Genomic DNA, 72,089 nt, shown 5'->3' on the forward strand with positions numbered 1-72,089 from the left:
TAAGGCACATCGCCAATTGTAACGCTTTAGTCTCTTGCGACCAGTTCTGTGATTTAGCAAGCAGTCCGAACTGCGCATGAAAAGCTTCCCAGCTCACCTTCCCGTTGTACTTTGGAGTCTTCACGGAGCTAGCCGCTGCTGCCGCTGTTATTGTGGACTGGGCGCCGCCATTGTTGTTTACTTCTGAGCTTCCCGCGCCGGAGGTGACGTTAGTGTCTACGTCCCCCTCCAGCTTTGGCTTGCGGATAGCGCAGCGTGCGGGCCCTCGTCCGATAAAGCCAGCCTCGGAGGTCATCTCTTCCATCGTGCCCCGAGGATGGCCTCTTCTGTCCTCCAGCCGTCGCAGCTCCCTTGTTAGGTCGCCAAACGTCCATTCCCCGGCTCCGTCTCCGTCATTCATCTCACCAGCCATTCCACAAGATGCGAACATTTTCTCCCCACACACTCTGTGGCGGCACCGTCTTGCTAACGCTAATCTCTAACTAAACTGGTCACTTAACTAACAGTGCAGGGTGCACCCTCGGTCTTCCCTAATCACTCCTTCGATAATTTTTACTTCTGACACCAGTGTAGCGTTTTACCAAGAGCCAGAGTTTCATTAACTGGTTTATTGAACAAGCACACAATGCAGCATGTAACACACAGCGGCCCGTGTCAGGCCCAGAACGCAAAGAGGCAGAACTTCCTCGAACCGTAGCCTATATTCCTCGGGGGGTCCCGCCCCCCCTCTCGCCAGGCTGCCAACCATGAGCGCGCCCGGGGTTACGCAAAGCACGGTCGCTACAATATGATTAGTTTGTTTTTTATTTTATTATTTGCCATCTCAGCGGGTGCTCTAAACGTATTTTAGCGTTGGCCCATGACCAAATCAAGCCAATAATAGCCAGTAGCCACAATAATGACTGGAGCCAGAGCCCTCAATAGCCACCCTGTTTTGAAAATAATATTGAAGATAGTATTGAAGATAACGCACAGAACGGTCAGCCTGAGCGGACAATTACGTCCCCAACTCATCTAAAATGTGGTGGTACTTTGAGTTGTAGGCTACACCGCAGATGGTAAAGTAACGGTTAAAGAGAATGTTGTCTGCGGACTCAGCAAAAAACAGTTTACTTACGCATCCAATCTTCGCGCTCACCTGTGGAGTTACCATCCAAATGAGGCAGCGATGTCAGAGGCACAGTAGACGGCCAGAGCATCGCCAGGCGTCCAACATCGTATGATTGCATGCATACTTTCCGTAAATCCTAAATTATGTCCAGGGTCTGCTATTTATTTAGGCTGCAAAGCACAGGTATTTATTTGAGGTTCGAGGCAGACCTTTATTTCTTACATTGTACGTTATTGTGAGACATGCATTTTGTTTGGAGCGGCATACCAGGCTATCAAACGTAGACGATTTTCGGTTTTGGTATGGGATTTAATTTACTTTTTGACTTTTATTATACAGGCTAGTTAAATGTTGAGACTGATGGGCATTTAAATCTAGAGTGTATTTGATGATCACTGTAAAGTTTCGTGTAGTTGAAAAAGTGTTGGAATTTCCAGCTGTTTATTGCGAGACAAGGCCTTTCCTTCATTCATTGAACGTGAGCTGTGCTCTAATGGAAACCTTATTGCATAGCGAAGTAGCCTAAATTGAGTTTTTTTTTTAATTATGCATGGTTTACTTTTGATTAAATTCGTAGGCTGGAATGCCTCGCGGCAATAATTGTGTTTAAATAAGCGCTTTGGGTTGCACTCTGTGCATGTTAAATGCGCTATACAAATAAATCTGACTTGACTTAAATGTAGTAGCCTAGTGCTTCAGCCTCTGGCAAGCTCCAAAGGGGGCGGCTATAGGTTGAGAGCAACGTGTTGGAGACCCATGGTGTAACGAGACAAGGTCGTTATGCCGCTGTTGTGTAATTTATTGTCTTTAATCATGTTTAGGCTATGTTTGTTAGGGACAAACAACAACGAAACAAGATCAATACAATTAAATGTATTTGTTTATTTGTCATATGATGGATAAACAACCATAATATGCACGTCTTCTAGGATCCTCAAGAAATACGCACTGAATAACGTTTGGCTGTAGCTGCCGGATAGGTACCCGCCCACCAACATGTACGCGCATGAGAGCTCGTGCCCAACACGGATTTTCGTGCATGGAGCTGGTTCCAAATGCTCCATGCAGCGCCATATTTGAAAATGGCGTATGCTAACATGCCGAAGCTAATCCGCACGCTCTTGACCCCCTGGTAAAATTAGGGTCAAAAGTTCGTAAGCTTGTATCTCAGTTTCACACTCGTGTTGCGCAGGAAAGCATCGCGTAGGAGATTCACACACGTACAAAGTATTTGTGCAGGTACATATTTTTTCCACACGTGTACAAAATATTTTTACAGATCCGCATTTTCCCCCCAAATATGTACAAAACATTTCTACAGATACACATTTCTTTCACACAAGTACGTAATATTTCTACAGGTAGCCTACATAATTTTTTCACACATGTACAAAATATTTCTACAGGTACGAAATTTCTTTTCACATGCAGAACTCCTTTTGCACAGCTGCAAAACTTTATTACACATGTGAACATCTTTTCACAAGCTCTCAATATTAAAGACCCTATTTTGACTCCATAAAAACTGCCTCAGCGTCAGAAAAACCTCTGTCATCTTCAGACAAAACTGTCTCAGCGTCAGAAAAACCTCTGTCATCTTCAAACAAAACTGCCTCAGCGTCAGAAAACCCTCTGTCATCCTCAGATAAAACTGCTTCAAACCAAACGGCCTAAGAAAAACATCTCAAAGGAGTCAGGTCTCAGAAAAAACGCTGTCGGAAAAAGTGGAGTCAGGTCTCAGAAAAAACGCTGTCGGGAAAAGTGGTGTCAGGTCTCAGAAAAAACGCGGTCAGAAAAAACAGAGTTAGACGAACAAGTCTCAAAAAGTTATCAGAGTCAGGTATCAGACATCAGATGAAAATGAGTCGGGTCTCAGGAAAACAGCTGTCAGAAAAAGGAGTCAGACGAAAACGGCTCAAATGAAAAGTTATCAGAAGCTGAAAAATATCACGCATCATAGCGACATGATACGTCATCAAAATGCGATCGCCATACAACGTAGCCTCATGCTTACTAGCCAGCGTGAGAGTGCGGGGAAAGAACAACGGCGGCTACAGAACGGCGAGTTTAATATTACGTTTAATACTTTATTCTGTCACTGGCATGTTATATTTGGGGCTTGGTTAGATGTAGAAATTATAAGTAAAGGTAGAAAGTGATCCAATGGTGTAGGCTACACATTGTAGGCAATCGATGTATGTAACTTAGCCAACCTTACTTGGCTAGTAGGCTAACATTAGCAGCTGCTGTAAGGCACATACAGGAGTATGCTACGTACTACATACAGCAAAATAATTTGTTTTTCGTAGGACTACGGTACGTTCAATGAGCTAGGGGAAAGTGGGTTAAACATGTTTTCACTACAAAAGTCCAGAACGATACCTGGACGATTATTTCCTACTTTTGCTAACCGTTTCCCAGTTGTACACTGTCTACCAGTAAGAAACCTGCAATCATCATCACTGGGAATGTTCCCATTATTCCCAGACCCCCATAAAGACAAATGTGATATGCCATGTAATGCCATAATGCCATATAATACCATTATAATAATACCATTACATGAAATAACAGGTAGTAACAACACGGCACATTTCTCTAAATAAGTTAAGATAACATTTCATATCAAATTGATTCAACAACGCTGCAGTTATTGTCCTCTGGGGATTACATTTCAAGTACCTGTCTATCTTTATGCCTGTCTATTATTGTTGTGCAATGACAATGACAACTGCTAACGTTAGCTTGAGCAATGGATAACAAATGTACATTCATTTAGGGTTTTCTTTAATTCACGTACCGTAGTCCTACGAAAAACAAATTATTTTGCTGTATGTAGTACATTTCTACATCTAACCAAGCCCCAAATATAACATGCCAGTGACAGAATAAAGTATTAAACATAATATTAAACTCGCCGTTCTGTAGCCGCCGTTGTTCTTTCCCCGCACTCTCACACTGGCTAGTAAAGGCCCGGTTATACTCGCCGCACCGGACCGGTAGCGCGACAACGTGACGTCAAAATGACGTAGATCTCTCTGGCGCGCCAGGGTTTTGGCCGTGTAGCCCACGGTAGCGCACCACTCATTTTTTTTCAGACGAGCGCGACCAGGCGGAAACAGGAAGATGGACTAGTTCGAGGGCAAGCGAGTTGCAGTGTTTTGTTACAGTCGTGAATTTTTAATAGTTTGCTGGATAAGTTAACAAAGTTACCAGTCAGAGTTGCAACACATGGAATTAAGAGGAAAGAATAGAAACGATTTATTTTCAAACAAAGGATATCTATTAAGGCCTGAACAAAATCTCTTTCCACTTCAGGAAATTACACAAACTCAGCCAGCTGCTAGCTAGCTAGCCAGCTAACTAAACTGTTTAAATGATTAAAATTTCCCTCGGGATGACTAAAGTATCTATCTATCTATCTATCTATCTATCTACCTGTGCGCACACCTTGGAAACTAGATGATAATGATGGTGGTAGTTGTGAATAGCAACCAAAGTCTGAAGTACCATCACAGAGGCTAGGTAATAGCAGAGCCCGTTTACATTCTCTGCTAGTGTTTCTTAATGCAGCTTCTTCTGCTGTGTAGCCTAACGTAGTTAGCGTTAATCTTTTCACAACAGCGACACCTCTGTTCAGGAGAATATTGCAACTAGTGTCGTGACCACGACGCGCGAGTATAAATGGTTACGGCGCTTCTGTGACGTCACATTGTCGCGCTACAGGTCGGGTGCGTCGAGTATACACAAATCCGGCGAAACACGGAAGTAAAGCAGCGCCGCCATTACTGCGTTGCCTTGCTGCTAAGGAAGTAGCAAAATAATGTGTTGGTCCCGTAGGCGGCTGTAGCAGACGTTAGCTGTAGATGCGAAATCTTCTTCTTTTTCTTAATTTTTATTTAGTACGTATGCTGTTCAGTGATGCCGGGAAAAGCGTGTTGTGTGGTCGGCTGTTTTAACAACAGTAGGAATATACAGACCTAGAATTAAACCGTTTGTGAAATTCACAAACCTTTGTTGCACATTGAGTGCCCATGTTTACAGGCTTACGGATTACACAGAGTTCCTTGTCGAGTGGAGGACCAAGATATGCGTTAAGTGGATGAAATACATACGATTAATAAAATAATCCTGAATACCTGTAAGAACATGTATTTTACTGCTACAAGTGGTCGTGGCTAATAGTTATTTGCAACTTCTGAAGCTTGTGAACATATTAGCAACACAGCTACTAATGATAGCATTCGGTTTATTGTTGTCATTAATTAATACACGTCTTAATACATTATGTTACCTTAATCGGTAAGTTTTGGCCACTGCCTGACATCATCTACCCAATGTTCCCTTTCACCTGACATTTTTTCATGAGCAGGATCTCCTATTTGATATTCTCTGACAGGATGCTTTCATTGAAAAGCCATTAGCAAGTGTCACACCGTCACACTCCGCAGGCACGCAGTAATGGCGGCAGGCAAAATGGCAGCGCCCATAAAGTTTGCGGCGGATTGGTGTATAACCGGGCCTTAAGCATGAGGCTACGTTGTATGGCGGTCGCATTTTGATGACGTATCATGTCGCTATGATGCGTGATATTTTTCAGCTTCTGATAACTTTTCATTTGAGACGTTTTCGTCTGACTCCACTTTTTCTGACAGCTGTTTTCCTGAGACCCGACTCATTTTCATCTGATGTCTGATACCTGACTCTGATAACTTTTTATCTGAGACTTTTTTTTTTTTTTTTTTTAAACTTTAGACAAACAAACAAGGCACTGTATTACTTGACAGGACACAACACAACAAAAACAAAATAAAATTAAGACAAGGGGCTTAATTAACAACTAAATTGAAGACAGACAAAAGAGACACTAGGTGCAGGGCTTTTACATCCTTCACAAACATTAAAGATCTATACAAGGAGTTAAACTCATTCTTCCAATGGACTAAGCATGGGATAGTTTTAAAGAAACGACATTTATGGATAAAAAACTTTGTAACTAAAATCAAAACATTCAAAACAAAAGATACATTCCGCTCATCACATATACCAAATCGGATTACTTTCCAAGTTAATGGAGGGGTCTCAAACTTCGATTGGAGCCAGCACCACATATCTTTCCACAAAGTCTGCACAGGATTACATAGGAAAAACAGATGTTCCACATTTTCTGTTTCTTTTTCACAAAAAGCACAACCGTTCACATCAAAGTTAAATTTTGATCTTAAAAATTCATTTGTTGGGTAGTACTCGTTTATCATTTTAAAGTGCACTTCTTTCATTTTAGGAGGGAGAGGAAATGCAATGTAATGTTTTCTAAACACCTTAACCTCCTCAACCTTTAAGTCTTTCATAATATACTGTCTTTTAACAACATTAGGGTAAAATTCTTTCAATAATATATTTCTTATAATTCTGTTTGTGCATGTACAATCGAATATATCTCTTTCTGCTATATGGAGTTGTCTCATCTCAGGTGATGTCTTAGAATAAAAGCGATCTTCTTTAATCAAAGATTTCAAAGAAACTGGTATAGCTCTAAGGATGTTATTGTACTTCTTTGCTGTACAGTTAATGCTAAATCTCATACAGAAATCTTTATGCTTTAAGACATTTCCACAATCATCCATGAAATGGACAACAGCCCATACCCCTTTTGCTCGCCATTCATCCATATACACAGATTTTTTACAGAGCCTGATATATCTATTATTCCATACCGGTGTGTTGTGTGGTGTAAAGTTATGCTTGTACATTAACTTCCAATAGAGAAGGACCTGCTGGTGGAAAGCAGAAAGTTTGACTGGTAAAGAGCTACATTCAAAATCGCAACGTAACAAAAAATCTATCCCCCCCATTTTCTCAAAGATCCCATTGGGAAGAATAAACCAAAAGGAATCTCTATTATTAACAAAGGATTTTAACCATTTCAGTTTCAAAACACCATTCATCACATCAAAATCAATCACATTGGCTCCCCCCTCTTCATAGGATTTAACCATATCACATTTTCTTATATAATGACACTTATTTCTCCATATAAACTTATAATTAATATTGTTAATAGCTTTGATCATTTTCTGTGAGATGGGTAAGGAAAATGCTGGATATATTAGTCTGGATAGACTGTCCATCTTTGTTAACAAAATTCTTCCAAAGATAGAGATATCTCTTTGGAGCCATCTATTTAGAATTGACTTACATTTATCAATGTTATCTCCTACATTCTTATTGTCAGATATTGTTCTAACTTTTTATCTGAGACTTGTTCGTCTAACTCTGTTTTTTCTGACCGCGTTTTTTCTGAGACCTGACACCACTTTTCCCGACAGCGTTTTTTCTGAGACCTGACTCCACTTTTTCCGACAGCGTTTTTTCTGAAACCTGACTCCTTTGAGATGTTTTTTTTAGGCCGTTTGGTTTGAAGCAGTTTTATCTGAGAATGACAGAGGGTTTTCTGACGCTGAGTAGAGCTTAGATCGGGCCCAAAAAATCAAGCCCGACCCAACCCGAGCCCGTGCACATTGTGCCCGAGCCCGACCCGGCCCGACACGTTAACTGTAGGTGTATTGGAGTGGGCTATTAGTGCTGGCTTTACTGTATTACAACCACTGAGTGAGCACCGGTCAGAATGCAGGCCATATATCTTCAAATCACTTCTTTATTCTTTCAAAGATGTGCGTGGAATACAATTGGCACCTGTGTGTGTCTGTGCGTGTGTGTGTGTGTGTGTGTGTGTGTGTGTGTGTGTGTGTGTGTGTGTGTGTGTGTGTGTGTGTGTGTGTGTGTGTGGTTCTGCAAACAAGCAGAAAGGCTTAAATCAGTTACACATACATAACCAGTTATTCTTACATTACAGCTCTGTGGCTTTAAGCACTTAGCATTTAGCAGCTCACTATCAATAACATGATCAATAACAGCTAACACTAGCTACCAGCAAAGCAGTAGCAAGGCTAATGTGGACTACAGGAAAATATGACAAGTGAGAATGTAACAGTATTAGCAACTATTTCTTACCAGATAACAAACATCATCATCAGCATGTGTCCAATATTACTCCTAACTTTTAAGGCTAAGCTATTAGGCATAATTTAAGCTAAGCTGCTAGCAGCCACATCGACACATGGGCGTAGCTTTAGCATGCTATCAAGGTCAAACTAACATTGGCTTAGCTTAGCGTCTTTAGCACAGAGCTTCCTTGATGACAGATATTTCCCACAGGATGACATTCAAACTACAACTTAAAATTATAAGTGAAAGACAACAAATACTCTGCATTAGTATTTCTTTACACATTAACTGTGGTACTTACATTTACATGGACGCACACAATACATTCAAACACAGCAGCAACTGACAATACTTCTCAACTAACACCACCAGTTACTAACTTCTCTCCATGTCGTTGGAGCTTTTTGAATATTCAAATCTTTGAACATTCCGTTGCTATACCCCGCTAGGCCTTTAGGAGGCGCTATTCAGCAATATCATTTACTACATGTCCCTGATCTTCACAACAGCCGCCCCCAAATCCGCTGGCGGATTTGCAGTTCTTCACACCTGGTCGTCATCCTTGGGAATGGCCGGCAGCCTGATGAGTCGACTAACGGGTCTGATGTAGGTGCGGTCCTTGACACGGACCTCCGCGGTGCGTATCAGTCCATCAGCTCCTGGGAGAACTCTGATGATTTCACCCACAGGCCAAGATGCTCTGGGCAGCTGGGGGTCGACCATCATTGCCACTGTACCCGGCTGGAGTGGGGACGTGTCGGCTTGCCATTTGGACCGGATCTGCAGCGTAGGTAGGTAATGTCGGAGGAACTGTGTCCAGAAGCGATCCGCCAATACTTGACACACTCTCCAGGGCCTACGACTCAGTGCCTCTGAGTCATGGTACATAACTTGAGGGAGCGAAGGATCCAGCCGCCCCATCAACAGGAGGTTTGGAGTGACTGGGTCCACGTCAGCGACGTCCGAGGACACGTATCCTAGTGGTTTAGAGTTTAAGATTCCCTCAATCTCTATCAGGGTGGTGCTTAGGACCTCAGAGGTGACTGACTGTGATCCTATGCTAGCATAAAGAGCAGCCTTGATCGACCGTATCTCTCGCTCCCACGCCCCGCCGAAGTGTGGGGCATAGGGTGGGTTGAAAGAAAACTTGATCTGCTGTGCAGCAAGCTGAGCCTGCAGTGAGGGATGCAGAGCAGTAAAGGCTTCTTGTAACTCCCTTTCTCCTCCCTTGAAATTGGTCCCCTGATCGGATAGCAACTCCATTGGCTTTCCCCTCCGGGAGATGAATCTTCTTAGGGCCATGAGGAAAGAGTCGGAGTTTATACTTGAGAGCACTTCAATGTGGACTGCTCTAGTTGTTAAACACTTAAACAGCAGACCCCAGCATTTCTCCATACGGCGTCCAGTCTTCACCTGGAGAGGGCCAAAACAATCGATGCCAGTGGAGAAGAATGCTGGCTGATGCAGTCTGAGGCGAGAAGAAGGCAAATCAGACATCTTCGGTATGATGGGCTGAGCCCTCCACTTCTGGCACTCAGCACAGAGGCGTTGCTGCCCTTTGATAGCCTCCCGTAGTATCCAGTATTTCCTTCTCAGCTCGGCAAACAGGCGTTCTGTCCCAGGATGTTTTAACTCCCGGTCTGTCTGCTGAATGATGAGTTTGGTTATGGGATTCTTTGGGTCCAACACCACAGGATGGATAATGTCTCTCTCAAGCTCACTGCATCTGCGCAGACGTCCACCCACACGGATCAGCTGCAGGGACTGGTCAAACTCTGGTGCCAGAGTCAACAGGCGACTGGTAGAAGGCAAGGTTTTCCCAGCTGAAAGGCACTCAAATTCTTCCGGAAAGCTGGCTAGCTGGGCAGATCTCAGCAGGCTGACCTCTGCTTCTTTGAAGTGTTCCACAGTTGGGCTTTCTCCTGACCCTGCAGCCGCCCCCTGAAGGCGTCGAGCTGTCTCAGCAATCAAGTCTCCGAAGCTGCTGAACTGCTGTGCATCAGGTAAGTCCAGGCCAGATGTGACACTGGTGAGCAGACAGACTGCACCTCGCCTAAGCTCATCTGGGTTGTCATTAGTGAGAAGGGTGACATCAGATGGCCATTTGTCCGGTGGTAAGCCCAAGAACAGGGGACCACATGCCCACCGACTCTTGCCTGATATATCCTGCAGACTCTTCCCCCGTGTCAGGTCATCTGCGGGATTGTCACCAGAAGGTACGTATCGCCAGGCGTGGTTGTCTGTCAACTCCTGTATCTCCGCTATGCGTGTTCCCACGAAAACTTTAAAGCGACAGGAGTCTGACTTGATCCATGATAGCACAGTCGTGGAATCTGTCCACATGATAACTTTACCCACCGTCACTGTAAGTTCTCGTTGAAGCAGCTTTGCCAACTGTGCACCTGTGAGGGCAGCACACAACTCCAAGCGTGGCATGGAGAGCTGGCGTCTTGGGGCCACTCTGGATCGAGCCGTTATGAAGGCCACCTCCACTTGTCCGTGAGGGTCCTCAGTTCGAAGATAGGCCACACTGCCGTAGGCTCGTTCTGAGGCATCGCTGAATATGTGCACATCTCGCTTACTGTGTTCATGATCTAAGTCAAGGCTAACATAGCAGCGGGGTAAGCAGATACAGTCTAGGTGCTGGAGTTCATCCTCCCAGGTTTGCCAGGCAGCCAGTAGGTCCTCAGGCAACATCGGGTCATCCCACTCCCTCTTCTTGTCCCATAACTGTTGGACAATAATCTTGGCCCTTGTGGTGAATGGTGTGAGGAATCCAAGGGGATCATACTGGCTAGCCAAGACCTTGTAGATGTTCCTCATCGTGGTGGGGGATGACTTCAGCAATCGGGACTTGTATCGCAGTGTGTCAGTGTGACACATCCAGCGTAGCCCAAGAGCAGGCTCTTGGGGATCCACTTCGCTGTGGTTTAACCACTGCTCGGCACTCTCTGATCGGATCTCCTTGGGCAGGTGACTCAAAACTTCTGGCTGGTTGCATGCCCACTGACGCAATTCAAATCCGCCCTCACTCAGCAGTGCCCTGGTCTTATCGGCAACGCTCTTGGCCCCTTTCATTGTGGGAAAACTTTGAAGCCAGTTGTCAACATAGAAATGTCCTTCCACTGACTGTCGTACATCTTCCCCCTCATGGCTGTGGTCGCGGACATGCCGCTGGAGGGCATAGATTGCACAACAGGGTGAACATGTTGTCCCAAAGGGAAGGACTTGCCACTCGAAGACGTCAGGCTGCGAATCTCTCCGCAATCCTCGCCAGAGGAAGCGCATAAGGGGACGATCCTCAGGCAACAACCGCACCTGGTGAAACATCCCCTTTATGTCACTGCTGATTGCCGTGGAGTGTTCCCTAAACCTTAGGAGAACACCAAGCAGAGATGATCCCAGGTTAGGGCCTGGAAGCAGGAGCTCATTCACATTCTGATCCTTATAGCCAAAGGAACAATTGAACACCACTCGGTTCTTCCCATTGTGTGTCACTAAGTGATGGGGAATGAACCATGACTCTTTGCTGTTCTTCACTGTCTCAGTGTCAACTTTGATAGCATAGCCTGAGTCTTCCAGCTTTTTGAGCTCTGCTTTGTAGGCCTCCGCTTTGGACGTGTCCTTCAAGAGCCGCCTCTCCGTTGCCCTCAGGAGGGGTAGTACGGCCTCTGGAGGGGCTCTCAGTGTAGGCATATCCCTGACCCGCAGCAGGGGTGTGGCGTATCGATGAACCCCATCAACCTCAATGCGTTGGGTCTTTGCTTCCAGCAAGCTAATGGCCTCTTGGTCTCTCCGTGATCGAGTCACCAGCTTCTCGCTACGATATGGAAGGGTATCTAGCTGCCAGAGCTTCTCCACCTGCTGATATAACTCAGACTCTAAAGCGTGTGCAGACAGGAACAGACACTGCTGAGCACTGGTTTGTGATTGCATGCTGTTCACTGGTCCTTGCATTGTCCAGCCCAGGCGTGTTTTCACAGCCACAGGGGCACCAGGAGGCCCAAGGCGAACTGGCTTGATGGGTGTGATTAAGTGAGGGAAATCCGACCCAATCAGGAGGAGTGGCTTGGCATTAGAGAAGGGCTCCAGAGGAAGTGATTTGAGGTGCTTGAACCTCCTCTTCAGGCTCTCCACTGGATAAGTATGTTCAGCCAGTCCCAGCTTTGCCGCGGTGAACGCCTTCTCTATTAGGGCTGCACGATATTAGGAAAACATGCGATATGCGATAACATTATTGAGTACTGCGATAACGATATAATTTGCGATATTTAAATATACTGCTCAAAAAAGTTTTTCCACACATTTTTTGAAACCTTCCACCCTTTTCTCCATTCTCAAACTACATTCACAGAATGTCTGACAGTTCTTGCAAAATAAAACACTCGCCTCAAAAGTTTTACTTGTGCTCAGAACCAAACAGTGTCAGAGTACTGATCCAGTGTATGATTGAAGTGTTCCCTTAATTTTTTTGAGCAGTATATTTAATGTGTTTTTTTCATTCTGCTTGCTGCAAGCATACACTGTAGGGTTGGGGGGGGGGGGTTAATGTATAATTACAGAAATAAATGTATAATTTTCTACATAAACAATATAAAATATCATGTAGCCTAGGCTATATATGGCCTGATGAAAGTGGACAGCTAAGAGACCTACTGACTAGGCTATCGAAGTTGTGTGGAAGATCTACTCCTAATCCTCATAAAAGACGGATGGACAGCCAATCTGAACACTTGTGCACCAACCAGCAGAATATTCCACATTGCCAGCCTTCGATGGGCCTAGCAAAGAAGCTACTTAAGCTATATCGCGGCAGTCATCTCAGTCTGTAACCTCATACGCTGTGCATCCCACTTTATTAGGCTACCGGCATGCCGACTACGAGGGCAGCGGAAAGTGAAAGTAATTGGGCTGCAATCGCACAGTCCAGGCTAAGAAGTAGGTTAAACAACTTTTACAAATAACGAATCCTGATTACCTCTGATTACCTGATTACCTCTGTGCTGCTGTCTGGGGCTTTTGCTAAATGCAAATCATGAAATACAAGCCTTACAGACAGTGAAAGACAGATCTTCTGATATAACGATAACGAAAGAAATTGTTTATTTTAACACGGTGGAGAAGGACGCATTTGCGCTGTGTTTGTAACACGGCATCCTTCATAAAACCAAAATATTTCCATATAACAGACGCTTTCCTTTTAGTCACTAATTCCTCTTCACGCAAGTGTAACCTACCTCGCTCGACTCACTATCTTCAGCCATCACGACTTAGCTCCCGCTTCAACACCTAAAACACCACACACCTAAACTGGTAGGGGACGGGCTTCTTGGGCAGCATGACAGCATCGGTTTGGTAAAATATGTTGACATTCAGAATGTGAATACACCATAGACTGTATGGAATGCGCACGGCACAGACAATTTATCGAAATTTATCGAAAATTAAGTAATCTTTGCGGTATGTCCATCGCAACCGTTGATATCGCGATAACGATAGATTTTAGATATATCGTGCAGCCCTATTCTCTATGGTAAACGATCTTGCTAGCTGATTTGCAGGGGAGATCGAGAACGTCACCGATGAGCCCTGCAATGTTCTCACATCATGCCTTACTGTCCGTAGGGTCAGGTTCTCCGGCTGGCCTTGAAGCTTCAGCCTTTGAGCGGCATCCTGGAGCAATATTGTCCTCTCAGAGCCATCATCTAAGATAGCATAGGTTTCCAGAGAATGGCTGCCATTCCGCAGAAGCACCTTGCTGATCTTGAGGAGGACTTGGTTGCAGCCAGCACGTCGATCCAAGTACAGTACCTCAGTGGGAGGCTCCATTTTCTCCTGAGTGGCGGCGCCTGCAGCTTTACCATTGTAATTGTGTCTAGCATTTACGTCGTGTAAGGCCTTGAGATGCTTACCCTTACAAGTTTCACACTGCACTTTCAAACGGCACTGTGCAGCCATGTGCTGACGCCCACAACGCCAGCAGCGGTTGTTCGACTTTATCCAGGTAAGTCTTTGGTCTTTGGTGAGTTGCTTAAAGTTGGCACATTGGTCCAGGAAATGCAGGTTGTTAGCGCAGTATGGGCAATAAGCCTTCTTACCCTCAGACACCTGTGCAGGGGAGGCTGTAGTAGGGTGTGACTCAAGTGCTATATCATCAGCTGCCCCATGTAGCACAGTGGTGACTTTGCCAGACCTCCTGTCTCTACCCTCATCCTTCTTGGGCCTGCTGTCCTTCCGTTTCCCTTCCTCAATCCTGTCTAGGCGGTCTCCTCCCTCTTGGATTAGCAGTTCCTGTTCCAACCAGTGAGAGAAGTCCAGCAGAGAAGGAACTCCATCTTTTTTCTCATAGAGGAAACGGCGAAAGGTGGCACGGAGATCCTGCGGTAGCTTCCGGATCAGCCTTGCTACATGGGAGCCACACTGTAGCTCGATCTGTCCCTCGTCACCTAGCTGGGTTAGCATACCTACCAATGCTCTGACTCTCAAGGCGAACTTCCGAAACCCTGCTATGTCACCTGAACGAACAGTGGGCTCATCCATCAGCTCCGATATTCGTCGTAAGGACAACTGATGCGGCTGGCCGTACTGCTTGATAAGTGATGTCATGGTGTCAGAGTAGGGGCAATGAGAATTGACGTACGAGTCAGCGATCAAGAGGGCCTCTTCGAACTTAAGGTGATCGCATAGAATTTGGTACTTGAATATTTCTGTCGCATCAGCAGGGAGGATATTCTCCAGTGCGATCTTGAGCCTTGCAAATTCCCGTGGATCATCCCGTGTGAACTTGGGGATCGAAGGCTTGGGACCCCGGTAGGTCTTCTCTTGACTGATTGGTATATGGCTGGTGGCTACAGGTCTCTGTGGGGCGGGTGACCAAGGATTGAAGACTGGCCTGCTTGGCAATCGGTTCTTGACCACTGGTCTATCTGGAGTAGGTGCCCAGGGATTGAGGTTGGGCCTGCTTGGCAATGGATTGGAGGCCCCTGGTCTCTGTGGGGCAGGTAACCAAGGATCGAGGTTAGGCCTGCCTGGCAATGGATTGGTGGCCCCTGGTCTCTGTGGGGCAGGCAACCAAGGATCGAGGTTAGGCCTGCCTGGCAATGGATTGGTGGCCCCTGGTCTCTGTGGGGCAGGCGACCAGGGATTGATGTTGGGTCTGCCTGGCTGGTCTGGAATGGGACCAGCAGGCTCTTCATCTTCATCGCAGGAACCATAGTAGGAGGGTGGAGAGGGGCATGGTTGCCATGGATCTGGGTAAGGCCTGCCTTGCCGGTCGGGAATGGTAATGTAGGACTCCTCATCATCATCACCACCACAGGATTCATAACGGGAATGCATGGATGGGCATGGTGACTGGCGGGCTTCCAGCCTCTCGAGAAATGCTCTGACCTCCTCCACCAATGCTGGGTTTCGAGTCGGTTGCCCTAGTGGCAAAGGAGGGTGGTCGGGCATGGAGTCAGGAATTAGCGGTGGTGGTGGAGGTGGCCAATCATCATCTTCATTCTCATTGGCAGGCACCCAAGATAAACGGCTTCTCCCTCGTGGCCGCTCTGCTGGGAGAGACTGTTGTGGGGCTGCAGCAGCCTGTCGACTTCCATCTACACCAGCCCCTGGGCTGCTTGCCCTGGGTTGTTGTGCTGTCTTCGACAATGGTGGAAGCCCTGCATCTTCACGTTTAGTTTGCGCTCTGTCCACTTCCAGAGGTGGTGATGGATAGATAGCATGAGAGACTGACTGTTGTAGCAACATGTTACTGTCCATTTGCTGCTTCATTTCCATGACTGTTTTGTTTAAACGCCTATTCTCCTCTTGCAGCTGCTGAAGAGCTTCCATCATCCTTGGAGGACTTGCCTGCATATATGGAGTACTCTCGTATGCAGGGGGTACCATCCTGGAGGTACTCAAAGAAGTCTGATGAGAATCAGTAAGGTGACGAGAATCTGTGAATAAGCGGGGTTGGAGGGTTGTCATCTCGGCAAATCCCTCTCGGCTTTGGACAGCTCTCTCCCTAGCATCAGGAGAGCGTGGAGCTAATTGTGGAAGGTCAGTCTCATAATCTTCAAAACGCGTGGGTGGGCGCACAGCTCTGCGTGGGCGCACATCTTCTGACGGAGCATAGGCCATCTTCACTCAGAAATCGCCAACATCCGGCTCGAAGGACCATGTATTGGAGTGGGCTATTAGTGCTGGCTTTACTGTATTACAACCACTGAGTGAGCACCGGTCAGAATGCAGGCCATATATCTTCAAATCACTTCTTTATTCTTTCAAAGATGTGCGTGGAATACAATTGGCATCTGTGTGTGTCTGTGCGTGCGTGTGTGTGTGTGTGTGTGTGTGTGTGTGCGTGTGTGTGTGGTTCTGCAAACAAGCAGAAAGGCTTAAATCAGTTACACATACATAACCAGTTATTCTTACATTACAGCTCTGTGGCTTTAAGCACTTAGCATTTAGCAGCTCACTATCAATAACATGATCAATAACAGCTAACACTAGCTACCAGCAAAGCAGTAGCAAGGCTAATGTGGACTACAGGAAAATATGACAAGTGAGAATGTAACAGTATTAGCAACTATTTCTTACCAGATAACAAACATCATCATCAGCATGTGTCCAATATTACTCCTAACTTTTAAGGCTAAGCTATTAGGCATAATTTAAGCTAAGCTGCTAGCAGCCACATCGACACATGGGCGTAGCTTTAGCATGCTATCAAGGTCAAACTAACATTGGCTTAGCTTAGCGTCTTTAGCACAGAGCTTCCTTGATGACAGATATTTCCCACAGGATGACATTCAAACTACAACTTAAAATTATAACTGAAAGACAACAAATACTCTGCATTAGTATTTCTTTACACATTAACTGTGGTACTTACATTTACATGGACGCACACAATACATTCAAACACAGCAGCAACTGACAATACTTCTCAACTAACACCACCAGTTACTAACTTCTCTCCATGTCGTTGGAGCTTTTTGAATATTCAAATCTTTGAACATTCCGTTGCTATACCCCGCTAGGCCTTTAGGAGGCGCTATTCAGCAATATAATTTACTACATGTCCCTGATCTTCACAACAGTAGGCTAATTATGAGCCCGAGCCCGATTTAAACCCGACATTTTTTAAATACGTGGGCCATTATAACTGACGTTCTCAACTACAATTCCGAGCTGTTTGAGCTACAGAAATCCGTTTACAGGACATTGAGAGGACACAAGAGGACATTGAAGGCTGGCTATCATTATTTCTGCCATGGCAAGCCTGCTTCATGTTAATCTTAAAGTATTTTTGCTATAGGTGAACATCGTGCGCACTTAATGCCCGCAACAAAGCATAGCCTACCTGACAAATGCATACCTCCGACTTTTCTCCAAACTTCCTCGAAGTTATTTCTCCTGTTGTCATTTTTTTTCTTTAGCCTACATCTTCAAGCTTCACGTTGCACTTAAGCTACACAATACAGCACAGCAGGCCCGGTGTGATGTGTGCAAGTGGAGAAGCTGCGCATGACAGGTGTTGCGCAGATGACATTACAATTGACATTACAACTCTGAGCCTAACTTTTATAACTTTGTATACACTTGTTACTTAGGCCTACTTTGATAAATATAAAATATTTCTGAGTCTGACTATGGCATAGCTTTAGCTCCCCACCCAAGTAGGCTAATGATTAGAAGAAAAAAAAAGCAAGCTTGATCAAGGACCCGGCCCGGCCCGGCCCGAGGATATGGCTGGAAATATCGGCCCGACCCGGCCCGCGGGTCGGGTCGGGTCAAGTTCGGGCTCGGGCTCGGTCAGAGAATCTAAACTCTAACGCTGAGGCAGTTTTGTCTGAAGATGACAGAGGTTTTTCTGAAGCTGAGGCAGTTTTGCCTGAAGATGACAGATGTTTTTCTGAGTCTGACACCTGAGTCTGGTTTTTCTGACGCTGAGGCAGTTTTGTCTGAAGATGACAGAGGTTTTTCTGACGCTGAGACAGTTTTGTCTGAAGATGACAGAGGTTTTTCTGACGCTGAGGCAGTTTTGTCTGAAGATGACAGAGGTTTTTCTGAGTCTGACAACTGAGTCTGAGGATGTCCTAAAATGAACACCGTAGTACGGCTGCCGTCTCCATGCCTCTAAACCGGAAGTTTTCAGAAGTTACTTTTCTTCGATGAAGAGAAAGTTTGCGACCGACAATACTTCACACATACACACACATACTATCCTACAACTGCTCGTGCCATTTGGACTTCTTAACGTTGAGTTCAAGATCTTCCTGACCTGTGAGTAAGCCAGTGGCCTTTATAGCTGCTAATTGTTCTTTGATTCAGAAACGTATGTTTTTGCTAAGCATGGAAGAGCTAGACATGAAGTTAGCCGACAGCTTAGCTGTGTTATTGTTGTCAGAGTGGCTGGCCAGAGATTTTACATGATGAATCGTTAATTACGAGGTGACAGAATGCCTGTGTTAAATACTGTACTTTGAATGTCTTCTTGCCAATAAAACAAGAAGAAGAAGGGAAAGTTTCAGTAGCTACTGTCTATGCTTAACTCCCTGTCGAAAGTTTTGCGACCGACACAACGTTAGGTTACATACACAGCCATTCGGACTTCTTAACGTTAAGTTCAAGATGCACAGAAGAAAGATCTTCCTGACCTGTGAGTAAGCCAAGCCAGTGGCCTTTATAATAGTTCTGTGATTCAGAAACGTATGTTTTTGCTAAGCACGACCAAGAGCTAAACAGGAAGTTAGCCGACAGCTTAGCTGTGTTATTGTTGTCAGAGTGGTTGGCCAGAGATTTGACATGATGAATCGTGAATTAACGAGGTGACGGAATGCCTGTGTTAAATATTGCACTTGGCATGTCTTCAAACAACACAGCCCTCTGAATGAATGTAGCCTTAGTACCATCCATGCTAGCACTAGCATGCTAGCACTGGGGATGTAAAGTAGTGGGATGGGAAGGGGTGTTGGATGATGCTGGGAGGCTTATTCCAAGGTCAATCAATAATTAGTACGCTCTTGTTGAATTTGGTCAAATCAACCAAACCTTGTCAGTCAATTTGTAAGTCATCTTTCATTCCACAAAGCTACAATTTACATTGATAACCTGCTATATAGAATTTGGTACACCGTTTGTGTGGTCTGTGATGTAAGTGTGGGTACCTGATCTGCATGGGTTACCCCACATAAGCAGCATGGTACACCGTTTGAGTGGTCTGTGATGTTTGAGTGGTCTGTGATGTTTGAGTGGTCTGTGATGTAAGCAGCATGGTACACTGTTTGTGTGGTCTGTGATGTTTGAGTGGTCTGTGATGTTTGTGTGGTCTGTGATGTTTGAGTGGTCTGTGATGTTTGAGTGGTCTGTGATCTAAGCAGCATGGTACACCGTTTGAGTGGTCTGTGATGTAAGCAGCATGGTACACCGTTTGAGTGGTCTGTGATGTTTGAGTGGTCTGTAATGTAAGCAGCATGGTACACCGTTTGAGTGGTCTGTGATGATTGAGTGGTCTGTGATGTTTGAGTGGTCTGTGATGTTAGCTTGTTTCAAGAAATAGCCAGTAGCTGACAGTCGGAATGTTTTGATGGCATGGTGAATGTTTTGATGGCATGGTGAAGTAGGTCCGGAGAGGCGTGTCTTATGTCCAGTAATGTTTTGATGGCATGGTGAATGTTTTGATGGCATGGTGAATGTTTTGATGATGGCATGGTGAATGTTTTGATGGCATGGTGAATGTTTTGATGGCATGGTGAGGTAGGTCCGGAGATGTGTGTCTTATGTCCAGTAGCGTTCACAGTAGACCAATACAGTGGGTCGACCCTGAGTGACAACACAGGCCTACAGATTTACAACAAGAGAACAATAAAGGTAACACAAAACATAGGCTACTGTTAATAGCCAGTATAATAAACCAATTGGCCAATACAGAGAGAGCTGTGCAGAGAGGAGAACACTAGGCTACACAGTACATACCTGACCTGTTTGTAAATATTTAACTGCACAAGGAGTCAAAAAATAAAATGTATAGAAAATAAATTACCTAGAATACCGAAAGCAAAAATAATGCCTGCATAATGTCACAATAATGAGGTAGGCTTGACGAAGTATGCTGTATACCTAAACTTGCACATTTCTTACAAGTTCCGTGCCAGGAAAATGAGACTACCCCTGTTTCAGGGTTCAGGGATGCCCTATAACACTTACAATGGTGCCTCTGCTGGCAGCAAAGCTGGAGTAGGCTCACAGCTCTCCTCATCAGGCAAGAGGGCCTTTGCCTCAGCCACAACTCTCTGTTTCAAGGCAACCCTGTGAAGTGTGTGTGTGTGTGTATGAGTGTGTGTGTGTGTGTGTGTGTGTAAGTGTGAGTGTGTGTGTGGGTGTCCCCACAACCCTGTCTCTTTGAACATACATCCTTGAAAGGTGGGTCCACAAATGTGGCCATGTCTAGTAGGTCACATGTGGCTGGATCGGCATCCTTGTCATTGAGGTCATCATAATGCAGCATACTTGTCATTGAGGTCATCATAATGCAGCATACTTGTCATTGAGGCCATCATAATGCAGCATACTTGTCATTGAGGTCATCATAATGCAGCATACTTGTCATTGAGGCCATCATAATGCAGCATACTTGTCATTGAGGCCATCATAATGCAGCATACTTGTCATTGAGGCCATCATAATGCAGCGTACTTGTCATTGAGGTCATCATAATGCAGCATACTTGTCATTGAGGTCATCATAATGCAGCGTACTTGTCATTGAGGTCATCATAATGCAGCGCTTTACTGACCTGCACAACTCAGTCATCTTCCTCTTGTCTCCTCTCAAATTAGAAAGTGTAATAAGACCAACGGAAAATGAAACGTGGTGATTTTCTAGGCTGATTTGACATGGAACTCTACTCTCATTCCAGCGTCATAAGCAAGGAACACCATGGGCGCAGCAGCACAATGATATCATGCAGCACCTGAAAATAGTCCCCGTAGGCTAACTTCCAGCAACAAGGTTGAGCTGCAGCAGACGAATTGGTTAGTGACTGAATTATTACGCCTGAATGAGAGTATAGTTCCATGTCAAATCAGCCTAGAAAACCGCTACATTTGATATTCCGTTGGTCTTATTACACTTTCTAACTTGAGAGGAGACAAGTTTTAAATAGGAAAATTACCGGAAATCCTAGTCACTTTTAAACGTGATGCTAGCAGGCGAGATGTCAATGGTCCCGTCTGCACCATAAGCCATTCAATGAGACACGATTACAGCTTTTAAGAATGTTTCCTATAGGAAGTTGGAGATCCATAATGAGACACGATTACAGCTTTTAACAACGTTTCCTATAGGAAGTTGGAGATCCATTGACACAGTGAAACATTAGCCACCATAGCCAATACGAAGTTAGTCGTACAGCCTGGGAGGAGTGATCACAGAACTCGGGCGAGAGTGGACTTAGCTCCACAATACAGTACATTCCACCATGTGGAGAGTGGACTTAGCTCCACAATACAGTACATTCCACCATGTGGAGAGTGGACTTAGCTTCATGTGGCTTACATTTTAAAGTCACCCACAATTGAAAACAAAAGTAAATCAGACCATTGGACTGATTCTGAATGCAGAAAAAAATCAGGAAAAGAGCCTGAGGAAATTATGTAGATAGGTATGGCCAAGTTAATGCCGTCATTATCATGAGGGTAGTTTGTAGATACCATTGAGTTCAGGAGTGATTATGTTTCTGGATGACCCATTGACCTTTAATAGATTGCGGAGCTGTCTTCACCACAACTATGTTTGAGCTTGATTTTGTGTATTTTTCCAGGCTTTGTGTAAACATTGGGGCTCTGTTCTGCTCTCAGAAAGTTTAAATATGTGGTAATCCACAGTGCCAAGAGCTGAGCCATAGTGTACAGACCAAGGGAGTCACCCTGCAGCCTACCATTGACTCTGCACAGACCAAACAAACTGGCAAGGAGGTGTCATATGACCATTTAAACGAGCTTTATGACAAGCTCGGTGAGGATGTCGTAATGGTAGTCAGCCCCTAGTGCACAGGCCATGGAGACCTTCTGGAATGTGAGGGGGTGGGGGTCTTTCCTGGGCAGCAGAGGGAATGGTAGTTTGTGGGGCCTTGTCTGCGACTGCTCTGAGTGAAGTCAAAGTCAAAAAGTCAAAGTCAAAGTCAGCTTTATTGTCAATTTCTTCACATGTTCCAGACATACAAAGAGATCGAAATTACGTTTCTCACTATCCCACGGTGGAGACAAGACATATTTTACCAATTTTAAGTCCACAGACAAACATAACATTCAAGTAAACAAAAAAGTAAGTAAATAAGTAAATAAGAGGGCACATATAATGAAAAAATAAGAGCAGCAAAATTTGGTGAATCAGCCACTCCTGCGCTCGTTCCTGTGTGTATCAGGATATGGCTTGGTGACCTTAGATTTCTCTCATCTAGAAGACTTATTTTATTTAATTTCACCTGGTTTCCGACCGTATTTTCCTTATTATAGCCTATTAGATATTTTTCTGGGGTGGTGGAAATAACAGATAAGGCTAAGGTATCCCTCCCCAACCCCATGAATACTCGTTAATCATTACGATTTTGTGATTACAGTTTTGTCCAAAATAATCGTGATTGTGATTTTTGCCATAATCGAGCAGGCCTAACACCATGACAACACACCATAACACCACATAACATGTCCAGGCTGCCTTCTGACCACAGGGCTGCCCTGTAGGTATCTCATACTGTAGCATGCAGACACCCACCCTCACCACTCTCTCCACCCCAAGTGTAACACTTAGGCCTACTCCAGAATATGTCCAGGCTGCCTTCTGACCACAGGACTCCTCTCTAGACTTGAAAATTCTGTTTCTCCGATTTGAGGTACAGTGGAGAACTAGATAATCCTCTAGATAGAAAGGTCATCTTGGACTTAAATTGAAGCTTATAAACTTGGGAAGTTTTTCATGTACCTTTGAGGTAGTGATAAAATGCTTGATAATTATCACTTTTGATGACAATTTGTCAGGCGGACAGACATTTTTTTGTCTTTTGGGGTATGTTGAGGGTGCAAACAACAGCAAAAAGGCAGCAATCCCCGGAATCTTTTTTTGCCAGTTTCCCCCTATGTGTCAGGATACACCATGCACAATTTTGGGGTTATATGACCATATATGTAGCTGTAGTACCTTAATATTTACAATTACATCATTCCGCCAAAAGCTTTTCACAAAAAGGGTGTTTTTTGGCCCCTGAGACCAAACGGGGCCGAGTTGGGGGTGGTCATTATCAACTTGTGATGGCCCAAGGTACAGGATAACTTGTGATGGCCCAAGGTACAGGATAACTTGTGATGGCCCAAGGTATAAGATAATAGGAAAAAATAGTGAAAAAAAGGTAGAACATTCTGAGGAGTGGACCTGGCTCCCGGCCTAACAGGAGAGAGCGAGCATCACTGGTAGTCCTATAGTCTATGTAGGCAAGTGCAATATCTACTGATTTATTTAATAAAAGACAAGTGCGATATCTACTGATTTATTGAATAAGACATGTGCAATATCTAATTATTATTATCACTGGTAGTCCTATAGTCTATGTAGGCAAGTGCAATATCTACTGATTTATTTAATAAGACAAGTGCGATATTATTTAATAAGACAAGTGCAATATCTACTGATTTATTTAATAAGACAAGTGCAATATCTACTGATTTATTTAATAAGACATGTGCAATATCTACTGATTTATTTAATAAGACATGTGCAATATCTAATTATTTATTGAATAAAAGACAAGTGCAATATCTACTGATTTATAAAAGACAAGTGCGATATCTACTGATATATTGAATAAAAAACATGATTTATCAAAGGAGAAATGATGATACTGTAAGTCTGTGGGGAGAGCCTGCTACTACTTGGCTGGTAAATGCCTGTGTCCTCTCGGAAATGTGGTCAACACTGCCCCCTGGTGGTAGAAAACTGCAATGTTTAAGGTGGAATCTAAACTCAACTCCATCGCCAACTTCAGCTTCATTATGTGGTCAGTGTGTTAGAGTCAGACGCTAGTGTAGTGTAGTGTAGTGTAGTGTAGTGTAGGATAGCCCACTGTGTGGTCAGTGTGTTAGTCAGACGCTAGTGTAGTGTAGTGTAGTGTAGTGTAGTGTAGTGTAGTGTAGCCTACTGTGTGGTCACAGTTACATGAAGACATTATGTAGAAAAGGGTCAACAGATAGATAGATCATGTTAAGATTTCCAGGCTTCCATGATTTTCTTGTTTGTAAATTTGAAACCACTATGTAAACACCTTTCCATTCTCTTTTCTCATATGAGTTGTTGGGCAAGGCCCCAAAGTTAGGAATGTGTTCACATGACCCTGGAAAAGATGATTGAACCTTGCTACACCGCATCAGGGAACAACACCACATTATGTAATAACTGCTGCATTTTGTTATTTGCAGATCTATCATGGTAATATTCATGGAAGGTACTGTGTGTGTGTGTGTGTGTGTGTGTGTGTGTGTGTGTGTGTGTGTGTGTGTGTTTTCAGGTCGTTGTGTTGTGTGCCATCTTGCCAACATGAAGGATTTACACTGGAGTCTCTTGGTTCTCTGCATCATATCCACCACAGCAGGTACAGAGAGCGTGTGTGTGTGTGTGTTGTCATGGTGTGTTGTCATGGTGTGTTGTTTCTGTCCTGTAGGTGTGGAAGTGATGTGTCCTGATGTGTTGTCATGGTGTGTTGTCATGGTGTGTTGTCATGGTGTGTTGTTTCTGTCCTGTAGGTGTGGAGGTGGTGTGTCCTGATGTGTTGTCATGGTGTGTTGTCATGGTGTGTTGTCATGGTGTGTTGTCATGGTGTGTTGTTCCTGAAGGTGTGGAGGTGGTGGGTCCAGATGGTCCTGTAGTCGGTGTGGTTGGTGAAGACCTGATCCTGCCCTGCTCCCTCAAGCCCAGCACCAGCGCAGTGGATGATGAGGTGACGTGGCTGATTGGGCGTGATATTGTGCATCATCACAAAAATCGCCAGGACTGGACAGACCAGCAGCTCCCAGCCTACAGAGGGAGGACCAGTCTGTTCACAGAGGAACTGCAGAGAGGAATCCTCTCACTGAAGCTGAGTGGAGTCAGACGCTCAGACGCAAACACATACCGGTGTTACATCGCGACTGACACTATGCCTGCTGAAGTGACAGTGTCTGTCAAAGTGGAGAGTAAGTACTGATGTGAATCTCACCTCCTGTTCCATCACTCATAAAACTCTAGATGTGCATCTCCTTGAAAATCTGCTTAAATGACCAAGTGGCTTGATGGTCTTGGTGGGCCCCCACTGTTGACTAAACATCATCAAAGTTGTAATAAAAAGTTTGTTGTGCCCCCTGCTGGTTATAAGTGGAATTATGGCTTTTACACAAAACAATATGGTGCATGTGATTTGAGCGTGTACAGTAGGCCTGCATCTAGCCTGGCGGGCCATCCTATATCATTGAAATGTATAGTCTGGAATCGAATCATTCACCTGCTTAACCCAAGGGGCGGGCAGAGAATTGTCTTTCAAACTGCCTAGGCATGCAATAGGCCAGCGCTACGACCATATCCGTATCCGGTCGGCAAAACGGCAAATACATCCTTCTTCGAAAGGAATGACTTAAGTGCATTGTGTTGCTCAACTTTCAAAGAAAAGCACAAGTCCAACTCCTCCAAAGTTGACGCCAACGCCGATTCAAACAACCGCTCTTCGTTCGCCATAGCCACCTTCCTTGTCCGTCACCGTCGCAGGACTGTCGTCATCCTGTTAAGCCCGCCTTAAGACTCTCTAACAAAATAGAGCGCTGTGATTGGATGAGGTCCACGGCGTCAGCCAATCGAAATTCCTATGGTTCGATACTAGACGTACAGGCTGCATCGGTCATAGTGGTGGTAGCTTGGGTCTCCACTTTACCGGTCATAGTGGTGGTAGTTTGGGTCTCCACTCCACTGTCTTCCTATATTTTTCTGCTTTTTTGTCTTTTCACAATCACATGCTTATGCTGACCTGTATACTCACTGCATCTCATTTTATTGTGTTCCCCACTAGCTGTTGGCTCCACTCCAAACATCTCGGCGGAGAGCTTGGAAAGTGGAGACGTGCGTCTGCAGTGTGAATCCTCAGGCTGGTCCTCTGAGCCCCAGATGGAGTGGCTGGACAGTGAGGGCCGTACTCTCCCAGTTGATCCCCCATGTATCCAGAGGTTCCCTGAGGGCCTCAGAGTGAAGAGCTCAGTCACTGTTAAGCAGAGTGACAGCAGCAGGTTTCTCTGCAGGATCAGAAGCCCAGGACAGACCAGAGAAATGGAGGTGCAAGTCCCACGTAAGTGTCTTATGTTGGTACTCTGCAAATGATTTTATCCAAAGTTACTTGCAACATTAGAAAAACAAGAACTGCAGTCAATTTATAGTAAAAAATCAATTCAGTAAATATTATTATATATTATCACACATTATTACATTATATGATTCAGCGTGTTCAGAGAAAAAACAGAGTATGGAATGATGCGTCAAGTCAGAGATGCCCTGTTTGAGAGTATGGTTAAAATGATGGTCCAATTTTCAAACAACTGATGCCACAAATAACTCAATGTATGGGAAACACTGACATGGCAGCGGACAGGGAAGAGCTCGTTCCCAAGAGTTGTTTGAAAATTGGTTTGGTTTTGTGGCATCAGATCCAGAACAAACAAAGCCCCGCTGCAAAATGTGTTTAAAGGCTGAAATACAGCCAATCAGATTCCGTTCTCAGCCTAGACCCGCCTTTGAACTTTCACAATTGCTTGCTTATACAAAGGAAGTGTCCATATTTGGATTGCATAGTGTCATGCTGCAAAATGTGTTTTAAGCAGGGTTCCCACGGGTCAAGGAATTTCTGGAATATCATGGAATTTTAGAGTCTATTCTAGACAAGGAAAGTCAGGGAATTTTATTATTTTTGGTCAGTCATGGAATTTTTAGTCAGTCATGGAATTTTACATTTGACTTAGAGTGGGAACCCTGTAAAAGGCTGTTGCTATTAAAAATAACAGCACAACAAATTTATTGTAGAACCTCAAACAGAAGTGAGAGGTGTTGCTCTCTGTTAAATGACTGCGGTAGCACAAACTCACCCGTCAAAACAAACTTTAGTCATAGAAACAGTTTCAAACTATCCTGTATGGTAATGCTGGCTCTAGACCATATATTTTTCAAACGATTTAGCAGTTGGTCACTAAATGTCCAAAGTCATCATGGGAGTTTTACTGCATTGGGCACACTCATTTATCGCATAGGCTATGTAAGGTAATCCTAGCCGAGTCTTACAGTCTTTCTTACAGTCTTGTCTCATGCAAATAGTGGTGTGGGCAATTTAAAGAAAACAATAATGAGTTCTCTCCAGCATCAAGCAGGAAAATAGTGGGCAAAGTGGTTACAGCCGTAGCCTAGCCTATATGATTACCGTATTTTCCGGTTGCACTGTTTTTCATAGTTCGGCTGATCCTGCGACTTATAGTCAGGTGCGACTTATATATCAAAATATATAATTTAACATTTTTTAAAATGTCAGTTAGTATGAATTGACATGAACCCTACATGAGGGGCAGCCGTGGCCTACTTGTAACCAGATGGTTGCCGGTTCGAACCCCAACCAGTGGGAACGGCTGAAGTCCCCTTGAGCAAGGCACCTAACCCCTCACTGCTCCCTGAGCGCCGCTGTAGCAGGCAGCTCACTGCCTCAAGATTAGTGTGTGCTTCACCTCACTGTGTGTTCACTGTGTGCTGAGTGTGTTTCACTAATTAATTGATTGGGATAAATGCAGAGACCAAATTCCCCTCACAGGATCAAAAGAGTATATATATACTTACTTATACTGAAAAATTACCGTCTACAGCTGCAAGAGGGCACTCTAGGCTTGTGGGTAATGCTTTAGAATAACATGTACTTATTAGGTATTAACAGAGCATTATAAGCAGCTGTGAGAGATGCACCTTCAAAATTGCTGCAGCGACTGGGAATTGAACCCCCGGTCTCCTGCGTCATATAGAGTGACTTGTTACTTACCTTCCTATCTATGTTTTAGAAGAAAATGTTCATATTGATTCTATATTCCAATAATGTTCAAGGGAAACTGAAATATGTTTCAAATCGATTGCGAACGTTCGCCTATGTTTGCGACTTTGAACGCACTCACTGATCGTCTTTAAGCCTCGGTTGTTAGGTAACCAAACTATATACAAAGCTGGCATAATATCTTTAGACTGCTGACAAACTGACAAACTTTTTTATGTGTTCACTTAACAAAGATTATGGAAATTAAACAGGTCTGTTTAATTTATGTTTGTTGGTTGGTTGGTTTAAAGGGACACCAGGCAACGTTTTCGTGTTAATTATCTTCGTAAGTCGGTATATGGTTAAATGACTCGTTACAGGGCGAATGAAGACTCTCTCGCCCGCCCCTACTGCCTGTAGGAAGAATATCCCGCTTGCAAGTTCAGTGTATCCTACCCGCTGACCGATGCAGGCAGGCTAAAGAAACGCTAAAGATTGTTGCAAACGTGTGTATAATGGCAGAGCCGGCGAAGAAGCAATGAAAACCCTTGACAGAAGATGCAAAGAAAAGGAAAAGAGCTTCAGACCAAGCAAGGGGGAGTTTCGTAGAGAAAAAGCATCAGGCTTGCCTGGTGTCCCTTTAATACTGTTGCCAATGAAAAGTCGTTGTCCTACACTGGGTCTTCAACACGTCGCTCTCAAGCTACCTGTCGTTTGCCGCCCCCTTCTGAGCTTGCCAGAGGCTGAAGCAGCACTAGCCTACATTTAAACATAATTGTTGCCGATTGTTCCACCCTATGGATTTAATAAAAAACTATATCATGCATAGCGCATTTTCCGGACTAGTTGCTCCGGAGTATAAGTCGCACCAGTCAAAAAATAGTCTTGGATTTTGTGAAATAAATTAATAAATAATTTATTATTAAAATAAATAAAAAGATAAATGGTGCGACTTGTTTAATATGTGTGAATATGTTTTTTTCCTCTTTATTACGTATTTTTTGACTGATGTGACTCATAAAGGAAAATACGGTATTTGTTATTGAGCTTCTTAAAAATTAGTAGTATTCCACAACACTCAATGACCCAAAAATACTTCCACAACACTCAATGACCCGAAAACACCAGGGTTCCTGCGGATCCTTAAAAAGTCTTAAATACAACTTTCGGTTTTTAAGGCCTAAAAAAGTCTTAAATTGTCTGGAATGTCTTGAATTTTTGAAAAGGAGGTTTGTGTAGCTATGGGACCGCCAGCGAGTGCGACAGAGCGAGTAAAATATAATATAAAATATAATATCTGTCTGCAGCTTGTTTTCCCAGTACTTCGCAAAAGTTGTGAAATATAACCACTTTTTTTTTTTGTCGGCGACTACATAAAATGTTGGCTACATAACATTTGCGTGCGTGCTTGAGATAAAACTAGCAGTTTTTCAGCAGGAACATGAGAGGAGGACCTGTCTCTTAATTAATGGGGTGGTTTCACTTTTCCCATACATTTTTTAAAACAAGTCAATGGTTTTACAATGTTTCAGTCAAGCTTTGGTTGGTTTAAATACAACTGGTGTGCAAAATTTAAAGTAGTGGATCAACTTTGATTTGCTGTGCTGCATATGGGACAATAGATGAGTAAATTATATAAATTAGGCCTATTAAAATATTTAAATAGCTTAGTCTACCTTTGAAAAAAATATTGAAGGGAATCCAGTCCAGTACACATGTTTGGCAAGTAGCCTAGGCTACTAGATACAGGTGAAGAACAGTCAGTCTCAACCAGTAGCACAACCAGATATGTACAGCCAGCTTCAAAAGAAGCAGCCCAGACCCTAAAATTGGGCATTTATAGCTGTGAAGGTAATTCACAGGTAACTTCTGTAGACATCCAAATTGGGGTGGGTGTTCAAATTAGTAGAAAAAAAAAACTATTGCATAAAACAGTTTTAAGTTGTCGTATGTATCTTTTTTGCCGTGCTATAGTCTTAATTTTTACATTTAGATGTCTTAAAAATGACTTAAAAGTCTTTAAATTTGGACTTAGAAAATGTGCAGATACCCTGAAACACTTCACCTGTGCTGCGCATGCTACACAATCTAATTTGATGTTGTTATAGCCTACATGACACTACACACACACACACACACACACACCCTAAACACTTCCCCTACTCATGCTACAGGATCTAATTTGATGTGGTTATAGCCTACATAACAGCTGGTTGGGGATGTCACACATGTAACAACGTTGCAGACACACAAACATTTGAGGCCCGAGGATAGGCTCTATGGGTCCTCTTTGAGTTCCTGTTGATATCTGGTACATGACATGTTATTTTCTATATTTCTGATATGTTGCTGATTGGATCATAAATGGCCACAGCAATGAAGAAAAGTGAAAGTGATTGATAATGACTGACATTTATATCAAATTATATCAAAACAGGAAAAATCAAAAACATGTTTTTGAATGGTCGTGCATCATTCCCTCAGTTTCCCCTGAGATGGGAGAAATACGTATTTCAGTGTTGCAGTTCCTGCTTTCAATGATGTAAAAATTGTAATTTTGCGTCAAGAGCTGAACATGTTACTGTATTTCACAGAGGACAGATGTAGGTTGCTAGTGACACAATATTAGCTGTCAGTGTTTTACGATGTCTTTGTTAATGACATTTAATTAAAAATGGTTTCGTTCGCACCTTTTGTTCGTTCATTGGATGCCGCCGTATATAAGAAAGCATTAGGCACTGAAGTATATCCCGAACGTCATCAATGAAAATGGCTAATTAGTGCCGTGTTTTAGATTGCACCAATAGGTCAGACCGAGAAAAACATCTGGGGCCGTATTCACAAAACCTTTTATCTTACCACTAGGAGTACTCCTAAATCGCACTAAAAGATTTTAGCTAGGATTTTTCTCTTAAGTTATTCACAAAGCCTTTCAGACCTACTCTTAGTAAGGAAAAATGACAACTCCTAAACTAAGAGTCTTCGTTGCTATGGATGACGTCATTACTCATGCACGAGCTTGACTGAAGTGACCACCTTGATTGGCTGATGATTGTACCGTGCAGTGTTGTAGTCACTATGCCTCGAGTCCAAGTCCAGGTTCGAGTCTCCAGTATTCAAGTCCGAGTCAAGTCCAAGTCATTAAAAAAAATTCCAAGTCAAGTCCGAGTCGAGTCCACTACTCATCCGAGTCGAGTCACTATTAAATGCAAAACTGACAACCTTCGGGGCATTTATGTCTCCAGGCATTTGGCACCATTAAAGTTAACGTCCGTTATTGTAGGAACATGGCGTGACGTGTGATGTATGACATGAAGCAGTAAGCATTGCACTAATATTAATACTAAAAATAATAGATATTAAAATCCTATACCATATAATATTCTAATGACATATTACAATTATAGCCTAATTTCCGAGTCTGCATGGTCTGAATGTACGAGTCCGAGTCCAAGTTCAAGTCATTCAGTGCTCAAGTCCAAGTCAAGTCACGAGTCTCTAAATTTAGCTCATGACTCGAGTCCTGGCTTGACTTGAGTCCGAGTCCTGGACTCGAGTACTACAACACTGGTACCATGGGAATGATTCAAAACACCTCCCTTACGATGATGAGTGACAGGTGACTACACAAATAGTGCGAAGGATGGAAGATGATGAATAACTGAATAAAAAGACCTAGCCTAAATGAATAAAGAGAAAGGCGAAACAAATAGCCTAGTAGCCTAATGAAACATAGGCCTACGGATTGATGCAGTATCTTTGCAACATTATTAAATTAATCTGTCACCATATGCCTACGTTTGCAAAGAGGAGAACATTTTAATTTGATTCACAATGAAACGTTACATTTAATTTACATGTTGACTATGAGTAGTTTTGGTTGTTGTTGGTGGCGTTATTGCATCCCTTTGACGCGTACAATGCTAAATTGTTCCCTCGTGATTGGAAGCTCCTGTTGCCGCATACACGTTTCAAAACATCGCAACGTGAAATGCCACAAAAAGCTGGAGTATTATCGACTTCCAAAAGTTATTAAAAACCAGGGAGAATAATGCCAGAAGTTATAAGTAAGTAAGTTTAAGTATAAGTATATATACTCTTTTGATCCCGTGAGGGAAATTTGGTCTCTGCATTTATCCCAATCCGTGAATTAGTGAACACTCAGCACACAGTGAAGTGAAGCACACACTAATCCCGACGCAGTGAGCTGCCTGCAACAACAGCGGCGCTCGGGGAGCAGTGAGGGGTTAGGTGCCTTGCTCAAGGGCACTTCAGCCGTGCCTACTGGTCGGGTTTCGAACCGGCAACCCTCCGGTTACAAGTCCGAAAAAACGAACGTTACGGGTTGTTTTAGGACATGTTTGAGTAGCCTACAGTATGCCTGTTTGCAGCCACTCTGAGAAGTCAAAGGCGATTCAAAACGAGTCAGAAAAGTCGAGACAGGACCAATCATTAAAATTTCGGTGTCCACCACTCTAGTTCATCCAAAACAAACCAGAAAAGGGACTCAAAGTGCTAAATTCCGGAATTTTCCTTTAACCAGTAGGCCACGGCTGCCCCAATCAGAGGTAAGGAGGCTTTTGCGGTTTGACTTGGGTACTGCGTCTCCCTCACCCATCTGCACCACCAATAAATCGTAATTTCTCGAAATATTGAACCTTTTTTGTGGTCCAAGTCCTGCCCTTTATGCCTTTGCATCTTAGACGCATTTTGATGAGCTTTTCTGTTGTTTAGACACGGCTACAATCACGTAAGATATCCAAAGTGCATAATACTCCATTGCACTTCATTCACTGAGTATCGCCAATATGGCCGCGCGTGCTGGGTTACCATGGTTACCGGCCAGAACGTGTCCGTGCAAACCCCTTATAGGCACAGACATTATTATTTATTGGTTAAATGTCGGGTATGCTAGCCTCTGCTGTCAATTTGCGGGACATCTGTAAAATGTGTGATTTTTGTGCAAACATGTAGCCTAATGATGTGCTGGTAACTTTTGCAAAATAGCAATTTTTTAAATTTTCCGTATGAAGAACAGGACCTGCGATATATGGCCACAAGATTGAGTGTAACATAAAACAATGATCGTTTTAATTTTAGAATCCTTATTAATGCCAAAATTAATGAATGCATGTGTGCTTGTAGCCAGGCCTCAGCTACTTCCTGGGGCAGTGGCTTGGTAGGGCAGCTAGGCTTCCTGGGGGAGTGGCTTGGTAGGGCAGCGAAGAGCAGTGAAAGGCAGGGAATTGTGGGAGTTCCACATGAGCCAAAAACACATTTTTGCCTTTTTCTCGGTCAAGAAGACACTGACTTCTATGATGACTCCACATTTCTACTACATAAATGACCCAATTTAAATACACAATCATCTTTCCAGCGGTGAAATGCTCCTTTAAGACTACAGATCCTCAACTGTTTCCTCTGCCCACAACTGTTTCAAAATAAAAGTCCTCGCTACAATAATTCACTATTAAATCATTTAACTATTTAAACTACTTAACTGTTCAGCCATTCTGCCTGTCAGTTGTCATCAACTATGACTCCCACCAACTCTTTCCTCTGCCCACAACTGTTTCAAAATAAAAGTCCTCACTACTAATTCACTATTGAATAATTTAAAAAGTCCTCACTACTAATTCACTATTGAATAATTTAACAATTTAAACTACTCAACTAAGAGTTTAACTATTCCAACTGTCAGTTATCATCAACTATGCTATTATATTTTACATCATATGTTTTGCATTTTCATGCATTGGTAATTCCTCGGAATTACATTTTCTAGTTAAAGGACTAGTATGTAGGAAATAATGGAAAATAAACTGTAACCATTCATCATGAGAGTAAGGAAACACGATGAATTGAAGTAATGGCTTATTTGACAACATTACTCTAACCCGTAAAACCCATGAAAAAAAATTAGTTACTGGGCGGAATCTCTTGGAATTTTCGTTTATGTTTTGAACGATTAATTCTAGAATAGCGTATTAATAATGGGCTAGCGCGTCCTCCTATTTGGGTTGCCAAATTACTATTCAAATAACTAACAACTAAATAACTAAATAACAATAACTATTCAAAGGCCAACTGTCAACAGCTGTCAGTTGTAGTCATGAATGCCTACGAGAGGCAGGCAAATTTCCAAAATGAAAACAAGAAACAAATTAAGTGGACATCGGAGGAGCTTCCTGAGATGGTGACGTCTTCGTCAAACGAAGAATATCAAGTCTGACGCAGAGCTGGCCATATTTCTCCACAAGGTAGCCTAGGCTAAACTTCATCTGCATCGCTAACTTCAGCTAAATATGTTACGCAGGTATTTTTTGTTTTCACTGTTTCCGTAATGTGTAGCTGTCATGGTTGGAGAAACGTTAAAGCAGCTGCAGGTCAACTAACGTTAGCTAAGTCTTCATTAACGTTACATCTGGCAACCCAGAAGAGGCTCTCGTCTGGTAGTCTTGAGAACGTTCACCAGTGTTTTGATTTTGGCCTACAGAATGTTCGGTAACAATCCTACAAATCGCACCTTTAACTATCACATTTCTCAGTAAATGATGTCAAGTCATTCGTTCTTTCTTTTTTACATTTGAAGGTATCTCGCACAAGTGTGGATATTTTGCAGACTGCAGTAGTGGTCTGTGCATTTGGTCTGATAGTAAGTTCCAGTTTGCATACCGATTCCACACTCACACACACAAACAAAACTGTTGATTTATTATAGTACAAGAAAATGCACTCTTCTGTTATCTGAAGTCTTCTTCTTATTACATTTTTTGTCCTATGACTTCATATTTCTACGACTTTTACTTTTTGAGATCCCCTCCGTTTTTAAAAATAATTTTGTTGAACACTGACATGCTACAAACATGTTATAAACAGCTGGGAAAGGCTGTTGCAAATCCCTCGAACAGGTGGTCAATCAGAGATTTCAAACAAACGAGGGAACAACATGTCACAATGCAACACTGTTTTCACTTGATGAAAGTGTCTCTCCATTCTACAAGGATATAAGGCACATTCCATCCAACTGTCTTTCCATCCATCTTCTTCAAACCATTCACTCATCCACCCATTAATCATCCACCATCTATCAACATCAATTAAACAAACTGTCTATCAACATCCATTACACTATCTACATTCAACTTTTAAACTATATACTCTGTCTCAGGCTTTAAGCATACAATCTGGCTCTCTTAATACTACAGATCCTGTTCAACTGTATCCTCTGCCCACACCTGTTTCAAAATTTAAGTCCTTACTACAATAATTCACTGTTAAATAATTTAACTATTTAAACTATCCAACTATTTAACTTTTCAGCCATTCCAACTGTCAGTTGTCATCACCTATGACTCCCGCCAACTGTTTCCTCTTCCCTCAACTGTTTTAAAATAAAAATCCGGTGGCGTAGCAGGCTACAGCGCCCGTACCATATACTGGCCCGAGTGCCCACGGGGACCCAGGTTTGAATCTGACACTGCGGTCATTTCCCGAGCCCACCCCATCTCTCTCCCACCTGCTTCCTGTCACTCTCCACTGTCTTGTCCAAATAAAGGCAAAAAGCCCCAAAAATATACTTTAAAATAATAAAAAAAAATCCTCACTACAATAATTCACTATTAAATAATTTAACCATTTAAACTACTCAACTATTTAATTGTTCAGCCATTCCAACTGTCAGTTATCATCAACTATTACTCCTTTGACTCCCGCCAACTGTTTCCTCTGCTCACAACTGTTTCCAAATAAAAGTTTGTTTTTTGCATTTTATGTTAATATATTTTTTTGCATTTTCAGGCACTGGTAATTCCTCGGAATTACATTTTTTAGTTACAAACAGAATTTTGCAGACATTGATGTCTTAACCGCGGCTGCTCAAAACATGCCCTAGTCGCACTGCACCCTGACTGCACTAACATGCCCTAGTCGCACTGCACCCTTGATTGTACCTTAATTGTTGTAAGTCACTTTGGATAAAAGTGTAAGCTAAATGTCAATGTAAGTAGTGAAAACAGAGGCGCGTGTCCATTGGTAATATAAGACAGTTTTGTCAACCAGCTGTTTAGCTAGGCATTCTGGGAATTTGTCATTTAAAAAATGAAATACATGTCAAAAGTTCCTCATCCAGGTACCAATACCATTTGAGGATTTTTGGATGAAAAAACAGTATCTTCATAGTGATGGCATGATATAATTATCTTCATAGTGATTGCATAATAGAGCATCACAGTCCCGCCCACAGGAGTTTCCGGAAGTAAGAATTCAATGCAATTTCTCCATTGACAATTCGGGTATAAGCCATAAAAACTTAACTGCACATGGTAGACTCAAAACCAGCTACGGCTGTACTAAGCGATTGTACTAGCGGCTGTACTGATGCTCTATTATGCAATTGTGTATGCTCATATAGACGCCAAAAGTTCACGGGGCACTAACCTCGTTTTGAGATAAATGTCTTTTATTCGCGATGTCTTGGATAAGTACTTCATTATCCACAATCCTGAACAATCCCACAATCCCACAGTGATGCCTCTGATTGGTGGAAAGGCCGTTATGATCATAGTTTGAAACTCTTTAGCGAAAATTATTGACAAAGATGGCGGAGTCTTTTACTGAATAAGGCGAAAATCTTCATGTGAATAAAAACTTTCTAGACGAACATTGGTACTTGTATCAACAAGGATTGTGGTTTATATATCACACAAACTTAGTCAGGACCAATACACCATCAAATAGGACACTGTAAATGCTAGTTTAAACACTTAACTTTTCAGGTAGCCGATAGGCTAATCATTAGCCTTTCAGACATTTAGAATGTCATTATAATGCTGCTAACATTAGCCTACATGCTGCAACACAGGTATGACATATATTATGTTTTAGTGACCTTGTTGTTTCTATAAACATGAATTGTTGTTTATAGAAAACAACAACTTAGTCAAGGCATAAAAAGCCCTGTATATCCTCATTAAGTACTTAAACTTTTGAACTAGCTAGCTAGCTGATAGCACAAGCTGGATGCTACCACCGGCTAGAAACTGCAGTACCTGCTAAAATGGTTAGCAAACCGTCCATGCCCCCGTGAATATTTCACTGTTTCAAAGACGAAATCAAGAGTGTCCAAAGGGGTGAAAAAAACTTTAATTCGGGTCACATTATTGACTGTTGTGTGTCCGAGGGTCAGCTTGTGAGTTTTGTAAGGGCCAGCATGAGGGACAAGACCTACAAAGTTGTGTGGTGAGTTTTGCAGGGAGGTTGGTAATGCTAGTTAACATTAGCTAGGCTACTGTAGCCCTCATACTGTACGAGCCATATCATCAATCATTAACCTAGAAATACTTCTTCGTACATTTAATGAACATTTTGTGTAATAATTCACAGCAAGTTAATAAACTGAATATGGTGGTCCAAGAGCGGTCCATGCATCAGGATGGCAGTCAGATACGAAGCACTGCACAATGTTACTAACGTTAACGTTAACCGCTTTCACACACACACGATATAAAATACACGATGGTAAATACAACATTCAATACCAAAACACTATTATTTACACGATTACTCCTGAAATAACTGCTATTAACTGCACATTCACTATATAAAAATCACTGTTTGGAGGAAAAGGTTCGTGTGCTGTCGTTGGTTGGAAGTTCTAATGGCAAAATCGCGCTGGGTTTGCCTATATTATTCAGTGAGGCGCGGTGGTTGTACCTTTGACATTTTTTTGGACTTTCTCTTCGTTTTTTCACTCGAAATGATATGTTGTATGCTTATGAGTTACGCCGTAGCTGATTATCCTAAGACATGCTTTAAAACTCTTCAGATACGGATTTTTCCAAAACGTCAATGGGAGAAATGAATGGGAAATTTACTTCCGGAAACTAAGCTCTCTCGGAGGAGGGGCGGGACTGTGATGCTCTATATAACTAGAAAATGTAATTTCGAGGAAATAACCAGTGCATAAAAATGCAAAACATACTGTATATTAACATAAAATCCAAAGCAAACTTTTATTTGGAAACAGTTGTGGGCAGAGGAAACAGTTGGCGGGAGTCATAGTTGATACCAACTGACAGTTGAAATAGTTAAATTATTTAATAGTGAATTATTGTAGTGAGGACATTTATTTTTTACATTTATTTCTATTTTTAAGCTTGTTTTTTGTTAATATCTCAAAAAGTATAAAGTGTACAAAAGTGAAAAATACATTCCTCAAGTGTCCTTTTCAAGACCTATGTTACACAGTTTGAACGAAGTTTCTACGTTAAATGGTTGAAGCTGAATTAGACACAGAAATTTGGTGGGAAGAAGAAGACTTCTTTTGATATAATATAATTATCTTCATAGTGATAGCATAATATAAGTAGAAAATGTAATTCCAAGGAATTACCAGTGTATGAAAATGCAAAACATGTGATGTAAAATATACAGTGTTAACACAGATAATGTAGAGATAGTTACAATGTTTTTTACATGGTTGTTGCAATGCTAAATTAGGCTAAATAGTTAAATTAGCTAAATAGTTGAATAGTTTAAATGGTTAAATTATTTTAATAGTGAAATATTGTAGTGATAACTTATTTTGAAATAGTTGTGGGCAGAGGAAACAGTTGGCAGGAGTCATAGTTGATGACAACTGATAGTTGGAATGGCTGAACAGTTAAGTAGTTGGATAGTTTAAATAGTTTAATTATTTAATAGTGAAATATTGTAGTGATGACTCTTATTTTGAAACAGTTGTAGACAGAGGAAACAGTTGTAAGGATCCATAGTTGATGACAACTGACAATTGGAATGGCTGAACAGTTAAATAGTTGAGTAGTTTAAATAGTTACATTATTTAATAATGAATTATTGTGTTGAGGACTTGATTTTGAAACAGTTGTGGGCAGAGGAAACAGTTGAAGATCTGTAGTCTTAAAGGTATATTCCACCATTTGGGGAATTACACTCATTTTCCACCTCCCCTTGAGTTAAACAATTGATTTTTACCTTTCTCCAGTTCATCCAGCCATTCTCTGAGTCTGGCGATACCAGTTTTAGCTCCAGCCTAACATAGATCATTGAATCTTAGACAATTAGCTTCTCGCCTGCTAGCATCACGTTTAAAAGTGACTAAGATTTCCGGTAATTTTCCTATTTAAAACTTGTCTCCTCAAGTTAGAAAGTGTAATAAGACCAACAGAAAATTAAACATGGCGATTTTCTAGGCTGATTTGAAATGGAACTATAATCTTATGCCAGCATAATAATCAAGGTACACCATGGGTGCAGCAGCACAATGATATCATGCAGCACCTGAAAATAGTCCCTGTAGGTTAACTTCCGACATCAAGGTTGAGCTGCAGCAGACAAATTGGTTAGTGACTGGATTATTACGCCTGAATGAGAGTATAGTGTCCATACCTTATATCCTAGTAGAATGGAGAGACCTAGTGGCCTAGTTGAGCAGAAACCAGTTAATACAGGCACAATCAGTTTAATTGGCTCTTTGAGGGAGCCTAGTTGAGCAGCTGGCAGTTGATACAGGTGCAAATCAGTTTAGATGTCATAGTGCCAATGCAAAGTCTATGGGGAATAATAAGCTTGTTTTTTGTTAATATCTCAAAAAGTATAACGTTTACAGAAATGAAAAATACATTGCTCAAGTGTCCTTTTCAAGACCTATGTTACAAAGTTTTTACGTTAAACGGTTGAAGCTGAATTAGCCGCTGAAATTTTGGTTAGGAGAAGAATAAGAAGAAGACGACGACTTCGGATAACAGAACAGTGCATTTTCATGCATTGTAATTATCTTTTACAGTGATTGCATATAATTATTGGTCTTTGTGAAGTCTCCTGCATTGAATGACATTACATTATGTTTTTTTTTTTTTTTCAGAAACCCTGTTTGGTCATTACAGGCACCATTATTGGATAATTGCAGCATTAGGGCTGATAATTATTCTTCAATTTCTACTGGGTGAGTTTACTAAAGTACAACCCCAAAACAGAAAAAGTTGGGACATTGTGTAAAATGCAAATAAAAACAGAATGTCATAATATACCAGTCTCGTAAACTTATATTTAGCAGCAAAAAGGATATAGACAGCATATCAAATGTTGAAAATGAAAATTTGGACTATTTCATGGAAAGTATATGTTCATTTTGTATTTGATGCCAGCAACATGATTCAAAAAATGTTGGGACGGGAGTATGTTTACCACTGTGCTGCTTCACCTCTTCATTTAACACAATTCTCTAAATGTTTAGGAACTGAGGAGACCATTTTCTACAGTTTTGATAATGAAATGTTGTCCCATTACTCCCCGATATAGGATTTCAGTTGCTCAACAGTATGGGGTATTCTTAGTCATGCTTTTCATTCCATTATGCACCTAATTTGACAAATCTGGACTGCAGACAGGCCATATTAGCACCTGGACTCTTCCTCTATGGAGAAATACTATTTAAATATGTGCAGAATTCATTTTGGCATTGTTTTCCTGAAATATTCAAGGTCATCCAGGGCCTAAATTTCATTGCGGGTATTGCGCAGAATTTGTTCAAGTCCCGCAACTCTATACACTTTTACAGCCTGTCTGATGACGTTAATATAATCATGAAGTGGCGTGAATGCGGTGCTATTGACCGGACGGATCAACTACCGAGTTGAATTGAAGATAGCCTCATGCACACACACAGAGAGAGAGAGAGAGAGAGAGAGAGAGAGAGAGAGAGAGAGAGAGAGAGAGAGAGAGAGAGAGAGAGAGAGAGAGAGAGAGAGAGAGAGAGAGAGAGAGAGAGAGAGAGAGAGAGAGAGAGAGAGAGAGAGAGAGAGAGAGAGAGAGAGAGAGAGCTACGCAACCATGGCAAACTTTTACATCTGGAAAGAGCTCCTTGGTAACTATCCTGCTAGGTCACGTCAACACTTGATCCCAGAAAGATTTTTTTTATCTAATGACATGGAAAACATAATGAAATGCATCCACATATCCTTATGCACTATGCACAACTTTTATTCACTAGCGACTAGCCTAAAACCGTCAGGCTGAAGGGAGGTTAATTACTCTCACGTATTTTCTTAAAGTGACAGGCACTCAATTACACCTACTCATCACCAATGTGCACTCAATTAGACCTACACACCACATTAAAGATATGCCTAAGTGTTACAGGTTAAACGTCAAAATGAAGCATTCATATTACTAAATATGTTTAGCTATTAGTAATTTCTATAAAATGCTATACATTAAAAATACATTATTAACTAAATACACTCTATATGAATTAAAAAATATATGAAATAGAAACATATCACATAAGCCATCATTTTCAGTGTGTGTTTGTGTGTGTGTGGAGAGTCAAGCAGAATCTAGGATGGCCACTGTTGTGAATGATCCCACTACAGTATATTCAATATTACTGATGACGTCAAGGTGATGGGCAATTCTTGACTTGGTATCAGAATCGACACCCCCCCCCCCCCCCCCCCCAAAAAAAAAGTGTAAATCCCCCCTACATGAATAACCTAAGGGGGGAATCCCCCCCCCCCATTTTAAAAATGAATTTTAAGCCCGGTCATCCCTGAAAAAGACATTGCCTGGATGGCAGTATATGTTGCTTGTATATGTAGGGGTAGTCATCACTGTGTAAACCTGTATGCACAAATGATGAAACAATGTAATTGTAATCTTCTTAACATAAAATTATGAAGTATTTGGGGAGGTCATCATCTACAGGACATAATATTATTAAAACATTCAGAGAATCCAGAGAAATCTTTGCAAACAAGGGAAAGAACTGAGAAACAAATTGGATGGCCGTGGTATTTTGAATCTCAGATGGCACTGCATCAGCACCAGACTTGTTTCCAGAACTGTCATTGTATGGGCTCAAACCTCTGATAACCATTGTCTATGTGCACAGTTTGATACTCTGTTTTGATACTACTTGAAAACTGCAGCCAAAATAACCAAAATTGTATTGAGAAATGACACAGAAAATACCACCATCTTATCTGTATCTAAGCTTGTTTAAAGTGGCCTGTGGTAAAATGGAAAATTGTCCTGTGGTTAGACCAATCAAAATGTGCCATTCTTTTTGGAAATCATGGACTCATCTGGGCTAAAGAGGAGAGGGCCTAACCAAGTATCCAACCTATCCAACTTGTTTTAGTGCTCAGTTTGTAACCCAACATCTATGATTGTGTGTAGGTGCATTAGTGCCTACAGCATGGGCATCTTGCACATTTGGCAAATAATCAATTCTGAACAATTTTTTGAGCAACAAATACTGCCATCCAGGCAATGTAATTTCCAGGGAAGACTTTCAATGTTTCAAAATGAAAACAATGCCAAAATGAATTCAGCATAATTTAAATAGTATTTCTCTGCATAATGGAATGAAAAACATGACTAAGAATACCCCATACTGTTGAGCATCTGAAATCCTAAAAAGCTTTTTTTGAAATGTTGCTGGCATCAAATTCAAAATGAACATTCATGAAATATTCCAAATTTCATTTTCAACATTTGATATGTTGTCTATATCCTTTTTTGCTGCTAAATATGGGTTTACGAGACTTGTATATTATCACATTCTGTTTTTATTTGCATTTTACACAATGTCCCAACTTTTTCTGTTTTGGGATTGTAAATCCTTTTTTTTTATCATTTTACTTATGTGTAGAGACCGTAACCTAAACATAAATTAGTCTATCCTTGGAGGAGAATAATAAATATTTTTGCATCAGCTAAGCCTATTTTGAGCAAATAGGCATACCTTCAAATGGAGTGAGCTGAAGTCAATAGACCTGAAGTTTGCCTACAAAAAAGCTACCATCTTTGCTCATATAAGGAAATCCAGTATCTTTAGATTTTTCCTATGGGATTTGGAATTATCACACCTATTAAACTCTCGCGGGGATGACGAAATCGGAAATGCAAACGTTTTGCTCTACACACTTTTGTCCTCTGCCTTCAAGTGGATACTGTGATCTCCGGTACGTGAAGGCGGCACACTTTGATTTTTGCTACCCCAGAGCTAACTTGCGATGCAACTTGCCATTAATTTAGTTAGTAAGTAGGTTTGGGGTAGCAAAAAATCAAAGTGTGCTGCCTTTACAACAGGTGCGATAATTCAAAATCCCCATGTTATTTTCCCATAGAAAAAAATTGCCAGATACCGGATCTCAAAGATGGCAGCTTTTTTGTAGGCGAACTTCAGAGGTCTATAGAGACCATAGTCTACCTTTGGAATAGCTGTACCAAATCAAATGTTGCATTATATGTTTCATTATTATCACCTACATGATAAATTAATATAGCCTACCACTGAAATTTAACCAGTTATAAAGCCTATTTTTAGTGGACGTTTGTTCATTTAGTGTAGGCTACTTCAACTCAACCAGTTTATAGCCATAACATGTAACTCATTTAGCTGTAGCCTAACTGACGTCTGCCTTGCTTAAGTGCTCGTCTTCCACTCATGCCATATTCAGGTTAGCTTTGAGTAGCTGTACGGGCGGGTAGGCTACATAAGCCTTCCCAAGGAATATGGGGAATATATGGCCTGGCATGTTTTATTATAAACACATCACATCTCCAGGATGTTTAAATAACCACATCCTAGTGTCGTCCATAACCATGCAGCATGCCAGAATCGTAACCGACAGATGTTTTTGCAGGGTTGTGGTGGCACTGGCATACGAGTCTCTACACTCTGGACATATAGCCTATAAACTGAATGTTTCATGATATCCAGACTAACCTACTCGTCATGTTGAGATGTGATTTTAGCTAACGTGGTTGCAGTTTCTCGAACACAATTGAGCAGTTATAGTCCACACTTCAACAACCAACAAACATGAAATCTAGGCTACTTCTGTCTAAACTTTTGAGAAGGATAGAGACACTAAATGAATGAAGCGCAGTAAGCACACGCATAAGGTGAAGAAATATGCTGGATCAGTGTGGAGCGTGTATTATCAGTAATCACCAGCTAAAGAGGTGTGCTGTGCGCTCTAAAAGGGTTCATTTCTGTTAACCCTGTATTCTCTTTTCTCACAGCACTGAAGAAACCTAAGAAATCTGACATGTCCCAAGGTGAGCTAACTGGTTGTCCAGAGTAGCTGACTGACTTTAGGTTGCATCTACAGAAAAATAAATTATTCCAAATATATTCCAAATTGGAAACTTTCATGGAATTAAAGGAAATTATGGGAATTAATGGGAATTTACGGGAATTAACTGGGAAGTTTTGGTAATTCCTACTGTTTCCTATACAAACATTAACATTTTGTTTTGTAATATGCAATATGATTTGTTTGTTCGTATTATCGATTAGCTTAGCATACAAAGCTAGCTACCATGCTAGCGGGAATCCCATTCTCTGCCTATGGTTTACTAGCGTGCTAAGCTAGCAACACTGAAACCACTGAACTGCCCAAGATACACCACGCCACTCAACAACAAAATCCAATTGGTTGGAACATTGACTGACTATCAGTTTGTTCAGTTAGAATCCCAGAAAATGGTAAAACAAATAAAAAAATATAATGACACAACATACCACCCCAACCAAACCTTATAGATTATGTAAATTATATATAAATTGTCAAGCTTAATCAGACAGATTAATTGTCCCATTACAGTTTATGCAAAATGACGTACACACATTTAAATGAGAACAAAAGTGACGACAAGCCCATAACTGGGCAACTCTGTTTGCAAACTTCCCCCAGTTTCACACCAGTTATTCCCACATGAGATGACATTTTCACTGGGAATTTATTTTCCCCATGCACATGAACGCATCATAGGTTTCCTTTATGTCTAGTAGCCTATGCTGATTGCTGTGTGCATGGGATTGATGTATTTAGTTTATTCCCATTCATTCCCGTTAATTCCCGTTTATTCCCATATATTCCCATGGAATGTTTCCAACTTTGAAAATTCCCGGAATTTTGCAACCCTAGATACATATGATGGTGGAAGTGGTTGATTGGTTGTTGCTACGGTAACTCAGGTGTTTGCTAGGCTGTTGCTAGTTTAGTTGTTGTGGTTGCTATGCTAGTTGCTAGGTTAATCTCATTGGTTGCTATATTGGTTGCTAGGTTGTAACTGTGGAAGTGGTAGCTAGGCTGTTACTAGGGTATTTGCCATGGTTTCTAGGCTGTTGCTAGGGTACTTGAAGTGGTCGCTAGGCTGTTGCTAGGATAGTTATGGTGGTTGCTATGCTGGTTGCTAGGTTAATCGTGTTGGTTGCTATGATGGTTGCTAGGTTGTAACTGTGGAAGTGGTTGCTAGGCTGTTGCTAGGGTACTTGAGGTTGTTGCTAGGTTGTTGCTAGGGTATCCATGGTGGCTACTATTAGAAATAAAGGAGTTACTATAGTGGTTTGCTAGTATAATTATGTTGTTTGTTATGGAAACTGACATAGATGCTTTATTTCAATGGTTGCTATGTTGGTTGCTAGGTAGGTGGTTGTTTAATATAGCTGGCTGGAGGCATAGTTGATGATAACTGACAGTTGGAATGGCTGAATAGTTGAGTAGTTTAAATGGTTAAAGTAAGTATAAGTATATAACGTAGCTTAATATCCCAAAACGGCAACAAGTCGTTTTACTCCCCGTATGCGCTCATTATAAAGAAAGTTTAACGTGTCCCAAAAACAGCTATCAATTAATCACCAAACGTGTTATAAACAAGTCTTGCCAGGAGCAACACCTTGCAAAAAAATGATAAAAATAGGCCTAGGCCTAATAAGTATAAGTATACTTATTATATATAGTATATATATATACAGCTCACTGCGCCGGGATTAGTGTGTTTCACCTCACTGTGTGTTCACTGTGTGCTGAGTGTGTTTCACTAATTCATGGATTGGGATAAATGCAGAGACCAAATTTCCCCTCTGTGGAGAGGGTCACAGACCTTTTCAAGGCCTACGTTACAAAGTTTGAACAAAGTTTAACGGTTGAAACTGAATTAGACGCAGAAATTTGGTGGGAAGAAGAAGGGGGAGTGGGGGGTGCACCTTATGAAGCGTTTAGGTGTCATCAAAATGATTTTGGAAACATTATTTTAAGGTAAAACACTTCAGCGGGCCCTTAACTTTAGTTCACGACCACACCAGCCAATGGATATGAGAGGAGATCTGAATCCCAGGATTACTAGCAAAGTAAATGAGTATATTTCCCTTTCACAGATCTGCTCTACCCGCCTTCTCTGGAAATGTGCGCTGATGACATGGAGATCAAGTGGTCCAATGGAAAAGCCTTCATCTCCCTGAATAAGAATGGTCACGTGACAGAGAGCAACTTTGAGGGCACCGTGACTGTGAACGATCAGGATCTGGAGGCGGGAGAAGTGTACATGATGAGACTGAGAAAGACTCCAGACACCACCAGAGGAGGGCACAATGGCGTGGCAGGAGTTCACAGTGAGTTTAAATGCTCCTGGACTATTTTCTGACTTGTGGTGTATGTTGTGCACTGTACCTAAACTATTGAGTTGACTGCTATCACTGAAGTTTCCTCATCAGTTGTCATTTTATCATTACGAATCATTACTACCCTAACTCGTACTCCCCTTTCATTTGAATTTATCCGAATTGTCCCGAAATAACTGACCGAAGTGCATATCAAAATGGCTGCCGAGTGGGAGCTGCCGAGGTGGGGGGACTTTGGTGGTTCCCAACATTTTTCACTACACGGACCAGACAGCAGTTGTCATATTTCTGACCGACCAATGGGAGGGGGGCTAATTGATTAGCATCACATAACAGACATAACAGATAGCTGAGAAGTTCTCCACTAAATGAGACCATGCACGCGCCTGAAGAATGCTATAAAAATAGTCTCCTTACTTCCAAATGGTGACAGAGTCGAGCGAGTAGATTCCAGTGTAGTCAAGAGCAGGTACAACTTGATGCTGGCTTGCGGAAGAATAGTTCTTTATTCTGGATGTTAACAACAGAGTTCTGATAGCTCTGTTGTATGCACAGCACAGTGTTCAGGGCTGTACACATGCTACAAAAAAATTAGTTTGTGCGATGGATGATTTACCAACGTAGCACTGGTGCGATACAGTTTTGCTTATGGCAATACAATGCATGCGTGTGAGACTGACAGGGAGACTACAGCAATTATCTTCTACTGTGATCAGTGCAACTGGCTACACCAGATGTGATAGCGGCGCATAGACTATTGTACGTTAAAAAAAAATAGACCCGTCTTCTGTTTTTGCACGTTGCGAACGGAGCTCTTCAGTTAGGCTACGCGCCCGGTGTAGGCTCCCTGTGAAACACTTGTTTGTTTGTTTGAAGTGCGTATGTATAGGCTACTTCTGTGAGAAGGGAATCGATGTAGGCTACTTTGATTTCAACTTGGTAGTTGCAGTCTACGCGATTAAAACACATGTCTACCTCTTTGTAGGCCTAGTATCCAAACAATCCAACACCTTGCAAATTGCCCTCGCGTATCGAACAAGTGGCTATGTTTAGCCTAAAGCCAAAGTATCTTCCGACCGGGCTGAGGTGAATTCAGATTAGGCAAGCAAAGGTAGAAGTTTGTGGCAATCGCCTTGTTGCTTTGCACTTTTAGTTCAGTTTAAAACAAACAACTTAGTATCTAAACAACACCATTCAGATCTAAAACTTCGAAGAAAAAAGTCCACCGGGTCGTTCGCTTATATCTGTCAATACTTCATGCTTTATGCGCAACATAGTCTCACTTAGTAGTGCTTAATAACCTATACAAGAACATGATCGGTTCCGAAAAAACCTTCACGACACTTTAATTACGACTGCGTTAGCCACAGACCTTCAGCTATCTTCAGTAGGCGACCTACTGTAGCCTATGTGTATGGAACAGTCTAGGGATGCATTTCATGAGTGCACTGTTTGACATGTCAGTTAGCCTACTCATTTGCGCCACTGGTTATGTAAAACGGTAGGCTATTTCACTCGTGCAATGACAATAAGGTTGAATGTAGGCCTACTCTAATCTAAAAACTTAGACATATGAACTAAACTTGAATTAAATCTTAGTGGAATAAAATCTTCAGCATATCTCCTACTTATTCAAAAATAAATTAACTGACTTCCAATGCATATGTATAAGAAAAATTAACAAAATATCTGGCATGACCTGTCTTCCTGGTAGGCCTACCCGTTGAAAAGTCAAACTGCATGGAACTGTCCAACAACCAAATAACATATTATGCTGATAGCTTTTGTTCATCTCAAACACAATGTAGCCAGGTGAGATGTTTGCAACTACATTACCTTTTATCAATCCAGTTGCAGTAGGCCTAGATCCCAACCACAATTGATGAACTGCCTTACTTGTGATTGTTTTTAGAGATTTTAGAGGTTTTATATCGATGCTACAGAATTTGTGGCTGGTGCTACAAAACTTTTAACCTCTGTAGCACCAGTGCTACTTGCAAAAAAAGTTAACGTACAGCCCTGGTGTTGCAAAGTGAAGCCAAGGTAATAATGAAGCAACTGATCTAGAACACTCATGGCTAGATATAATGACAGAATATACATTTATGTCTGGGGTCAGATTGGAGGGGGGCAGGTAGTGATGTGGCCTTCCTGGGTAGATTTAATTTAGCTGTCTCTTCTGTGGCGAACAATTAGTTGGGTACACCATTTGCTGTTCTGCCTGCTTACAATATGTTATATGATGTGATATACACATGTGATATATAACAAAAAGTTTGACATGTCCAGGAAAATGTATCAAAACACAAATCAGTAGGTCAGCCAATTAGATTAGATTAGATTCAGCTTTATTGTCATTGTGCAGAGTACAAGTACAAATACAACGAAATGCAGTTTGCGTCTAACCAGAAGTGCAAAAAAGCCGAAAAGTGCAATGTTATATACAAAGTATCTACAGACAGGTGGTGCATAGGCAGGTCAAGAAATATAGTGCAGTGTAGACAGTAGTATACAGTTGGTTTACAGAAGGTGGTTTAGAGTAATAAATGAAATATACATATTTGCAGTGTATTAGCAATTACTTTATAAGAGCAGAATAAATATGGCGATGTACTATGAACAATGTATGAACAACATATGTGCAGTGTAGTGGCAGGAACATTATAATAGTAGTATAGATACAGTGTATTAACAGAATATATTATATTCTGAAAAAATTGAATAAACATGTATATTTATTATGAACCATATAGACAGATAAAGTACGGTATGTACAGTAGGGTGCATCATCCGCCTTGACATGCAAATTAATCTGTCCCTATGCATATTATGTTCCAATGAGCAAAAAAACATTCCTGGTAAATTTTGAAGTAAATTGGATAATATTTAGGTGGCCCGCCACCATTAACCTTTATGAATGGTCGAAATTGTTGCCATATTCAGGAAATCGCCTGGCAATATGGGGGACTATGGGGGTATATTTCACATTATTTCACTATTATCAATTTGTTAGCCAGTAGTTATTTGAATAATAACTGTATTAAGGGCATAAAGCACACAGCTCACTTGATAAACATTGGGTTTCTTTATGTTGTCATGCATATTTTGGTGATTTTTCTCAGAAAAACTTAACAATTTTATATTGTTAACACCTTACATTTGTTTGTTATAAAAATCTCATAATTCCAAATCAGATATAGGCTACATGCGTGGGAATGTTTTGTTTAGTGTAGAGTAGTAGTTGTATCACGCAGGATTACATGAACTTTCTTGCAACATGGCTTCTAGTGGAGAGTGTATTAGTAATGCCAATCCACAGTCTTCAAAATGTTTTCTGTCTACAAGACAATCGTCTTGGATATTTGGTTTGGGCAGTGGCCTTGTTCCGGATGACTCGATTATCACTGGATCCCGTCTTCCAAACTGTCGCCAAGTTCTCAGGTGCTTCATGTGGTATCTTTCGGATGGTTCATCAGATAACAGAACAAAGTGGGAATCAGCAAATATTGTGTGAATGTGAAGTGATAATGACTGATCGGATTATAGTATAAACGGCAACTTTCAAATATGATACGTATTTTACATTGACTTGGTGGGCCACATATATATTGTTTTCCAGCCTTCAAATTTGGTACTGGGATCAAAAGAGTATTTATACTATATACTTATACACACACTAATACCACATCAACCACACATTCCCTCAACATCATGTTACATTTATATAGCGCTTTTCTCAACACTCAAAGTGCTTCACATGTTTTTTATTTTTTATTTTTTTTTAAGTACATTTTTTGGGCTTTTTATGCCTTTAATCAGATAGGATAGTGGAGATTGACAGGAAGTGAGTGGGAGAGAGAGTTGGGGTGGGATCCGGAAAGGACCACGGGGCGGGAATCAAACCCGGGTCGCCGGCGTACTGTGCAGGTGCCCCAGCCAGTCGCGCCACTGCTAGGGCCATGCTTCACATGTTAAGGGGACCTCACTAACCACCTCCAATGTGTAGCACCCACCTGGGTGATGCACGGCAGCCATTATGCGCCAGAACGCTCACCACACACCAGCTTGAGGTGGAGAGTGAGGGAGTGAATGAGCCAATTACAGTGGGGGATGATTAGGGGGCCAGATTGATTGAGCCAGGTTGGAAATTTAGCCATGGACATTGGAGAAGAATCCCCTACTATTTGCGATAAGTGCCATGGGATCTTTAATGACCACAGTGAGTCAGGACCTCAATTTAACGTCTCATCCGAAGGACGGCATCTCCTACAGTACAGTGTCCCCGTCACTGCACTGGGGCATTGGGATCGATCTTTTTGGCCAGAGGGAAGAGTGCCACCTACTGACCACCCACCAACATGACTTTCAGCAGCAACCTAGTTTTCCCATCTAAGTACTAACCAGGCCCACACCTGCTTAGCTTCAGTAATTCAGCTAAAACAAGGTGTCCGTTGGTCTGGCTGCTTCCCCCAAAATGTACACTACTGCCATATCTCAGGAAGTAATAAAGATAGAGACACACAACTCACACCAAATGATGCGGAAAGTCCATATTTATATTCAACTTCCATTGACATTATAGAGCTAGACCATAGCTGTCAACCCTCCCGTTTTTACCGGGTTTCTCACATATTTTAACTTTTTTCCCGCTGTCTTCCCGTTTTAATATTTTCCTGTAAAATATCCCGTATTTTAACAATCTCATAACATTAGCTCTACCATTGGCCCTGTCTCTGTGCTGTTGCCCTGTTGCTACCCCCTTGCCCTTCCAGCGAAACAGATGTTTTCAAAGCATCGTTTTGCTTGCTTGAAGGTGACTGAGACTATTTAAGTCAAGATGACGGCGTGGTTGTCGTGAGAGCACGATTCAGTGGCGCCTACATAGTGTACGGCCGCACATACTGTGTGTATCGGCCTACCATCAGGCTACGTGTAGAGAAAGGATTCCCCCTGTTTGTAGCCTATATTCACTCCAAATTGGTCTACCATAACTTCCCAACTCTGCACTGTAGGCCTAGCCCACAAACTGCATGACAGGCTATTTATATTTTTCTCTAAAATAACCAAGTACATTTGTTAAACTTTATGAAGAAGAATTACGCACTAGGCTACTTGGAATGACAGCTATGAGCTAGACCCATTATTTTTGGCGTTATTAAAGAAAAAATGATATTTTCAGCCTAGCTTTATGGACGTCTTTAGTTGGAAACTTCAGAGGCTCGGTGGGCCGCCTAAACATCAATAGAATTCAATAAAATTTCTCATGGAAGTTTTATTTGGTTAATGGAACAAAATTATTCTAGGGACAGATTGATTTTCAATTTTTTTTTCAAAAAGTGAGGCGGATGATGCACCCTAATGTACAGCTATGTGCAGTGTGGTAACAGGACCATTGGAGTGCAGAAACAGTAACATTATAAGAGTATTAAGAATAAGTGTATGTGCAGGATGGACAGTATGAAGAGCAGTAGAATATGGCTATAGCACCACTTACAACAAGTCTTGCTTTAAGGTGTTTTCTTGGTGTGCATAAATATGCAGCAAAGGTAGCTGTTAATGGGGATGCAGGATGGGATCCATGTATTGTAGAACAAAGGTGTGAAATGGTGCGATTGTGGAACCGCCTTGTCAGTCTGCCAGAGGAAAGGCTAACTAGGAAATGTTTTAATTGGGATAGAGCAAAGCATCACCCCTGGTCTGGAGAGGTTTCAATAATACTGTCTGCGTCTGACTTGCATATAATGTACCAAAATAATTTGCAATGTAATCAGGCTTGGAATTTCACCATTCTGGGGGCAAGGCCACTTGGCCTTCAGTTGGGCATATTTGGTGGGGGCACAAAGGCCACATGTCAGGGCACCAAGGCCAAAGTTAACTATACAGTAGTAGGCTATAAAAATGATCAAAGTTGTATTTAGCCTATTCACTGCAGTAGACCTGCATCACTGTATGAAACATTACAAAAACATGAAACATGACATATTACATAGAACTGTAAATCATCTGATCATGTAATATTTACAGATATCTAGGCTATATATAACATTCATTTTATATTTGGCCTGTTATGAAATCATGTATTGAACAATTTAAGCACAGCTCAGCTTTAAGAGATTCAAATAGCCTAGATGCATGCATTTTGTGATCAAATGCTTTCACAAACTCTTAGTCAGCTGTCCTATGATTTACCAATATCTAGGCGATATTTGTAACATTTATTTTGTATTTGGCCCGTTATGAAATCATGTGGAACAATTTAAACACATTGTAAAACGCAAAGCCCAAATTTGGAGACATCCATGCATGTCGAAATTTACTGCAAATTCAAAACTAGATTACTCTGGAACGGCTAACTGTACAGGGGACTGCTTTACACTTTTGTGTTCGGTAAGGTCTGCTGTTTATTCCGATATATGGTTTGTTATGTGTTAAAAGAAGGGTTCGTGAAGTATTCCACCGAGATGAATGGGTAGGGAGATCATGGGACGCAAAACCTTCAGTAGAATGTATGATTAAATTGAATTATATTTAGGCCTACTTTTCTCGCGAACCGTTCAACACAGCAATTATCGGCTAACATTGCTTAAAAGCTGAGAAAAGGCTCTTTCATGTGATACTTGTGATGTCTGTGTGATGTATAGGCTACTTCGCGAGTAGTTCAACTGAGAAGAATGGGTGAATTGGACGCACTTTCTTGCGCTGTCACTTTCTCCACTGCGTAAAAGACTAAATTAATTTGCGCTGTGAATGCTAAGATTATTTTGACAGGCCACAGGCTAACTAAAAATCGCTATTAGTAGGACGCAAAGCAGAATATTGAAAGAATGGGGCACCAAGGCCACCGTGGCCTGTAAACCTCTGATTTTCAAACGGGCTTCACGGCCAATGCAAGGGGCTACGACGGCCATGGCCGTCGTGGCCGCCGTGAAATTCCTACCCTGAATGTAATATAAATGTTGTCAGACAAAGATTGTTAAGTAAATATGAAGATCAATGGAAACAGGATATATGGAAGAAGCCAAAACTTATGAAATTATGTTCAGTTTAAGAATGATTACGTTACAGAACCTTATATTTTCCTTAATCTAAAGAGAAGGCAGAGGTCGCTCTGTGCTCAATTGAGAACTAGTACCTTACCTCTGGCAGTGGAAGTGGGTCGATTTAAAGGTATACCTGAACACTTAAGTTTGTGTGAATTCTGTGATCTTCAGGTTGTGGAAGATGAATTTTTAATTGTGTTTTTTATTGTCCTTTATACTGCGACTTAAGGAACTCTCTTTTTGAATCAATTCAGTTAAAAAATCCTGATATATTTTGGAAATATGAAGGGGAGATTACACGGACCAGACAGCAGTTGTCAGTTTTTATCGTGCATTACTAGTCATGATGTTATGGCCGATCGGTATTTGCAATATGCATGTAATCATTACATTACATTACATCACTTCAGGGTTATTGAAAAAAACATTAAGCTTGAAAAATTATACGATTTGCATATATGATATATATGATATGCAATTTCTAGACTTGGTTTTCAGATGAGCAATTTGAGCGTTCAGAGATTTCCTTTTCACATCATCACTGAATTAATCATAGGCCAAACAATTGGTCTGAACAGTTGTGTTATATATTTGGTTATGTTATATATTTGGCCATTGACCATGAAAACATGGGGGTAGACCTCTTCTGATTTATCATGTTTGGTTCAAGAGATATGATGCAAAGTAGCCTACATAAATTGGTTATATTGTATATGGCAGTGTTTCCCAAAGTCTGGGAGGCAGGAGAATTTATTTGGGTCGCCAGCCCAGCACAATTTATGTTGTGTTATAGGTCTAACTGATACCATTTGTCATTTGATACCAGGAAAGTTAACAGTTTTCTATTAGGATGTAGTTTGTTAACTACCACAGTTACGGTTTTGTCATAAAAGCTCATGAAACTGGGGGATGAACGCATCGCAGAGGGGGAGCCAGAGCATGGATATCTACCTCTCAAAATGAAACCGTTCTGTGGGGCGCCTGCCATGACCTGTATCTCGCAGTTGCAAACTGCAAGGGACCCGAATCCGCCTATTTGCACGAACATTAACAGATACCAGTTCCTCAACTTTACCGATTAAAATCTAGTGACCGTGCTGTCAACTAAAGCAGACATCCAAAGACCGAATAAGGATATTCAATTTACATGTAGATAGTTTCGATTGTAGATGCAATCTTTAAAGTTAATAGCAACCTCCTCACATTCTTATTTCTGATTTAAAATGCACAACAGTGCATTATATTAGGCTACAATTTAAATAGACATTTTAAACACTATTTCTCTCGTTTTCTACCTCGCGAACTCCAAGTAAAGGCGCATTCTTCCGGCTATTGCCCAAAAGCCTCTTGTTCTGATATAACGACTATATAATATAATACAACAATACAATATAACGACTTGAGTTATTTGCTCGGAATTGACGTCCACAGTGTTATGGACCCATTCGTCTGCAACGCAATGTAGCCTACAACATTTAGAAATACAGGAACAGCTATGCTGACGAATACGCAACATGCGAGAATTTCCCCAAACTTTCGGATGCGCATTAAAACGTATCTTTTCAGTAGTCATTTCCAACTTTTCACGCTGATGGTGCTCAAAATGCAACACTACCGTGTTCAAAGCAGGATCTATCTATCTAGATCCTATAGCATGGTTGGAGGAGGCATAGAAAAGTTGGAGAACCTGTGGCCTAAAACAATATTGGTGGTTGCAGGGTAGATTTGAAGTGAAATGGGTCGCGATGGTCTGTCATTTTTAAAAAGTGAGTCGTCAGAAAAAAAGTTTGGGAAACACTGGTATATGGTATCATTGTAATCCTTGACCATCAAAACATAGGGATAGACATCACCTCTACTTATTTATCATTTTTGGTTTAAAAGATATGATGTAAAGTACATACATTGGCTATGGCGGAAAGCAAAATGGCCGCCACGGCCACCAGGAGGCATACATGATATCATTGTAATCCTTGACCATCACAACATAGGGGAAGACCTAATCCTTTCTGTGCTATTGTAACAGAAGTAGTTTTCTCACGTTCTCTGCGTTGTGTTGTGTAAAATGAGAGACGCCACAACTGACCTGGTCTTTGACTCTTTACTGATAACACACAAAGGAAAAGCAAATGTATCAGGCACAGAGCGAGCCAGGCGCGTCAATTCCTGCCAAACACAGGTAAACCACACTTTAATACACTATACCAAAATCCGCTAGCCCGCAGTGAATGATAAAAACGAGTTCGTTAGCATGCTCCAGCGTGAGAAAATCCTGCAATAGTTATATCAACAACCTAATAAAACTCATGCATACTGTGCATGCTGCACCGAGAGAGTTATTATTTGACAGATTGGCAAATAATAAAAACAACAAAACAGAAACAATGCATGACAGTAAGACACCACCTACCTCTACCTTATGATAGTCACAAAAGAGGCAGAGCTGATGCAGCATGAAAAGTTAAGGGATTCCACCGTGGGAAAACCACACCCCGTCTTACTGTACCCCAAGAGAGAAAAGATACTATGTATGAACTTGACCTGAAGTGGGGGGAGAATTCAGTGAAACACACCCAACCCTGCTACACTATCATGTTTTGTTCATGAGATATAATGCAAAAGACATTATTCGGTTATGGCGGAAAGCAAAATGGCCACCATGTGGCGGCCATTTTGAAATTCAAGTAGCTAATGTTATTTTTTCTATTAATTGCCCTAGAGAAATAAGCATGGCAAATGTGGTGCTTGTATCTACTTCTGAACGATTATTGCTCTTATCTGCTCCACTATCTACACTTATTTCAGTCTTGCACTGCTGACTTTAAAATATAAAGTGGATCTGTGTTGAATCTATGCAGCCTAATATCCTCACACAAATGGCTCTCCATTGAAACTGTAGCTCAAATAACCTATGGATATTTTTGGTGATTCCTCCACTTTCTGTTTATTAAAGGTATAACTGACATCTGTTCTGTTCATTTATTTTTCCAGAGAACGACATTGGAGAACAACCATCACAGATAATCTCATTGTAATCCAGGCATCTGCAATATGGCGTTTGACTGCAATCCAGACAATCTTCTGTTTCTATTGTGTTGTACCTGAATCTCCCACAGATGTGTGCTGAATATGAAGCCTCTACAGGACCACCAAAAGGACTTCATGATGGATTCAGAGGCTACATGGAATCAATTCAGTACAACTCAGTTTTATTTATAATACTTAAATTCAAGACATGTTACATTTTGCCGTGACTGGGGCAGCTGTGGTTCAGTGTGGTGCACGAAACTTGGTGGGATGACATGGAACATGATTTTAGTTTTGATCCTTCGCCCACCCACCGCACCAGACCCCCCAAAAAGGACGGTAGGGCGGACACTGTTTTCTGAGAATGTACCATGTCCAGAAATGTACCATTCCTCGTAACATTATTGGTTAAACAAACATAGCACAATCTGCATGTAGCCTAGGCTTCAAAAAAAAGAGAAAGTTTTTATTTCTCTTTAAAGTGGTGTAAAATCCAAAAGAAATCCAACACAAAAGGTTGTCCTAATGCCACAGTTCATGTGGCTACAAACGAAAGGGGAGATCTTGTGCCATGCTTCTCCAGCAGGCCTCACAACCCAATTGTGTCTGTGTCTCCTGATTGAGAGGACAGGTGTAATTTACCAATTAGCCACAGGTCATGACATCACTGAAGCCCTGCCTGTAAGACTAATTACTTACACCTGAGGATTTTTTTTTAACTAATGGCGGCCTTACATTGTACGATTTTGGTCACAGTCGACAACTAAATTTCCAAAGTCGGACAGAAATCATGGGAGTTGTACTGGAATAGCGGCGCGTTCCCGTCAACTAGATCGTTATACTAGATCAGTATAAGGTGCCCATCTTAGCGGTTTTAAAGGGACACCAGGCAACGTTTTTGTGTTAATTAATCATCTACGTAAGTCGGTATATGGTTAAATGAAGGCTCTCTCGCCCGCCCCTACTGCCTGTAGGAAGAAACTTGCAAGTTCGGTGTATCCTACCTGCCGACCTTCAGTCTCACAAAGTCTCAGACATCATGAGAAGTAGGATCAGTTTACATCTTGCATCCCCAGCACAGAGGCAGGCTAACGAAACGCTAGCGATTGTTGCAAACGTGTGTATAATGGCAGAGCTGGCGAAGAACCAGCGAAAACCCTTGACGGAAGATGCAAAGAAAAGGAAAAGAGCTTCAGACCGAGCGAGGGCTCGCACACGTATCGACACATACAGACGGTAGGGGGAGCTTCGTAGAGAAAAAGCATCAGGCTTGCTTGGTATCCCTAGTCAGTCAGAGTCAGTCTTTTTCTAGTTTTGGCGTTACGACAATATCCAACATGTTTGATATTATCGAAAGTATTTTAGTCGTGGCTCATGCAAATAGTGACGTGAACAATGTAAAAACCAATAGTGACCTCTCTCCAACACCAAACAGGAAGGGGCAAAGTAGGCGACAGCTGTAGAATATGGTGACTACGGCCCTGGGTTACAACATGGTCTGATTCTACATAGGCCAGTCGTTACTTTTATAATCGCGGGGCAACGTGAAGCCCTGTCTCTTTTCTCCCACGCCGTTGTGCACCGTGGGAGTGGTGCACTTTTCTCCCTCCACATACTTTCTCCTCCGATAATAAACTTGTACTCGTAAAAGAAAGGCAATTGAAAATGTAGCGGAGTAAAGAGTAGATTACTGGCTTAAAAATGTACTTGAATAAGAGTAGAAGTACAGTTTTGAAAAAGAACTATGGAATATGGACTTTTTTACTCACATGCATTACTTGTAACGTGTTACTACCCAGCCCTGTTGAAGTGATATTGAAAAGGTCTTAAAAAGTCTTGAATCCAACTTAGGGAATCCTGGGGGTACCCTGAAAAATATGTTTTATATTTTTGTTGTTTGTTTGTTTGCTCATTTTATAATAAGATGATAATACATATTTTAATAAGATCTTTTTCTATCTTCTGTCACTGTGAGTACATGCTGGTCATCATTCATGACTGCCAGGTCTCTTGAAACAGCATTTGTTAAATTTGTACATTTCGATGTTGATATTCTGACTTGTTACTTTATACATCTTTGTTCAGCTGAAGTGCTATATGTAAATTGACCATTTATATGTATATATTTTTTGCTTATTTTGTGGCATCTTTTATTTCAAAGATTTGATAAAGCTAATTTCTCTAAAACTGTTGTTTTGTTTTGAATCGAGTAGTCTCAAGACATCACACAGGGCTTTTTTCTTTTATGGTGTTATATGAAAGAAGAGGCATTGAAAATTAATTTCCCTAAGTTCCATAGTCAAGACAAGAAGGTAAAGTTACAAAAAGTATTATTCAAGTGGACAAATCCTACCTGCACCTGCTTGTAACCTGTAACTTCCCTACTGAAAAAAACAGCCTGACCAGCTAAAGGTGGTTTGCTGGTTGACCAGCTTGTTGACCAGCTTGTTTGACCACCCTATGATGGTTGACCAGCTAGACCAGCAAATTTCTTGGGAAAACATACCTTCAGCTGGTTTACCCACCTGACGATGGTAATTCAGCTGGTTTTGCTTGTCGTACCACCTCAAGCTGGTAATTTTAGCTGGTGTTGCTCGTCTACACTGCTGGTTTAACTGGTCGTGCCAGCTTATGTTGGTCAAACCAGCATGACCATCTTACACTAACAATGTCAAGCTTGGCAGGCTGGTCACCAGCATGACCATCTTGCACCAGCTGTATCCCACAAGACAGGCTGGTCAAACCAGCATGACCAGCTTCCTCAGAGGTCACACCAGCATATCCAGCTGGTGGCCCAACCAGCTACACCAGCAAAGACCAGCAAGAGCTGGAAGAAAACCAGCAAAGACCAGCTAAAACCAGCTACCAGCATAAGCTGGTTTCTAGCTGTTTTTTTCAGCAGGGTTATGTTATGTTATGTTAACAAATCCAAAACATTTCTGGAAAAAACGTAATTGCCTGCTGAATAAACCTAATAAGAATTCCCTTGCAAAACTAAGAATAAATAATAATATTATAAATGATCCCACTTCTGTAGCTGACGCCTTTAATCAGCATTTTTCTTCCGTTTGTAAATTACGCCCACCTGATTTCTGTTACTCCAACCCTGTAAAGTGGTGCTGGTATAGATGGTCTGGAGATAAAAGTTTATTAGTGGGTTTGATCCAGCAAGCTTTGCCATGCTGTATTGTTCTTCTTAAGTTTACTTTATTAGTGGGTTTGATCCAGCAAGCCCACTATTGTTCTTCTTAAGTTTACTTTATTAGTGGGTTTGATCCAGCAAGACCACAGCATGGCTGAAAGCCATGCTGTGGGCTTGCAGAGCAAGCCCACTATTGTTCTTCTTAAGTTTTCTTATTAGTGGGTTTGATCCAGCAAGACCACAGCATGGCTGAAAGCCATGCTGTGGGCTTGCGGAGCAAGCCCACTATTGTTCTTCTTAAGTTTTCTTATTAGTGGGTTTGATCCAGCAAGCCCACTATTGTTCTTCTTAAGTTTACTTTATTAGTGGGTTTGATCCAGCAAGACCACTATTGTTCTTCTTAAGTTTTCTTATTATTATTATTAGTGGGTTTGATCCAGCAAGACCACAGCATGGTCTTGCGGAGCAAGCCCACTATTGTTCTTCTTAAGTTTTCTTATTATTATTATTAGTGGGTTTGATCCAGCAAGACCACAGCATGGCTTTGCCATGCTGTGGGCTTGCGGAGCAAGCCCACTATTGTTCTTCTTAAGTTTTCTTATTATTAGTGGGTTTGATCCAGCAAGCCCACAGCATGGCTTTGCCATGCTGTGGGCTTGCGGAGCAAGCCCACTATTGTTCTTCTTAAGTTTACTTTATTAGTGGGTTTGATCCAGCAAGACCACAGCATGGCTGAAAGCCATGCTGTGGGCTTGCGGAGCAAGCCCACTATTGTTCTTCTTAAGTTTTCTTATTAGTGGGTTTGATCCAGCAAGCCCACAGCATGGCAAGCACAGCTTTGCCATGCTGTGGGCTTGCGGAGCAAGCCCACTATTGTTCTTCTTAAGTTTTCTTATTATTATTATTAGTGGGTTTGATCCAGCAAGACCACAGCATGGCTGAAAGCCATGCTGTGGGCTTGCGGAGCAAGCCCACTATTGTTCTTCTTAAGTTTTCTTATTATTATTATTATTTATTATTCCTGTTCACCCACTTTTTGGCCGAACTACTGCTCCTAGACCGTTTGAGCTATCGACGCGGTTCGAACTCCAAAAATTCAGGCCCGAACCGGTGTAACTTGCTTGTTGCTTTCGTGTCGCTGGCCCTTGTCGTTTTCGCGGTATTCCCGTTTTTCGGCGTTTTTCGGCCCCATTGAAATGCATGGCGGAATGTTCAGAATTCAAATTTCGATTGTGACATCACAGCTCTAATTGCTTAAGCTTGCACCTGGAAGAGTTCTAAGCCACCTGGCAGAGCTCTGATGGGCTGGGCTGGGCTGTCTGTGTATATGAAGGTGTGTGCATGTAACTTTTGACCAGTATGTCCGATTTTCATGAATGAGGTACCGTTGGAATCCTTGAATGAAGCCCAGTTCAATGCCTTGCCAGCACTAAGTGTAAAGGTAATGTAAAAAAAGATGAGACAGCGCGAAGCGCTGTCTCATCTTTTTTTTAAAGCCAAACCATGTTGATACAGGTCATTAAAAAAAAAATATATATATATTTTCCAAATCCATTCAGCCCAGTTCAATGCCTTGCCAGCACTAAGTGTAAAGGTCATGTAAAAAAAGAGGAGACAGCGCGAAGCGCTGTCTCCTCTTTTTTTTAAAGCCAAACCATGTTCATATAGGTCATAAAAAAATAAAATAAAGTATTTCACCAATCCATTCAGCCCAGTCCAATACCCAGCTAGCTCCATTTGAACTTCGTCATGTGTACAGTTGTATATATTATTACATTGAGAAACACACTTTCATACAGATATCATGCATATCCACGCAGCTTTACTAATCAAGTTACTCATCGTTGCCCAGCAAGAAGTCCTCAATCAATTCAATTGTCTTGCCACGATCTGTGGAGCTTACAGACAACGTTATATAACTAAAGGTTCTGTATGCTATTTAAAGCCGACCTAACGCTGAGTCCCTTCTAGACGGTGTGTTGCAATGCATTCTGGGTGCTGTGCTGTGATTCGACGGCTCGTCACCTGACCCACCAAACAACAACTCTCTGGGATGTGGCAAATATCGCGTAAAAACCTTGTTGCCGGAACAACAGGGAAAAGGCAACAGGATAGCAGCATGAAAGATACACAGGATACACACGGAATTTTGATGGACGTCCTTATCAGTCTATGGTCTAACTTATAAACGTGTCGGGTCAACGTCAACGATAAGTAAGTTAGGCTAACGTAAACGTTAGCTATTTGCTGTTGTCATATGCTAGTGCTATATGCTTTAGGCTACGTGATGGCCATTTATCACACTGATTTTAGGTACTACTTTTACGAGGTCTGTAGTTCTGTCAAAATGTATCTTATCGTTGAACAGACTACAGTTTTATCTTCCTTAGACTTCGTAGATGTAGTTACTACAATTTGGAAGCGAATTTCGAAGTGTAAATATGGTTTTAGTGTGTAAACAGACCAACCGCGATTTTGCAATGAAGTTAATGGAGCCTTTTATGTAGGGCTACTAGGCTACTTTCACGAAGTCTGTAGTTCTGTCAAAATGTATCTTAACCATGTAGTATGTTCATAGATATCTTCCTTAGACTTCGTAGATGTAGTTACTACAATTTGGAAGCGAATTTCGAAGTGTAAATATGGTTTTAGTGTGTAAACAGACCAACCGCGATTTTGCAATGAAGTTAATGGAGCCTTTTATGTAGGGCTACTAGGCTACTTTCACGAAGTCTGTAGTTCTGTCAAAATGTATCTTATCTATGAACAGGCTACATGATTATCTTCCTTAGACTTCGTAGATGTAGTTACTACAATTTGGAAGCGAATTTCGAAGTGTAAATATGGTTTTAGTGTGTAAACAGACCAACCGCGATTTTGCAATGAAGTTAATTGAGCCTTTTATGTAGGGCTACTAGGCTACTTTCACGAAGTCTGTAGTTCTGTCAAAATGTATCTTAACCATGTAGTATGTTCATAGATATCTTCCTTAGACTTCGTAGATGTAGTTACTACAATTTGGAAGCGAATTTCGAAGTGCAAATATGGTTTAAATGTGTAAACAAGACGCCTGATGTTTAATGTTAATGAATGGGCACAGTATTATTGTGTACAGTAATGGGCTATCAGTAGTATGTAAACAGTTCATGTGTTATGTGATTTACATAAACTAGTAAACAACTGAAATGTTAAAAGCTGGTATTGTGTTTCCTGAATTCTTACATTCAGGCATTCAAATGAAATGTAATTAAATAGCATATCAATCATGCAACAATGCAAAAACAATGAAACTAGTGTAGGCCTAATTATATTTTACATTAGTAAAGCAGTACTCTGATGTGCATGCTTTCACAAACTTTTGTGAACAATCTTAGCACTTTAAACATTGACTGTTTTGAAGTGCATGTATAGCAATATAGTATAAAAAAAATAATAATTGTGATGATATTACAATTTGATGGGGGGTGGGAGGAGGGGGTGGGTTCATGTAGGTGGGCCCTTTGACCCCAAAGTATGCCTTGACTGGGCCTCAGGTCAAAGAAGTTTGAGAAAGGCTGATGTAGACGACAAAGCAGCAAGGAGGCGTCGTGTGATCATTTAAACAAGTTTTATGACAAGGTCGATGAGGGTGGGAAAAATCGTACATTTCTGTGCAAACTTTGCCCGCACTTCAGTCACATTGTCTTTTAAGAAAATGCAGTCCATTTTTCGGTTTCAGCAGTCAACAACCTCAGAACTGACCCTTCAGGCCTCTCAGGAGGCACTGCCCTCTAACCTAGCGACCACCTGAGCAACCAGCATGATTGCCCTAGCAACCAGCATAGCAACCACGTTATTTATGCGTTTTAGCTTATTGGATGTTGCGTTGATGCAGATAACTTTTGATCCGTGTGCCCGATTTTCATAAATGAGGTACCGTTGGAATCCTTGGATGAGGCCGAGTTCCGTGCCCCAGATCAAACCCACTCTTGCAGTTCCTCGGAACCGCAATTCTAGTTATTTATTATTCCTGTTCACCCACTTTTTGGCCGAACTACTGCTCCTAGACCGTTTGAGCTATCGACGCGGTTCGAACTCCAAAAATTCAGGCCCGAACCGGTGTAACTTGCTTGTTGCTTTCGTGTCGCTGGCCCTTGTCGTTTTCGCGGTATTCCCGTTTTTCGGCGTTTTTCGGCCCCATTGAAATGCATGGCGGAATGTTCAGAATTCAAATTTCGATTGTGACATCACAGCTCTAATTGCTTAAGCTTGCACCTGGAAGAGTTCTAAGCCACCTGGCAGAGCTCTGATGGGCTGGGCTGGGCTGTCTGTGTATATGAAGGTGTGTGCATGTAACTTTTGACCAGTATGTCCGATTTTCATGAATGAGGTACCGTTGGAATCCTTGAATGAAGCCCAGTTCAATGCCTTGCCAGCACTAAGTGTAAAGGTAATGTAAAAAAAGATGAGACAGCGCGAAGCGCTGTCTCATCTTTTTTTTAAAGCCAAACCATGTTGATACAGGTCATTAAAAAAAATATATATATATATTTTCCAAATCCATTCAGCCCAGTTCAATGCCTTGCCAGCACTAAGTGTAAAGGTCATGTAAAAAAAGAGGAGACAGCGCGAAGCGCTGTCTCCTCTTTTTTTTAAAGCCAAACCATGTTCATATAGGTCATAAAAAAATAAAATAAAGTATTTCACCAATCCATTCAGCCCAGTCCAATACCCAGCTAGCTCCATTTGAACTTCGTCATGTGTACAGTTGTATATATTATTACATTGAGAAACACACTTTCATACAGATATCATGCATATCCACGCAGCTTTACTAATCAAGTTACTCATCGTTGCCCAGCAAGAAGTCCTCAATCAATTCAATTGTCTTGCCACGATCTGTGGAGCTTACAGACAACGTTATATAACTAAAGGTTCTGTATGCTATTTAAAGCCGACCTAACGCTGAGTCCCTTCTAGACGGTGTGTTGCAATGCATTCTGGGTGCTGTGCTGTGATTCGACGGCTCGTCACCTGACCCACCAAACAACAACTCTCTGGGATGTGGCAAATATCGCGTAAAAACCTTGTTGCCGGAACAACAGGGAAAAGGCAACAGGATAGCAGCATGAAAGATACACAGGATACACACGGAATTTTGATGGACGTCCTTATCAGTCTATGGTCTAACTTATAAACGTGTCGGGTCAACGTCAACGATAAGTAAGTTAGGCTAACGTAAACGTTAGCTATTTGCTGTTGTCATATGCTAGTGCTATATGCTTTAGGCTACGTGATGGCCATTTATCACACTGATTTTAGGTACTACTTTTACGAGGTCTGTAGTTCTGTCAAAATGTATCTTATCGTTGAACAGACTACAGTTTTATCTTCCTTAGACTTCGTAGATGTAGTTACTACAATTTGGAAGCGAATTTCGAAGTGTAAATATGGTTTTAGTGTGTAAACAGACCAACCGCGATTTTGCAATGAAGTTAATGGAGCCTTTTATGTAGGGCTACTAGGCTACTTTCACGAAGTCTGTAGTTCTGTCAAAATGTATCTTAACCATGTAGTATGTTCATAGATATCTTCCTTAGACTTCGTAGATGTAGTTACTACAATTTGGAAGCGAATTTCGAAGTGTAAATATGGTTTTAGTGTGTAAACAGACCAACCGCGATTTTGCAATGAAGTTAATGGAGCCTTTTATGTAGGGCTACTAGGCTACTTTCACGAAGTCTGTAGTTCTGTCAAAATGTATCTTATCTATGAACAGGCTACATGATTATCTTCCTTAGACTTCGTAGATGTAGTTACTACAATTTGGAAGCGAATTTCGAAGTGTAAATATGGTTTTAGTGTGTAAACAGACCAACCGCGATTTTGCAATGAAGTTAATTGAGCCTTTTATGTAGGGCTACTAGGCTACTTTCACGAAGTCTGTAGTTCTGTCAAAATGTATCTTAACCATGTAGTATGTTCATAGATATCTTCCTTAGACTTCGTAGATGTAGTTACTACAATTTGGAAGCGAATTTCGAAGTGCAAATATGGTTTAAATGTGTAAACAAGACGCCTGATGTTTAATGTTAATGAATGGGCACAGTATTATTGTGTACAGTAATGGGCTATCAGTAGTATGTAAACAGTTCATGTGTTATGTGATTTACATAAACTAGTAAACAACTGAAATGTTAAAAGCTGGTATTGTGTTTCCTGAATTCTTACATTCAGGCATTCAAATGAAATGTAATTAAATAGCATATCAATCATGCAACAATGCAAAAACAATGAAACTAGTGTAGGCCTAATTATATTTTACATTAGTAAAGCAGTACTCTGATGTGCATGCTTTCACAAACTTTTGTGAACAATCTTAGCACTTTAAACATTGACTGTTTTGAAGTGCATGTATAGCAATATAGTATAAAAAAAATAATAATTGTGATGATATTACAATTTGATGGGGGGTGGGAGGAGGGGGTGGGTTCATGTAGGTGGGCCCTTTGACCCCAAAGTATGCCTTGACTGGGCCTCAGGTCAAAGAAGTTTGAGAAAGGCTGATGTAGACGACAAAGCAGCAAGGAGGCGTCGTGTGATCATTTAAACAAGTTTTATGACAAGGTCGATGAGGGTGGGAAAAATCGTACATTTCTGTGCAAACTTTGCCCGCACTTCAGTCACATTGTCTTTTAAGAAAATGCAGTCCATTTTTCGGTTTCAGCAGTCAACAACCTCAGAACTGACCCTTCAGGCCTCTCAGGAGGCACTGCCCTCTAACCTAGCGACCACCTGAGCAACCAGCATGATTGCCCTAGCAACCAGCATAGCAACCACGTTATTTATGCGTTTTAGCTTATTGGATGTTGCGTTGATGCAGATAACTTTTGATCCGTGTGCCCGATTTTCATAAATGAGGTACCGTTGGAATCCTTGGATGAGGCCGAGTTCCGTGCCCCAGATCAAACCCACTCTTGCAGTTCCTCGGAACCGCAATTCTAGTTATTTATTATTCCTGTTCACCCACTTTTTGGCCGAACTACTGCTCCTAGACCGTTTGAGCTATCGACGCGGTTCGAACTCCAAAAATTCAGGCCCGAACCGGTGTAACTTGCTTGTTGATTTCGTGTCACTGGCCCTTGTCGTTTTCGCGGTATTCCCGTTTTTCTGCGTTTTTTGGGCCCATTGAAATGCATGGCGGAATGTTCAGAATTCAAATTTCGATTGTGACATCACAGCTCTAATTGCTTAAGCTTGCACCTGGAAGAGTTCTAAGCCACCTGGCAGAGCTCTGATGGGCTGGGCTGGGCTGTCTGTGTATATGAAGGTGTGTGCATGTAACTTTTGACCAGTATGTCCGATTTTCATGAATGAGGTACCGTTGGAATCCTTGAATGAAGCCCAGTTCAATGCCTTGCCAGCACTAAGTGTAAAGGTAATGTAAAAAAAGATGAGACAGCGCGAAGCGCTGTCTCATCTTTTTTTTAAAGCCAAACCATGTTGATACAGGTCATTAAAAAAAATATATATATATTTTTTCCAAATCCATTCAGCCCAGTTCAATGCCTTGCCAGCACTAAGTGTAAAGGTCGCGCTGTCTCCTCTTTTTTTTAAAGCCAAACCATGTTCATATAGGTCATTAAAAAAATAAATAAATAAAGTATTTCACCAATCCATTCAGCCCAGTCCTATACCCAGCTAGCTCCATTTGAACTTAGTCATGTGTACAGTTGTATAGATTATTACATTGAGAAACACACTTTCATACAGATATCATGCATATCCACTCAGCATTACTAATCAAGTTACTCATCGTTGCCCAGCAAGAAGTCCACAATCAATTCAATTGCCACGATCTGTGGAGCTTACAGACAACGTTATATATCACTATAGGTTCTGTATGCTATTTAAAGCCGACCTAACGCTGAGTCCCTTCTAGACGGTGTGTTGCAATGCATTCTGGGTGCTGTGCTGTGATTCGACGGCTCGTCACCTGACCCACCAAACAACAACTCTCTGGGATGTGGCAAATATCGCGTAAAAACCTTGTTGCCGGAACAACAGGGAAAAGGCAACAGGATAGCAGCACGAAAGATACACAGGATACACACGGAATTTTGATGGACGTCCTTATCAGTCTATGGTCTAACTTATAAACGTGTCGGGTCAACGTCAACGATAAGTAAGTTAGGCTAACGTAAACGTTAGCTATTTGCTGTTGTCATATGCTAGTGCTATATGCTTTAGGCTACGTGATGGCCATTTATCACACTAATTTTAGGTACTACTTTTACGAGGTCTGTAGTTCTGTCAAAATGTATCTTATCGTTGAACAGACTACAAGGTTATCTTCCTTAGACTTCGTAGATGTAGTTACTACAATTTGGAAGCGAATTTCGAAGTGTAAATATGGTTTTAGTGTGTAAACAGACCAACCGCGATTTTGCAATGAAATTAATGGAGCCTTTTATGTAGGGCTTCTAGGCTACTTTCACGAAGTCTGTAGTTCTGTCAAAATTGATCTTATCTATGAACAGACTACATGGTTATCTTCTTTAGACTTTGTAGATGTAGTTATTACAGTTTGGAAGCGAAATTCGAAGTGCAAATATGGTTTAAATGTGTAAACAAGACGCCTGATGTTTAATATATGTTAATGAATGGGCACAGTATTATTGTGTACAGTAATGGGCTATCAGTAGTATGAACAGTTCATGTGTTATGTGATTTACATAAACTAGTAAACAACAGACATGTTAAAAGCTGGTATTGTGTTTCCTGAATTCTTACATTCAGGCATTCAAATGAAATGTAATTAAATAGCATATATATACTCTATCAGTGTATGATGCTTGCATGAGGGAAACATCCCAAAACAACGGCACCCATATAATTGCTGTTGTTTTGAGAAGTATTTCTCATGCAAGCATCATGCAACAATGCAAAAACAAAGAAACTAGTGTAGGCCTAATTATATTTTACATTAGTAAAGCCAGGGGCGTAGCCAGGATTATTTTATAGGGGGGGCCAGCTGGGTCCAGACTTTTTATTGGGGTGGCACTTGGGAATCAAAACTACAATATGAAAACTACTCAAAAAGTTTTGAAGATTAGGATACCCTGTTTTAATAATGGCAATAAATTGTGTAAAGCCAACTGATACACAGGTCCATTCACAGACAACCTGAACAGTTTGTTGTCCACTCCAACACATTTTCCATAAATAGGCCAATGCTATAAAAAGTACATTATGATAATGCACCTTACTTAATCAGTCATATTCAAATGATGTTAACTCAAAGAACAATAATAAATACTACAAATATGGTATGCAGATATTTAATCTTATACTGATGGCAAAACTATATTTCTTTCTGTTATCCACTCCAAGTACTTGGCTGTAAGTAACATGGCTCTGAATCAAGACATTAACCCTTAGAACCCTAGACTGTTTTAAGGGCTTTTTCACTACCTTTAGTTAGAAGCATTTATCCTGGTCATTGTAAGTGCCATACACAAACAAGAACAATGAGCCATGAACAAAGTGAAGGGAAAAAGGTGTTTCTTTGTCGAATAAATTGGGATGCAATGTGAGTCTTGAAATGGATGCCATGTAGGAATTTGCTAGGATCTCAAAACCGGATTATGAACATGCTATGCCATAGAGAAACACATTATAGCGTTGGATTATGAACATGCTTTGCCACCACAACAACACACAAAAACGTGGGGTAAGTAAGTCGAGCTATATGAAGTTATTATTTTGATGTCCCTTCGTCTGTTTTATAACCCAGAAGGATGTACTTGGTATCAAATGATAGCTCTGTGTCTCCTCTTTCATCTGACATGCGTGGCATAGGCTATCTATCCGATCACGGGTTCGTGAGTAGGGCCTAATTCAAACGAGAGTAATGGCTGTGAAGCGTTGGTTTTTGTACATGATGTTATTTTGCAGTCACGTTGTCTGTTTTTATAGCCCAGAAGGATTGATATACTTGGTACCAATGGATAGCCCTGTGCCTCCTCTTTCTTCTGATATGCCATATCTATGCGATCACGGGTTCGCGAGTAGCCTAATTCAAACGAGAGTGTGGGTGCGTAGGTAAACTAAATATGATGCAATTTGATTTAATTTCATGATTTTTTGTATTTTCATACTTGATCGCACAGACAAGTGTTTAGTCTCGTTGGAAAGCCCCACTTCTGCTCTGTCACGCAGTTAAGGTTTCATCTCGTTGCAATTACCGGAGCAATGTAACAAAGAACTCAGGCAACGCAGCAGCCTGCCTCTGCCTGACCAGCTATGGCAAGAACCACACGCAGTCAGCAAATTATGTTTTTATAAAGTAGCCTAGGCTAGACACTATTAGCCTACTTTTATTGGAGCCATCCGGAGATATGTGCCTAATATGCTTGCATTTCACCCGAATATTATCAAAATATTTTTGTAACAGCGTTACCGCGGGCATCCGCTTATTTTTGATCAGCCTCACACGTCAATGTCAGAGCCTACCTAACAAGAACAGCCCAACGCAGCTCACTTTGCTATGATTAGTGTCACATTTTAACATTAATGTTCCAAGTCATCATCAACTCACCTGTTGTCACTGAGGTTAAGTAAGTAGTAGTCTACTGTCAAGTGTTTTTAACAGATGACTTGAATTGTCCCCTGCTGCTGCTGCACTAGGCCTACTCACGATTTGATTAGAACCGTAGGCTACACTTCCTTTCAAAGTAGGCTACCGTTGAAAACGGCAGCAATCTTTTTTTTTTACTTTTCACTGAACGGAGCTGGGGGGGCCAGCAGGGTGGCCAAGCTTTGACCAGTGGTGGCCGTGGCCCCCCCTGGCCACCACGTAGCTCCACCCCTGAGTAAAGCAGTACTCTGATGTGCATGCTTTCACAAACTTTTGTAAACAATCTTAGCACTTTAAACATTGACTGTTTTGAAGTGCATGTAGGCAATATAGTATAAAAATAATAATTGTGATATCATTACAATTTGATAGGGGTTGGGAGGAGGGGGTGGGTTCATGTAGGTGGGCCCTATGACCCCAAAGTATGCCTTGACTGGGCCTCAGGTCAAAGAAGTTTGAGAAATGCTGATGTAGACAACAAAGCAGCAAGGAGGCGTCGTGTGATCATTTAAACAAGTTTTATGACGAGGTCGATGAGGGTGGGAAAAATCGTACATTTCTGTGCAAACTTTGCCCGCACTTCAGTCACATTGTCTTTTAAGAAAATGCAGTCCTTTTTTCGGTTCCAGCAGCCAACAACCTCAGAACTGACCCTTCAGGCCTCTCAGGAGGCGCTGGCCTTTAACCGCAGCCAGAAGAGAGTCAGCAGAAATTTGATTGCCTTTAAAAAATCTGACTTCTTAAAAAATCTTAAACTGGCTGCATTACGTGATTATTTCTGAGATTCTGATACGTTTTTAACCATGACCTATACACAGTTCTGGTTTGAAAATGTATCTCTTAAAATAATCACTTTATGCAGTCAGCTTAAGATGGCTTACTAGCAACTAACTAATTACCCTAGCAACAACCTAGAAACCACCCCTGTAATGTCAACCTAGCGACCACCATAGCAACCAGCATAGCAACCATGTTATTTATGCGTTTTAGCTTATTGGATGTTGCGTTAATGCAGACAACTTTTGATCCGTGTGCCCGATTTTCATAAATGAGGTACCGTTGGAATCCTTGGATGAGGCCGAGTTCCGTGCCCCAGATCAAACCCACTCTTGCAGTTCCTCGGAACCGCAATTCTAGTTATTATATCTTCCTATAAGCCCACTTTTTGGCCGAACTACTGCTCCTAGACCGTTTGAGCTATCAGCGTGGTTCGAACTCCAAAAATTCAGGCCCGAACCGGTGTAACTTGCTTGTTGATTTCGTGTCGCTGGCCCTTGTCGTTTTCGCGGTATTCCCGTTTTTCTGCGTTTTTTGGGCCCATTGAAATGAATGGCGGAATGTTCAGAATTCAAATTTCGATTGTGACATCACAGCTCTAATTGCTTAAGCTTGCACCTGGAAGAGTTCTAAGCCACCTGGCAGAGCTCTAATGGGCTGGGCTGGGCTGTCTGTGTATATGAAGGTGTGTGCATGTAACTTTTGACCCGTATGTCCGATTTTCATAAATGAGGTACCGTTGGAATCCTTGGATGAGGCCGAGTTCCATGCCCCTGATCAAACCCACTCTTGCAGTTCCTCGGAACCGCAATTCTAGTTATTATTATTATTTATTATTCCTGTTCACCCACTTTTTGGCCGAACTACTGCTCCT

The 72,089-nt window shown here is 41.5% G+C and overlaps 1 protein-coding gene across 4 annotated transcripts; it reads left to right on the forward strand.

Moving 5' to 3' along the window:
* The first annotated feature begins 18,275 nt into the window (after positions 1-18,275).
* Positions 18,276-58,849, forward strand: LOC143100006 (butyrophilin subfamily 3 member A2-like). Of its 4 annotated transcripts, none has more exons than XM_076262933.1 (9): positions 18,276-18,395; positions 24,666-24,749; positions 24,991-25,329; positions 26,193-26,465; positions 34,768-34,830; positions 40,060-40,140; positions 44,229-44,264; positions 46,369-46,602; positions 56,643-58,849. In XM_076262933.1, exons 2-9 carry the CDS (start codon positions 24,695-24,697, stop codon positions 56,684-56,686), a joined length of 1,125 nt encoding a protein of 374 aa, XP_076119048.1. In that variant the 5' UTR covers positions 18,276-18,395; positions 24,666-24,694; the 3' UTR covers positions 56,687-58,849. The 4 variants fall into 4 exon arrangements, with proteins under 4 accessions (XP_076119048.1, XP_076119045.1, XP_076119046.1 ...); XM_076262930.1 differs by having other exon boundaries at positions 18,276-18,391; XM_076262932.1 differs by lacking the exon at positions 18,276-18,395 and adding an exon at positions 18,763-18,767.
* Positions 58,850-72,089: the final 13,240 nt, after the last annotated feature.

Source organism: Alosa pseudoharengus, unplaced genomic scaffold, assembly GCF_046254945.1.
Source record: "Alosa pseudoharengus isolate Yale_2024_CS ecotype anadromous, Long Island Sound unplaced genomic scaffold, YU_APseudo_1.1 YU_APseudo_1.1_scf_3, whole genome shotgun sequence".
NCBI classification, from domain to species: domain Eukaryota; kingdom Metazoa; phylum Chordata; class Actinopteri; order Clupeiformes; family Clupeidae; genus Alosa; species Alosa pseudoharengus.

Bases quoted from the DNA above. Each gene is read 5' to 3' on its own strand.
- LOC143100006 (XM_076262930.1), top strand. From the start codon at position 18,280: ATGAAGAGAAAGTTTGCGACCGACAATACTTCACACATACACACACAT. The intron at 25,330-26,192 runs GTAAGTACTGAT...GTTCCCCACTAG, and splicing joins AGTGTCTGTCAAAGTGGAGA to CTGTTGGCTCCACTCCAAAC. The intron at 44,265-46,368 runs GTGAGCTAACTG...TCCCTTTCACAG, and splicing joins GAAATCTGACATGTCCCAAG to ATCTGCTCTACCCGCCTTCT.